Consider the following 72,089-nt stretch of genomic DNA (forward strand, 5'->3'; position numbering starts at 1 on the left):
CTGGCACTCTATAGAAAAGATACTGAAACATACCAGGCATGTCAAGCTGTCATTGAGAGTAGTGTGCTGCTGTGACACAAAGCTGATACAGCTGGCTAAATGCACTGCATTGATACAGTGAGCACTTCCCCACTGGTATACCAGGGTACCAGGAAACAAACACAAATAGTGATGGGCTTTCCTACAGCAGAGTACTTCTGCTTCAGAGTTAACGAAAGCATGCTGCAAGGAAGTTTTCCAACTAACAAAGCAAGGGTGGGATTATTTATTAGAACCAGGACTTTAGTTCCAGTTTTAAGTTTTTCAACAGTATTGACGGATTGCAGATTACTTGCATTCTCCTGGTCTGCTTTCATGCTGCATGTCTGAGTGTGTTATTGAGAATGTAACAGTAGAGTTCACCTGGGGATACTGGGGAAAAATGGGAATTGACCTCACAGAGCAGAGTCCTAAAAGCCTTACTGGGAATGTGATCCTGCTGCTGTTTTACTAGCCTTTGATCTTGACTTTGAACTTCAGCAAAATCGGATGACAAATTGAGATGCATGCAATCTTCATCAATTTGCTTAATGTTTTGCCATGCTGTTACAAAATTTCATGTGTCGATTGATTTTATTTAACAATGATTGCATGCATTTTTAGAAAACCTTGAAATATACTAGTCAACAATGCAAAAACACACACACAAAAAAAAACATTTCCTTAAGCAATATTTTGTCTTGTTTTCCAATAAGAAAATGGCCTTAATCAAGACAAATTTACTTAAGAAGCAAAATTGCTAAAGACTTATTTTTGGAGAATATACGGTATCTCAAATTAAGTTTACTTCTGCCAAAAAGTTTTTCTTGTTTTAAGCATTGTAACAGTATAAGGGCGGGAACCGGCTGAACAGTCAACATAAAGTTTAATGGTATAAATGAACTTAAAACAACATAGAACATAAAACATAAGATGAACATACATGCAGCGCAGCCGCATTTGTCTCTCTCTCTCTACTCTCTCTCTGTGTGTCTCCGCTCGCCCTTTCCCTCTCCCCACGCCGCCCCTCGTCTCTCCCCCAGGTTCACAGGAGGCGGGGTGGACCACCGGTGGTGCCCCAGCCTGAATCGGGCGGGGGAGGAGTGTGACGAGGAGGAGGGCATGGCCAGTGCTGAATCAGCTGATCAGCGGGAGATCGAGATAAAGGAGAGCCGGAGGCACCAGTTAGAGAGAGAGAGAGAGACTCACATGGCTGGGCTGCATGTGTGTCTGTGTATGTCTTATGTTGTTTTAAGTTCATTTATATCATTAAACCTTTATGTTGACTGTTCAGCCAGTTCCTGCCTCCTCCTTGCCCATCCTTGAACTTTTACAAGCATAAATCTAACTAAATTTAGTAAAGTTTAAGTTTAAAAAAGACGACAACAAAAAAATTAAATGGGCTAAGAACATAATATTTTTCTAGCGAAACTCTCAAACTACACTAATGTCCTTTTAAAAAGGCCATTTGGAAGTTTACAAAATAGTTCAGCAGCATTATGAGAGCAAGAGAGATGAGGGGCAGAAATCCATCCCCCACACTCTCTCCTCCATTCCTCTGTTCTTTGTTTCTGAAAAAAACCCTGTTGCAAATATCAGATGGGGGGAGCGGAGGAGGAGAGCAAGCAGATGTATCCAGCTGTTGGTAGGCTGGGGTCAGCGTTTAACTTTCCTAGTCCAGGGATGCCACTCTGGTGACTTACTCAAACACACACTCTGTTTTTCACACACACACACACACACACACATTCCAACACATTTGAGCTGAATCTTAGCATGCCCATATAAAGTAAAAGACATGTTAATCCGCCATCTGAACAAATCACTCAAGGACTAATGGTTTACATCATGAAATCATTGAGAAACTTGAATACAAAGAACACGTTTTTCAAAGATTTTATGAAATACTTTGAGTGCATTCTGTTTGCTCATGTTCAATACTTGATTTTGCCATTGTGTTTACAAATGTTGTGTGATTTCAAAAGTTTACTTCATTAACAAATAACAATCTATTATCTAGACAACCTGGATTGGCTCGATTAAAACATTGACTTACATTTAACTAAAATTGTGTGGTTTCATATTGACAATTATTAATAATAAAATATGCCGTAAATTGTACTGTATATAATATATAAAGTTTATTGTATCCCACAATGATAAACAATCCCTCATTAGCTGTGTATTACTACAACATTTCCTTTGTTTGTGTATGCATTCACCTAATTGTTGCCAGAGCTCCAAAAAGCCCTGTAAATCTCAGCCTTGTACTGCAATCTATCATTATACTGTAGGTCTTATGCTGGATAGATGAACACGTGTGTGTTGATGGACAGATGGACAGATTAGATAGAGGGTTGGAGGGGTTGAGCTGGAGACAGTGAGGGAGGGAAAGGAAGTGCATTATTTATTTTCAGTCAAAAGTTAAAAGTCTGGCAGCCATCAGAGCAGAGTGCTTTCACATGACCCTTTGGTGACCTTGGTGCTTTGGCCTGCCCCCGCATCACTTGCTCCCCTACCCGAGCCCCAGGGGACCCCAGTTCCCAGGGTCACTTGACATGAACACTGGGAAGGGAAAGTAGGGGTTAGATCCCACCAGGGACTACCCATAAGCCTATGTCCAACAACTCATAATGGTCCAAACAGCATTAGGACCCCTAAAAACATACATATGCACTGCCTTTTAGGGAGTGGAGGTGCTGACAGAGAGCTGAGTGCTGACTGTCTAGGCATATTTTTTCACTCTATGCCCATACACAACACTCCACATTCCAATTACTTGCATTTAAGGAGTGCTTTGGGGGTTCGTTTTTTGGGTTTTTAAGTGTTCCTGCTGCGCCTTTGCCTTGTAAATGTTGGATGTTTGCTTTTATGATGTTTAGATACACCTGGGAAATGTTAATGATCTCATGCTTTATAAAATACAAATGTTTTGGAATCTTGAAGTTTAATGCAACAGACACAACACTGAACAAAAAAGCAACATGCATGTTTGGGCAGTTAATATTTATGCATTTGGCAGACACTTTTATCAAAAGCGACTTATAGTGCATTCAAACTATACGTGCATTCCCTGGGAATCAAACCCATGACTTTGCTCTTGCTAGAGCCATGATGTAGTTGAGCTACCACAAATTTTGACATGTTTTTCACAAACACGAAAGAATATCCAGCATAAATTAGCCCCTTTGGATTCTTTCACTTTAACCGGACTAAATACTATCACATAGCTAACATGCTTTCGCTGAACATCTTCCCTGGTTCTGAGAAATCTGGCTCTGATATCCCCAGTGCTGAGAAGCCTATGTTTACTGAAGTCATCTCTAAGCATTCAAACAGCAGCCACGGGGTGCCGAAGAGGGGTTGCAGGGATTGTCTGGACTTCTAGTGTCTGCTAAATGCCAAACAACTAACCCTGAAGATCACAGGCAAACAAGCACTGTAGAATTGCCCTAATGCCATCAAACAAACTCAAAGTAGCTCGCTAAAATGCTACAAGGTGTGCGCTAACAATGCGTCCTTACGTATTATGTGATTTCCCAAAAGAATCTAAAAGTAGACAGCTGCTATTAAGTAGTGAAATCTCTGTTTAAGCATAGGGATAGATGAATGCTTGCATTTGTAGCTTGTACATAAGCCTGAGCTTCAAAAGGGAGATTAGCTTCAAGAGCTAGACAGCAGAGAGAGGTAACAGGCGGGGGTGCCCTCCCCCTCCTTCACGTTTCCTGTCGTGATGATTTAAGGAGATGGGGAGAAATGAGAGGGAACCTTAAAAGGCAATGTTTAGGCGTGCTCGCACTCTCCATTATCAAGCCAGTGTCTGTCTGTGTAAACACAGCATCTGCCTCTGTGGAGGTGAGTGCTTTGGCATTAGCTTGGGCTGTCACTGTAATAACTCTCTCTTTCTCTCGCTCTTTCACTTTATTCCTACTCTTTCTTCTGATGAAACATCTATACAGTAACATACACACATTTACCCTGATCAGAAGTCTTTTCCACTATCATTAATGGTTTCATTGTATTTCTGAAGTAGTAGCCCTCACATACAGTAAGAAGGAATCACTTACAAAAAATGTAGATTTCTGGCGAACTAGCTGCAAACTTGCCACAAAATTGCTGCAAATATGGCACTTATTATTTTCTCATTCAAATGAGCTTGTAATTTGCCACAAATGTCTGCCAGAAGTTTACAATTCTTAACCGATAGATGTGAACATTCAGCAAACCTTTGGCAACAATGAGCAATTTGCCGCAAGTTTGCTGCAAAGCTCATTTGCATGTGAAAATGACCAGTGACAAATTTGCGGCAAGTTTGCTGCAAATTTGCCATGAACTCATGAAGGCTTTGTAAGGGCTTTGAACTTCCAATTCACTGTCATATCATGCAGAGAGTGAGTAACCTAACAACTTTAAACTGGGTTTAAATTGATATTTATTAATTCTGTAATAATTTACTCATCCTCATGTTGTTTCAAATCTGTATGACTTACTTTCTTCCATAGAACACCAAATGGGATGTTATGCAAAAGAATGACAGATTCAGTCACCGTTAATTTCTATTGCATTTTTTCCATACAATGAAAGTGAATGGTGACTGAGGCTGTAATTCTGCCTAACATCTCTTTTTGTTTTCATGAGGGTGAAAAATGATGACAGAATTTATTTGGGGGAGAAAAACTTATATTCTGAGTCTGAGGTAATGTCCACACTGATCTATTTTCATTTGAAAACTCTGTTTCAGTTCCCTGAAGTCATTGTTTTTTAAAGTCCATTGTAATGGAGAGCATTTTCGAAATGTTATATTTTTGGTGGAAAAAAAAGCCATTCCAGTCTGGATGGGAGGCGTAAACGTAGTGAAAATAATGCGTTTTCAAACGAAAATGTATTAGTGTGACTGTGGCCTAGGCTACGTCCACACTAATCCGTTTCCCTTTGAAAACTCTGTTTTCAGTTTCCTGACGTCATCTTTTTCCGAAGTATGCAGTAATTGGAGAACGTTTTTGGTTGAGAAAATCACTGGTTCCAGTGTGGATGTGAGGCGTAAACATAGCAAAATAAAAGCGTTTTAAATGAAAATTTAGGCTATTAGTATGTGAACATAACCTGAACAACATAAAATCCAATTGCCTATTTGTTTTCAGTTTTGTCTCTGGAATGGTTGTGTTTTTGAACCATCACAAAAAAACAGCTAGCATGCTGTGAAGTATGTAAAGCTGGGAACACTTAGGCAATCTTCAGATCAGGACTGTAGACTTCCTCAATGGCTAGACTGTGCGTGTGTGTGCACGTGTTTGTGTGTGTTTCACTCTGTTCATAGAAACTGAGAGCCATCTGGTGTAAGTAGAGGTGTGTGGGGTTCACCTCAGCATACTGCTGAACCACTAGAACTGCCTCAGCTAACACTAATCAACACACACAACATGCCAAGTAATAGGAGACTTTAATTGTATGCCATGCTCGAAATAACCATTAACATACTTTTGCATGCATATTTGATTTTGAGAAATTATTTCTCTAGAAAATAATAGGCCATGCAGAACATTCATATTATAATCACAGGACATAGTTATTGATTTTGCATATGTAGTTTTCCTCTGCAGTGTATTCCCAATGTGTCGTTATGAGACAAATTTAGCTCATGCATCCCAAGTAGGACAGAGCCTGGGAACTAGGATTTAATGTTTATTATTGGGGCTCACTTATTAAGCAGTAGTTCAGTATCAGTATCTTGACAAGCACTGAGTCTGGGAGCAGGAAGTGTTTGTTGAGCTTTGCTCACATGGATTAATAATTGAGACATCAGGGGGCTCCATATCTCACAGTTCTGCGGAGCAGAAAGAAAATTCACAACTATGTCAATCAGTATGTGAGATTAAAAGTCCCCATGATTACTGTCATGTTAAATATGAAACCCAATGCCTCAGCTACAAAACTTTAGGCAGATGAGGTGAACATTCCTTTATTTCGTCAACGTTGCGCTCTCCATGATGCTTTGCCATGGTTGAGTTTTTCTGGCTTCTCCTACACCTTTAACTCCCTTTTGCCTTTTATGTCAGGCTACCACAGACTGTGACTAGAAAAGGGAATGTATGCAGGCAGTGCGGCGGGAAAGAGAAATCGGGGGAGGGGAGGGCACACAGAGCAGTGACAAATTATCTGCTTCCCCAATCACTGGCCGTACGTTGCTGAAAGAGTGAATGTTTATCAAAAGCTCAGCTACATTTTCCATTATCCCAAAATAAAATCCCTTCAGGATTCCTTATATGGACTGAGGGAGATTCCAGAAGGGGATATGAGACAACCTAAAGCTCTCACTTGCTGGAAAAGGCTCAAAAAAGTCTCTGGAATTTTCATGTTGTTTTTTCTTTCTTTCTTTTTCCTTAGTCATTTTTTCCCACTTTTTTAGAGGGGCTTTCTTTCTTTGCAGTAAATGTAATACTCTGCAAATTCAACTGAAAGCAATTTGTTTGATTATAACTCATCAAAATAGCTTAGGGCATTCTGAAACCCTATGAGGATACATTTTGACAACATCTTTTCACATATAGTCAACTGAGAAATGTGTGGAAAATCACTGATATTCATACCCCATGGTCAATTTATTCTGCAGCATAACTGAATGAGTGTGTTTACATGCAAACCAACATGCTGATAATTACCAAAAAAAAAAAACAAACAAAAAAACGTGTTTACATGAGACTGGAAATCATCATGTTATTCTCTACTTTTGATGTCAATATGTAGACACTTGCGCATATTGGATAAGCCGCTAAGAACGCCGGTAAATGTGTTTACATGTAACACAAAATTGGTGTAATGTGCAAAAATCATGCGGATCAGTTTGTGCAGAACCGTCAGTGTTGTTAATGTAAAATAATGTTGATTGCCACAAACAAAATTAAACTTATAAATAAAATGTAAAAAAAAAGCAAAAATGCCAGTTACAGTAAACTGTTGTTTCAAATGTATAGCCACAATAGGCAAACATTACACGTGTTAACGTGATTTACTATAATAAAATGGCTTACTAACCTTATCAGTGTAAAGTTAAACAATATTACAACTTTGTGCCATGTCGACACAATGCCGGTAAACCCTGGAAGCGATTTTATCACACTAAAATCATGTTAACATGTATAATGTTCAAGTCTTGTGGGTATACTTTTGAAATAGTGTGTATTTTAATGTTTATGTACTGGCCCCCCATTTTATTCCATTGTAAGTTCCTTACAGTTAGCATGATTTTGTTGTTGTTGTTGTTTTTGTGGTAGTCAACATTATGCTACAAATGCTGTCAACTGAGCTTAACTTGTATTTAACCCGGAATATTACTTTAAGGCAATTACATGTTTACATATTGTCGGCTTATTAATCATAATTGGTGTAAGGTTGTGCATGTAAACGAGCTCAATGACACTAGAATGATAAAATTAGCAGTCTGACATTTTCTGAAATTGCCATTTATGATGTTCCACCCTTTTCTTTTCTTACAGAGTGGAGTGTCTCAAGTCTGCACGGAGAAAAAAAAATGCTGTGGACTAAACATCTGAACAATTGGCACACACCGTCGAGGTGAGAACCATGTAGTTAGTAAAAACAAATACATCATCTCTCTTCCATTCTCTTTTTTTTAGAGATTTACTGAATTTACCTAAATGGAGGAACACAGGCTTTAGTGGAACTTCTTTCTTTGTTGTATTCAGATTTAGGTCACCATGCTTCATTTCCGTCTATAAACAGAAACAAAGTGGAGCCAGATGTGCTTGTCAACTAAGGCCTTCAGTCCTTCTCCAAATGATTGTACTGTAAACTATGAACAGTACCTTATGGATAGGCTGTATATCTGTGTTAATAATGCCTGCTGCCCCCCAACTCTCTCCATTAACCACACAGCACTGCTGGGAAAGCTATTAGAGGGTTGTGTTCGAGTGAGTGAATAATCCTGCATAATCTTACCCGCTTCCTAGACGGTGGAGTGAAAACGATCCAAGAAGTATAAAGACAGAGCTCACAGAGTTGCCAGTCTGTGAGAATGAGCTCAGCTCTTGGTGCTATCCAGTAGCATTTTGTGGTTCCCACACACCACAGAATCAGACAGCAGCACATTCAAGGGCACAGGAGAGCTGACTCCACTTGCAGCCCTGAGCGAGAATTTCTGGCTGTACAGATGCAAGCATAGTGTTATCATATCACTGGGAAGGGTTCAGGCTCTTTTAAACATATTCAAACCATGTCATCTGCTTCTTTGAGGAAATAAAACTCATGCTGAGCTGGACTCTGACAGGTTTATGAACCTTAGAGATTTTCTGCTGTTTTAACCAGAAAATAAGACAAACAATTTTTTTTGCAGTGTTCAACTAATCAAACAATGTTACTATTATCATTAACTCAAGATTCTCTTATGAACTCAAGATGTCAAGATTTGTATGTCATTTGGAATATTTTATGATCACTTTCATAATGTTTTTATTTCCTTTTTAAGCTTGAAAGCTCCAGTACCCATTATTCATAATTGCATGGACAATGCATGACCAGTGAATTCTTCAAAATTTCTCCTATCTTCTCCTTGTGTTCCAGGGAAGATAGAAAGTCAAATGAGTTTGGAACAACATGTTAATTTTGGATTAACTATTCCCTTAAAGTTTATGTCTACTCTGGTGGTAGGCCTATTTTATATGCTGAGAACAGAAGTCCCATTGAAACCAATTTCTCTGTGGACCAATCTGATTGGGACAAAGAGGAAGCGGTTGTGTATAAAGAGGCGTGGCCTTGTATTCTGCGGTACACTGAGCTGATTGACTCAGGGGCACTTCAGCAGACTGTTGCATTGATGTTCCCTTTGAACTTGAGTACAGATGTTCACTGCAGGAATAAACATCCTGTTCTAAAACCACTGATCAACCAGAGCCGGTCAGAATGAATCGTACTGCAGTAGTGCTGGAAGTCAATGCGGAGCAGGGCGAACGTGCAGTTGTTTATTCAGTGGATTGGAGTCCTGCAGCTCCAAGGTTTTTCTTGGGTGACAGCCACTTTCAGCTGCTTCCACTCTGGCTGGAGATTGAGAGAGGCAGGCTGGGGAGCCAGAGCTCATACTAAATATCCCACTTTCAGGCTGGTGAGCTTATTTGTGTCTGAATCACTGCATAGAGTCTTTCCACTATCCTGCATTCTGACACCTCATCAGTGACCCAGGATGGCATTCCAGAGTCATAGTGAGAGGGCTGATCAGGGCAATGGAGCCTGGACCTGAAGTGTAGATGAACTACTTTTACCAAAAAATTACTGTGGTGCTTCTATGATTCGCTGATGGTATCAAATGGTAATACCATGGTACTTTGATTTTGTAAAATGTATGTACCATAGTATTTTTATGGTACCCCAAGGTATCTGTTCAATAATGCCATGTTACTATGGTAAATGTCCAAAAAAAAACAAAAAAAAAACATGCTAGTACCATGGTTCTTTTAGGTGTAGTCAGACAGGGGTCAAAGCCATTTCCTGTACAGCTACATGATGTTCAACAGCCCTTCCCCCACACACAGTCATCCATCTATTTCCCTTCAAGTACTTAGAACTCTTTAACCGCAATAGGCCTAACAAATCCATCCATATTTTATTTTTTTTTAATAAAGGGGATAAAAGACTTAATAAATACAAGTCTATCTATCTGTAATTGGGCATTCATCTCTTGCTCCTGTTCCTTAGGCTTTATAGCGGCAGGCCAGACTGTCTGGCGAGGTGAGAGCCTGAGGAACTCATCCAAACCCAAGTCCTTTATATGAGATTGAGTCATCTCCCATGCAATCGACAGGATGTAGGAGGTTGCAGTCCAGGCTGATCAAAGAAATGAAAGTAAGTTGGCAACTGCAAAGGAATCTTAAATGATTCACTCCCCATCGGTCCTCATGCCCACGGTGCAGTGCTGCATCTCTGGTCAAATGGGAGTCTGAGATGAAGCACTGTAGCTCGGGAGGGAGGGCACTGCATCTAAAATCATCATGTAACCATAAGCTACTTTGGTTTTACATTTAAAACCAAAGTAGCAAACCCTAACCCCCTAATCCTAAATGTATGGAATATAATGCAAATGTATAATTAGCAGAAGCATTAGTGGTAGTCATACCTGTTGATTTATGTTTGCTTCAGCATACATAAGTCAGGTTTCATTTAGACAGAACTGAATGTGTTTTCCCATGGATCGTCCACAAGTGTCTTCCTCCACAATGCATTCCCTCATTTCCCCATCCCCGGGGTCCAGTTTTCCCAGGAATCCCTTGGGCAATCACAAGGGGGATTCCTGGAAATACTGTTCTTGGGGGTGGGGCTGGACAACTGAATATATCAAGTGATATAACTTATATTATCTCATTACCCAGTTGTGCTATACATGTTTAGTCATAAATACATATTTATATTTTATAATTATTTTTTTTATCCCCTTTTCTCCCCAATTTGGCATGCCCAATTCCCACTGCTTACTTGGTCCTCGTGGTGGCGCGGTTACTCACCTCAATCCGGGTGGGGGAGGACAAGTCTCAGTTGCCTCCGCTTCTCAGACAGTCAATCCGCGCATCTTATCATGTGGCTCGCTGTGCATGACACCGCGGAGACTCAAAGCATGTGGAGGCTCATGCTACTCTCCGCGATCCACACACAACTTCCACGCGCCCCATTGAGAGTGAGAACCACTAATCGCGACCACAAGGAGGTTACCCCATGTGACTACCCTCCCTAGCAACCAGGCCAATTTGGTTGCTTAGAAGACCTGGCTGAAGTCACTCAGCAACATATTTATAATTTCTTGAGTATAACTATGAAGTAAAATATCCTCCTTTTGTCATAAATAAACTTATTTTGATTTCCTTTACAACCTTCTTGTTTCAGAAATGTATTTTCAATAAAGTTATCATTGATTCATCCTCCAAAGGTGTCCTTATTTCTTATATATTATTTAAATAATTCAGTTTGGTAGTGCAACTTTCGCTTAACCCATTTCACCTGAAATTTTTAGTTTTAAATTTGAAGGGCCTAAAAAGAGTTGTTGATGCATTTTACATGGAATTCTCAACTATAAATGAAAGTGCAGACTGTCTTGATTTCATGTGAATATTTGGTGGTGCAAAATAGTCCCATGACTAGAGACATTTAATTCCACTGTGCTTATCTGAAGATTATGTCTGTGTCAAAGCTTCACAAAAGAAGCAAGTAAAACCTGTCATAATCCTCATACAACTCAACTTGTGGTACATATAATGTTTATTTTTGTTTTTAAGATTGCTATGGCTCATAAATCATGCTCACAAGTCAAGTAAGTGGTCACAATTATAAAATTGTATTGTAATGCACAAGTTTTGTTACAACAAATGAAACTGAAAAGTAAAATTAAAAAGAAATATGCCTGTATTGTTGGTTTATTATTTCCCTTCCTCCCACAATTTCCTGGTAGGAAAAAATATTAAATTATGTTACTTTATAGTAAGCAATTTCCTATTGGGTCTTATTAACAACTGAGTTTCCCATCGGTTACAATTGTGACCAAGAACACAGAACCCTTTATTTATACTAATAATAAAAAAATAAAAAAAAGGTTGTTTCGTTGGACTGTCCAAGGAGTAAAATAGGTACATGTGCGCATTTAGCTGGGAAAAAGGTGGGATTAAATGGTTAATATGAAATTATGAAACAGCGCCACTTATCAGTAGAAAGAAAATAGTTCAGAACATTGCAAGCAAGCCTAATATACACAAGGGGGCGCAGATGAGTTTACAGAGGTGGATCAAAAGAAAAAACGCAGCCCACACGTGGTGGCTCAGATTACATGGATTTCAAAAAAGTGTATTTACATATTTTTCTGTGGGATACAGTAATCATTGTCGTCCTACTCATAAGAAACTGTACATTATGCAAATGTGAATCATGTCCATATACATGAATTATCTATTTACAGGCTCATATGATCAAAGAGACCACTGAATAATCTAAATTAGTATTTGTACACTATTTTACAATCCAATTGATGATAGATTTAATCTGTCATTATTTTGCGAGCTCTACATAAGAATATCGGTGAGCACCAGTATACAGATGCATCCATATACTGTACCTATGTGCAATGTGAGTCATTCAGGATTAAGTGGGCAGCAGAAGCTCATATATGAATGTGAGTGTTCCTATACTGTTCTCTGTTCACCGATCCTGCCTCTAAGAGCGTGACACTGCGTGGGAGCTCTGGGCCTCTGCCAAAGATCAAAGGCAATTGTGGCAAGTCCTGGTGGAAAAATAATAGTGAACAAGAAACTAGTACAACATACAGAGTAGCAAAGTCATCTCACACACCTCTTATGGGTCCTCCCAAAGTAATTTATTGGTTCCTCTGAGACATCAGTTGTATAAATGATGACATCGCTTCAAGGAGTGGAGAGGGAAGGACAAGACACAAGGATCTGTACTAGGTTAAGTGGCATTCAACTGATCACAATGTATAGTCAGGACATTAATAACATGAAAAGTTCCACATCTCTTTCTGTCCTTGTTAGAGACAGTTGTCCTTTGTCTTTGAAGACTGTAGTGTACACCTTTGTATGAAATCTTCATTCCTCAAAACAATGATTGACTGATGAGTTTCTGGAGAAAGCTGTTTCTTTTTTTTTTTGCCATTTTTGACAATATTGACCTTAAGACATGCCAGTCTATTGCATACTGTGGCAACTCAAAAACAAACACAAAGACAATGTTAAGCTTCATTTAACAAACCAAATAGCTTTCAGCTGTGTTTGATATAATGGCAAGTGATTTTCTCATACCAAATTAGCAATTTAGCATGATTACTCAAGGATAAGGTGTTGGAGTGATGGCTGCTGGAAATGGGGCCTGTCTAGATTTGATCAAAAATGACTTTTTTCAAATACTGATGGTGCTGTTTTTTACATCAGTAATGTCCTGACTATACTTAGTGATCAGTTGAATGCCACTTTGGTGAATTAAAGTATCAATTTACTTCTGAAACAGAAAATCTGTACATTATTCCAAACTTTTGGCTACTGGTGTGTGTCTGTGTGTGTGTGTATATATATATATATACACTACCGGTCAAAAGTTTTGAAACACTTGACTGAAATGTTTCTCATGATCTTAAAAATCTTTGATCTGAAGGCGTATGCTTAAATGTTTGAAATTAGTTTTGTAGACAAAAATATAATTGTGCCACCATATTATTTTATTTCATTATAAAACTAAAATTTAATAAAAAAAAAAAATAAAAAAAAATGTTTTTGAAATTGATGACTTGGACCAAATAATAAAGAAAAGCAGCCACTAAGTGCCCAACATAGATGGGAACTTCTTCAATACTGTTTAAAAAGCATCCCAGGGTGATACTTCAAGAAGTTGGTTGAGAAAATGTCAAGAGTACATGTCTGCAAATTCTAGGCAAAGGGTGACTACTTTGAAGATGCTAAAATATAACACAGTTTTGATTTATTTTGGATTTTGTTTAGTCACAACATAATTCCCATAGTTCCATTTATGTTATTCGATTGTTTTAATGACTTTACTATTATTTTAAAATGTGAAAAAAAAATTGTAATAAAGAATGAGTAAGTGTTTCAAAACTTTTGACCGGTAGTGTACACATGCAGTATATATTCATAGGTCCATCAAACTTATCTTTGCTTAAAGGCATATTCTGGGTTCAATATAAATTAAGCTCAGTCGACAGAATTTGTGGGATACTGTTGATTACCAAAAAAAAGAGGTAAAAAATATAATAAGAATTCAACTCATCCCTCCCTCAAAAATCGAGGTTACAGTGAGGCACTTAAAATGAAAGTGAATGGGGCCAATTTTTTGAGGGTTTAAAGGCAGAAATGTAAAGCTTATAATTTTACAAAGTTAAACTCATGTATTATTTGAGCTGTAAAATTGTTTAAATTGTCATTTTTATGGTTGTTTTAGGGTTTTGGGGTTTATGTCATTGCATCGTCATAGTAACAAAGTCGTAAAATTTGATATAACTTTACACAGAAAAGGTTAATAAGTGACTTTATCACACTACAATCATGTTAACACATATTGTTTGTCTTGTGGCTGTACTTTTGAAACAGTGAGTATTTTAATGTTTACAGATTGGCTCCATTCACTTCCATTGTAAGTGCCTCACTGGAACCCAGATTTTTGTTTTTTTAAAGAAAATGTGGGACGAGTCGAAATAATTTTTTGGTAATCAACATTGTCACAAATGCTGTCGATTGAGCCTAACTTGTATTGAACCGTAAAGAAACAATAGATAGGCCAGGGGTCAAAAAACTTTGTCACAGTAAAAATGACCTTTAAACACACAACTCAAAAGTCTTATACCCAACTATAATCAGATACGAGTGTGAAAAATTAATCCTGTGTTTTTCTACAGACTAGTCATTGCATGTTTGTGTTGTGAATGAAGTTGAAGACTAACAGCAATTCCAAAGATTTTCCATGTCTGTGTTTTTTGGTTGCAGTTTAGCAATAAAAGGTCTGAGTCATGATTATCTTCTCAAACAACATGAAGAAAATCAAAGCTCAAAGCTCGTACACGTCTAAAGTGTATTAGAGGTGGAGTTTGGTTACAGTTTAAAATCATTGTTGTGATCAGCAAATATGGATCAGTAAATCTGAATTTAATCTATGTTTAGGACAGGATTTAGATGGGATGCCCTACTTTGATCAAACAAAGTTTAATCAGGTTAATGGGTAGATTTTGAAAGTGTAGCACTACCTGGGTTCATGATCACCTTTAATGTAGCCTGTTGAGCAAAATATACATGTGATTAAATAAAGTTTAGCTAAAGTTGGCTGTTAATGGTAGTGCAAGATCTAACCTACATCCTACACAAATCTCTCCGATCTGGCTCAGACATGCCCGTATGACACAGAGGAAGAGAACTACAGGGTGGAGTGACTTGTATGGTTGGTAATTGTGTGCAAAGCAAAATTACACACACAACACACACACGCACACACACACACTTTGTAACCAATTTATTAATATGATCATGGCAAGCCCAGGTTTGTTCTTGATTTCTCAGTTTTCTTTGTTTTTCTCAGCCAAATTCCAAAGTCCCCAAGGCCAAACTTCTAGTTAGCCATCTGTTTAACCAAGACCACACACTGCCACTCCATTTGGAGTGAGAATTCCCGTGATCTGCCACACTGTCCACAGTGTGTTGGGCAGATAAGCTGTACTGAATGTTGCATGAACGTATCTTGTGACACATTATGGAATAATCGCAGTTAGGTAAAGTAGCAGGCAATTAATCACCAGCCAATGGGATACTTCCATAAGAGCTGAAGGTGAGAAACTGAACCCATGTCTACTATGTGAACCTCACGCTACCACTATTTTCTTACATATCACGTTTACATCTATCCCACTCAAAGCTGATTTTCACGTTTACAGATCACGCATGCACTTATTTTAAACATAAAACATAACATAAATCCTTGTTGAGAGGAAAATGTAAAGACGTTTGATAATCAATAGCTCTGCTCAACAAGTATGCTTTGTATATGGTTTAACTGGTTACACTATTTAAACAATATCACTTATTTTCTGACTACCTCTCAACAGTGAGACTTATGCTATTCCGTAACCACTGATTTACAGTAAAATCGTGAAAACTAACTATCATATGAACTGATCTACACACTAAATAGTGTGCCTTGTCTATAGGCATGACAATACACCAGCCTGACCTTTTTTATTCTATGTTGAGGAGTGGCTAATCCCTCAGAATGAATAATTCACACTCACTCTATCAGCACTGACCTCTGATGGCTTCAGTGATTGGATTAATGCAACTGAAAGCCAGTGTCTAAGTCTGCATTGCGAAATGTAAAAGCAAATGCCAGTTTAAGATAGGGTGTGTCAGAAATGCCTGAGACAGTGAATGACACCACATGCTGGGGGCATTTCCAGAGCTCTGCTGGGTGTGCTAAACATGAGTTTCATGAGGGCTCTGTAATTAAGTATTTAGACACTGTATTCCTTAATTCTTTATGAGTCTTCTTTGACCTCTCTTTCTATGCGTACTATGATTAAATGAAATGAAGACCATTAATTATCATATGAGCACAATTATTTCTTTCCCACATAATGTGCCTCTTTAGTAGTTACACAGAGTGAAAGTGCAACACAATCCTCTTTCAGTGGGTTAGCTCTTTGTTACAAGACATTGATATTATTTCCAATGGATTACCTTTCATGCTAGTATTTGCTCGTAGTAAGCATACAATTACTGAATGCAGCCCACCAGCTGACGCTCAAACAACATAATGAAATCTGATCGTTTCCTGAAGCAGCCTGCTGCTGTGTCACAAGACTAAGTAAAAAGCAATGCAGTGTCTCAAAGATGCCACAAGGGGGCGCATGTGTTTGAATAGGCTTCATCTCGTTGCGTGTTTTAAAACGGAATACTTTAATATTCTGAATAGTTGTAGTTTGGGTGTACGAGCACAATAATCAATCTATATGGTGTATAATAGGGAGACTTTTATCACAATGGTGTTTGATACGTCATTATTACAGTGGACGAGATCAGGGTATATTTTTAGTAAATATTATTAAAAGCATGTTTATTATTAGGGTGCGTACTCGTTGATAAATAGGCCTAGTGTCTAGATCCGCTACAAGAGGCGTGTTATCTTTATATGGATTGAGCCCTCCAAGTACATCCAATAGTTGTCAGAGAGATCAATCTGCTGCTTGGATGCGATTATATGTGTGATGTAAACTCGCCTCGTGACATATGGACATCCAATCCTTATTTGATTCAATCTACATTCGTGCGTAATATTTATTTATTTTTACATATTTTGTTCTTGCCAATCGGACTTGTGAACAGGCGTGGTTATCGCCGATATATGGCCGAGGTTTGTTTTTTTTCCTTCTTCTTTTTTTTTTTAAGGTTTACACATTTCAGTTTCTTAGAGTAGACGAATAACCTTTCACAAAATAATAATAATTAAAAATAAATAAATAAATAAAAATCTTATTAATTTGATGGAAATGTATGATGAAATGCTCATACAAAATTGGCTAATATATATATTTATAATTATTATTATTTTGAGTGTATAGACGAATTGAGGGAGATGTTCCAGGTTCAATACAAGTTAAGATAAATTAACAATGTTGATTGTTGATGTGGCATAATGTTGATTACCATAAATAAAAAAATAAAAAAAAAATTGTTTACAGTAAGACACAACGGAAGTGAATAGGGCTAGTCTTTACACGCCAAAATACACAAAAGATAAACCTTATAGGCTACATGAATGTTATCATAATTTAGTGTGATAAAATCGCTTATACTAACCTTATCTGTGTAAAGTCGTAATATTGGAGAACTTTAAACAGATAGGGTCAGTAAAAAATGTGACCACACTAATGTTCAGGCTACATCCTGTTTTTATACTTTTGAAACATGGACTTGCCCTATTCACTCCCACTGTAAATCCCTTACTGTAACCGCTACTTTTAGTGACGATTTAGAGTGAGGAGTCAAAATTATTTTTGTATTTTCGTTTCTCTTTTTCTTTAAAAAAAAAAAGGAAAAAAAAAATTGAAGTTACAGTGAGAGACAATTGAAGTTAACGGGCCTGTTTTTGGATAGTTTAAAGAAATGTGAAGTTTATAATTTATCGAAACACTTTCATTCTGTTAAAACATATTAAGGTGTAAAGTTGTTTAAATCGCTGTTTTTATGGTCATTTAAGGGGTTTCGTGTTTACGCCGTTACAGCAACAAAGTTGTAAAATGAGATATAACTTTACTCCGAAAAGATTAGCAAGCAATTTTATCTCATTAAAATCATGTTTGCATGCATATTGTTTACATTTTGAGACTACTTTTGAAACTGTATTTTAATGTTTACGGATTGGCTCCATTCACTTCCATTGTGCCTTACTGGAACCCAGCTTTTTGCTTTTTTTTTTTTTTTTAAAAAGAGAAACTAGTGGAAATAAATTTTTGTGGTAATCAATATTATGCCACAAATTATGTTTATGGACCTTAACTTGTATTGAAACTGGAATATTCCTTTAAGTGGGAGAATTTTGCATGGCTTACATTAGCCAGCTACAGCAGTATGGCGTGAGATCACGTGACATCTGACTAATGTAGTCTGTCAGGACTCCATGTCTATAAAGACAAGAGAGGCCCTGGCAGTGGGCAGAGCCTTTAGTGGACAAGTCATTCATACTTTGTGTACTTCTGATACACAACACACAATAACGCAACCCAGCAGGACTTGAAATACATATAGGTTTTTGTGTAATGTATATACCACACATATATGTCCTTTTTGTTGATCAGGTGTTGTCTGGGCCTTTCCCACTCCCTCCCCCCTGCAAGACAGCAGCTGCTTCGTGCATGTGTTGATCTGACAACAGTTGGAATTCCTCTCCCACCCGCACTGTTCTGTACATTGGTTTTGTCAGGATATCCCATCCTCCCTCCATACGCTTGTTCATTCCTCTACAGTCCCCTAAAGTGTCTCAAACTCAGGTATCCCTGTCAAATCAGTAGAAAAAGGTTTCCCAATCTTTCTACAGACTCACAGCCAACCCAGGGATAGAAGCAGCTATATTTTCTTAGCAACACTTTTGTGATACCTTTCATTAAAACATTGGTGTAATTATGTCATTGCTTTATTAAAAATGCTTTTTTCTTCTTCTTCTTTTGTTACTAAATTGTTTAAAATCCTGTCTCGACATATTCTCGGCAGGTTTGAAACCACTTAATCATTCCCGGAATTTCATATGAAAAGACAAGCTATGACTTTACCCTATAATTTCAAACACTTACAGATGACTCATTAAGAAACTGCAAGAGTCAGAAAAAGCTGCCCTATTGTCAAGCAGCAGCGCTCTATATTCTCAAGTATTAGCAACCCACAAAAGCATTAATTATCCAGTGCAGAATATTTTTTTAATTTTGCTGCAGTGTGAATCAGGAAAAATATGAAAATGAAACTGTTTTGATGCTCCCTACCTCCTACATGTTTATGGTTTGTCAATGATTAACCAATTTCCACACCTGCCATTTGAAGCCATTTTAATATTTACAGATATAAATCCTGGAAATTGAAAACACCACAAGCACCTAGAACTACCCACCACCCCCACAAGAATTGCACAGGACCTGCTGTCCTGGAAATACAGCAATACCAGATCTTTTCCAGGTGTCCCATTCAACACTTGAAACAAAATCTTTCAAAGCTTACTATTTTAGAGAACAAAGCATTTTGCCTTATCAATCTTTAAAGCATTTCATTTTCAGTGTCAAAAATAAAAAAAGGTTGATGCCTGGTTGTGGTTGTTAACAAATGTGCAGACTAGAGAATGATACCTGAACAAATGGGAGGGGACTACTTCTCGTAAAATTACTGAGACTGGGACAGCAGTTCTGAGAAGTCATTTTAATTTATTCTGACATGCTAAAAGGGAATAAATTACACTTTTATAGAATGTTCAGCTGTAAAATGCTTTAAGCTGGTTCTGAGGGACAGTTTGGAGGTAAAGGGGGGAAAAAGCCAGGTTACTGGAGTGCATTTGTTGTTGCTAAAGACTGAGGAAATAAAATAAAAATGAATCAAACTGCTCTTGCCTCAAAAGAACCAAAACATATAGAAAAGAAACCCTCCAACACTTTTTGCAATAAAAAAAAGAAACAATGAGCAAGAGGCCGCTACTGAACAGCAGCGAAAAAATGTTGCAGAGAGTAAGTCCCAGAGATATTTTACATGAGGATCTGCTTCACCACAGGAAGAAGCAACAAAAATCCTTTCCCCCCGATTATCGATTCTATACAGGGAAAGACAACTCTATAAAACTGAAAAAGTACAACTTTTTCTGATTAAAAAAAAGAAAAAAAAAAAAGATATATGCATATAAATATGGTAATGGAAAGGGTGGAGTGAGCACATTTTTCTCTCAAAACAGAACATGGAGGCTATCATAGCGATTAATCTTACAAACGGTTACTTTCTCAATCAACATGAACATTTTTCAAAAGAGAAAAATAAAAACCAGATCATTGATGCATACAATTTCCATCTAAGCAATTAACATACAGGTTTAGTTGAGTGATGCCTAATTTGTAATGAATATTCTTTTGTGAAGTTTATCTTTTATTTTTTTAGACTTCAGAATACCAAGTACAATATAGTTAATGCAATGTTCTAAAGAGAAACCTAGTAGTCACTAGAATGTTTTTTTTTTTAATCTTCACATTAGAAGCTCTCTAGCACATATCAGCAGGCAGAACCATAATTACCTTTTTTAGAAAAGAAAAATAAATCCAATGTTCGCCTTTTAATTATTTGGATACATTTAAAACATTAACAGATTTAATCTTAGATGTCTCACTTTGTTTGGGTGGGGGTGGGGGGGGGGGGGGGGGGGGTGGTCTCAGATGCCTCCATTCTGACAGAAGAGTGTCTGGGTTTATGCCACGGTCTGTGACGAAAGGAGGATGAAAAGGGAAAAGGGGCCAAAACTGGTTTGATGGGCAACCAAGATCTGGGGAAGGACCCCAAACAGCTATCCTGAAGGAGAAAACTCTGGAAAGTATTGGCATGTGCACAATTACATCCCCAGCGCGTCAACGATTTTCTACAGTTTTCAGTTTCAAAGAAAGATGGGCAAAAAGTCTTAAGGGACAGGACTATAGAAAAGGCTACAGCTTCCAACTCCAAACCAAGCCTGCTCTCTGTGAGGATATAGTATATACATACCAATATATAGATATATGCAGAGCATATTTTCTATATATATCGATTACATATATAGTATATGGAACAAAAGTTTTTTTTTAACAGGAAAAGGGTTGCCCACAGTGCCTGGCAGGTTCTGGTGAATTTGATCCTAGATGCCGGGGTGTGATTGGAAGGCAAATCCTGCTACGACCTCTGCTCTGCTTCATTACATTGTCTTAATGCTTAGAAACCTGCAAGAGAGAGAAACACATGGAGAGATAGAGAGCAGAGGGTTAACAGTTAGTGATACAGAGCTGAATGGGGTTGAGCTACTGTAATCAATGTAGCCAAACAAGTCAGAGCATTATTCAGTCCTGGAAGAGAGAAAGTGCAAAGTCATCAGTCCTTCTCTGCAGTAAAGTAGAGACTTGCTGCAGAGAATCTGAGAAAACATTTGTCATCAAACACACAGGGACTCATGGGGACAAACTCTTTCATTACTATCTCTACACATCGAGTGCGAGCCACAGAAGCAGCAGTGCAGAACATGCTGAATGGATTTTCAGGGCAGCTAAGACCATTAATTACTAATGATGACATGGCTAAGATGTTATCCATTCATGTGCTACTACAGCAGGCTGACACATTAATCAATTCAGCTGTTGCACGATCAGTATGTCTCAATGAGCAAACTTGGGTTGGGCGATAGGATGATGTAATTGGATATTTGACAAATATTCCGATGCTTATTGTGACAGTCACTGGCAGACAATAATCGACAATTTCAGGAAATGACAAAACCATGGATCTGGGAAGTCATCAAATCTATGAAATAGTAGCCCAATAGTTATCATGCACATACGCTTTTTAAAAACAGCACATATACATATATATATATATATATATATATACACATATAGAGAGAGAGAGAGAGAGAGAGAGAGAGAGAGAGAGAGAGAGAGAGAGAGAGAGAGAGAGTATATTGTGTATTCTATATATACTTTTTTTATTTTCAATATTTATCTATTTTTTATTCAATTTAATTAATTTTTTAAAAGTCTTGTTGCTGTTTTTGTATTGTTGTGTACTGGAAGCTCCTGTCACCAAGACAAATTCCGTGGATGTGTAAGCATACTTGGCAATAAGCTCATTCTATATTAGAAATTTCATTAATGAAAAATAGCCTGTCGGTTAAAGACATTATGAAATATATCATTAAAGTGAAAATGAGTGTGACGAAACGGCTGTTTTTATGAAAATTATTTATTCAACTTACTCAAAACACATTGCTTTGTGACATCAAATTGTATTTATCCACTCCATAAAAAAAGTTTTACATTTGCAGGCCATGGAATTAAATTGGTTTACTTTTTAAATAAAATCACGATGTGTGCAGAACCCAATAACAACCTTACCATTTGCTTAAGGAAATCACAGTTTAAGAAACAAAGATTAAAGTGATTAAATCTTTTATAAAAAAAAAAAATTTTTTTTTTAAAAAATTAAAAATAAAAACTTGAACCTAAAATTTACTTCGATTTTATTTTCTTTATACTGCATTAACAAAAAAGCAATACAAACACAAATTCGATGAGAACAGGAAATTATTAGGCAGCATTAATTGGGGAAACAAGATAATTTATTAGGCTTTCACCTAATGTGAAAAATTGTTTTCTTTAATCACACACTTCGTTAAGTAAACAAACTATTGTAGTAGTTTTATGAAAGTATAACTTACGTGGATCGTGTTGAACTTCGAGGTAATAATTTATTTACATTTCAATAATAATAATCATCATTAGGTTTACATTCATATTTGTCTTCAGATCATCATTTGTATTGGTAATTTTCCACCTGTTGTTTTAGACAGATACTTTGGGCTTATGGAGAAAATTAAAGAAGGTAAATGTTTGGGTTTGGGGAGGTGGTTACATCCGATTTTTTGAGCACGTAAGTTTAATAACTTTTCGTTAAGTTTGAAATGCTATTTGAACTTAGAAATATCTTTGGTTTAAGTTTTTCATGTTTCAATAAATGTTAAAATTTTAAAGCAAAATCAACTGGTGGAAGAGTGTGCAAAAATATTCACAATCACTTGACAGCGGGGGTTAACGATGTAATCGGATATTGAATGAAAAAAAAAAATAACATGTTAATATTTCTTGAATTTCACCCAGCCCTAGACCATACCAGCCTTCCCACGGTTATATAAAACCAGCTAAAAAGAGCATAGCAGCTGCCCTTTCAAGAATCCTTTAACCAAAAGGAAGGAGCAAGATATGTCCCAAAACAAATAATTGGGAGTATCCTTAAGGATAAGCCTTAAAAGCTGTATCATTACCTAATATGAAGTAAGAGTATAGTTTAAATTGATATGAATTAACACAGTTGAGAAAATGCTGAGGCAGGTATATCATCATAATTGGCATAGCGTCACAAGAGGTTTCAAGTCATGTACAGTGCATCCGGAGAGTATTCACAGCGCTTCACTTTTTCCACATTTTGTTATGTTACAGCCTTATTCCTAAATGGATTAAATTCATTATTTTCCTCAAAATTCTACAAACAATACCCCATAATGACAACGTGAAAGAAGTTTGTTTGAAATCTTTGCAAATGTATTAAAAAGAAAAAGTAAAAAAAAAATAAATAAATAATAAAAAACAAAAAACAATTAACATGTACATAAGTATTCACAGCCTTTGCTCAATACTTTGTTGAAGCACCTTTGGCACCAATTACAGCCTCAAGTCTTTTTGAGTATGATGCTACAAGCTTGGCACACCTATTTTTGGGCAGTTTCTCCCATTCTTCTTTGCAGGACCTCTTAAGCTCCATCAGGTTGGATGGGGTGCGTTTTCAGATCTCTCAAGAGATGTTCAATCGGGTTCAAGTCTGGGCTCTGGCTGGGCCACTCAAGGACATTCACAGAGTTGTCCCGTAGCCACTCCTTTGTTATCTTGGCTGTGTGCTTAGGGTTGCTGTCCTGTTGGAAGATGAACCTTCACCCCAGTCTGAGGTCCAGAGCGCTCTGGAGCAGGTGTTCATCAAGGATGTCTCTGTACATTGCTGCATTCATCTTTCCCTCGATCCTGACTAGTCTCCCAGTTCCTGCCGCTGAAAAACATCCCCACAGCATGATGCTGCCACCACCATGCTTCACTGTAGGGATGGTATTGGCCAGGTGATGAGCGGTGCCTGGTTTCCTCCAGACATGATGCTTGCCATTCAGGCCAAAGAGTTCAATCTTTGTTTCTCATGGTCTGAGAGTCTTTCAGGTGCCTTTTGGCAAACTCCAGGTGGGCTGTTATGTGCCTTTTACTAAGGAGTGGCTTCCGTCTGGCCACTCTACCATACAGGCCTGATTGGTGGAGTGCTGCAGAGATGGTTGTTCTTCTGGAAGGTTCTCCTCTCTCCACAGAGAAATGCTGGAGCTCTGTCAGAGTGACCATCGGGTTCTTGGTCACCTCCCTGACTAAGGCCCTTCTCCCCCGATCGCTCAGTTTGGCTGGGCGGCCAGCTCTAGGAAGAGTCCTGGTGGTTCCAAACTTCTTCCATTTATGGATGATGGAGGCCACTGTGCTCATTGGGACCTTCAATGCTGCAGAAATTTTTCTGTACCCTTCCCCAGATCTGTGCCTCGATACAATCCTGTCTCGGAGGTCTACAGACAATTCCTTGGACTTCATGGCTTGGTTTGTGCTCTGACATGCACTGTTAACTGTGGGACCTTATATAGACAGGTGTGTGCCTTTCCAATCAACTGAATTTACCACAGGTGGACTCCAATCAAGTTGTAGAAACATCTCAAGGATGATCAGTGGAAACAGGATGCACCTGAGCTCAATTTTGAGTGTCATGGCAATGGCTGTGAATACTTATGTACATGTGATTTTTTTCGTTTTTTATTTTTAATAAATTTGCAAAGATTTCAAACAAACTTCTTTCACGTTGTCATTATGGGGTATTGTTTGTAGAATTTTGAGGAAAATAATGAATTTAATCCATTTTGGAATAAGGCTGTAACATAACAAAATGTGGAAAAAGTGAAGCGCTGTGAATACTTTCCGGATGCACTGTACATAGTACAAAATCAAAGACCTGAAGAACGTGACATGTTGAAATATTTCCAACACAGCACTCTCAACTACGGTCCGTTTCTAAAATCGATGTGCTTTTGTCTACGGCAAACAGCGCACAAAATTAAACAGGATAATATAGATGGAATAAAATCTAATCCTAGCAACATTACTGAAAAAATTAACTGATCATTCTTGGTAGGAACACACATACATATACATATATATATATATATATATATATATATATATATGTGTGTGTTGCCTCTAATCAAAATAGTTTTTTTAGGCACGTAAAAGGAGGAAAACTAATAAAGTATAGTACTTTTAAAAGTGAACCTTAAATGGTTTGAGTCAGCCTCTAACAACAAAGGGCTGTCTTTCAGGTTTAGCTTATTTGTGTCACTGCTTGTGACATTTATAGCTAATCCACAATGGAAAGTTGATTCAAATTGGCTGCCAAGTAACCCGATTGTTAGGTTCGAGCTGCTACTACTTGCAGAGTAGTTACATTTAGCTACTGCAGCCTTGACATTTCTGCGGACACAAATGGAACATCTGAGGAGCAAAGAGAAAGACAGGGCTTGGTAGAGAATATTAAATGATTAAAACAAGACTGCATTCATTGAGATTGAGGATATGCTAATATATTATTCTCTGAACAAATATCAAAATAATACAAGACTGTGCAACAACCGCAACCATGCAAGCTCACATTTGTAATGTCTCCACTGTTACAGGATCAACAACACTGGTAACCAAGAAACCAAAAATCCTCTGCAAATAAGGTTCTTTCAAGCTCAAACACTCCTGAGCTTTGGTACTTAAATTCTTGGCTGTGGCTTTTCAAAAGTTAAAAAAAAAAAAAAAATCTTAAAAGGGACAATGCACTATTACTGAGTCTCCCAGATGTTGAAATACCATGGGTAAATCCTTAAAAACATGACTGTTACCTCGATCCAATGTAAGAATCAATAATTTTTCAGTCTAAGTAGGGCACATTGCATCGCCCGCATTTCAAAAGGGGAGGGGGTGCAATCAAACTAAAACAGTGTGCACAAAGGATTAGGCCAATACCACCTCATCAGCGAATGCTATTCTTAGTTCAGCCACTTTTAACAGCAGTTGTTCTCTGCCTTAATTCAGGATGAACCTTGTGTGTAAAAAGGTCTTCCTGCTTTTCTTTCTGTATTTATGCACAAGGGATTCAAAGATGACGTGCTGAACCATAGGAGTGAAAAGGCTCTAAAAGCGATATACAATGCCACAGAGAAAACGCAGTACACTAAGCTCTGTAGGGAGTAAAAAAGCTGCCTGTGTGGGCACCTGGTCGTTATATTAAACATCCCTGGTCCAAGGCCATCTTGGCTTTTAAAAAAAGTTATTTGAACATCTAAGCTTTTTCCCATAATACATCTGACTGCAATATATATTTAATTATTTGATCATTACACAACATTAAAAGCAGAAGGACATCAATATTGCAACTGCCAGATTGAAAAAGCCCACTGACATCTAATCTGAAACGCTGATATAATATATTTTACTACATTCCCACACCCTACAAATATATTTGCAAGGTTGCAATCTAAAACTAGCAGACCACAATCCAAGTTTTGCAGTCATCTCTCTTACAAAAAACTACTTTGATAAGGTCTGCCGATGTAAAATTTAGGACTATATGCTATTTTTAGTGCCAAGGCCAACTCCCGGGTGGAATACTGTAAAGATGTTAAAAACCACAGCTGAATTCGATACTGACTGCATACCATTAACAGCATTTAACCCCAAGCTAAATGCATTTAGTACGCAGACCAGACTGGATGCAGCTGACTTGAGAAGGCTTTTCCACTTAACTGTGTCCTTCTAGGTGTCAAGTCTACTTTGCAAGAAGCCAAGCGTACACTACACGACTTGCGATCGGCGCCCTGCGACTCAGACTTGTTTTTCGTCGTGCTGGTGTGCACAATACACGACTGTACTGTATCAACTACATGACTATTCATCCCTGACTGAGACCATGTGTACACTGGTATTAAGATGCGTTTTGGGTGATCCGATCACAAAAGTACAAGCGAGACATCACCGTTACACCTGGTCGTCTCTTTTGCCCACTTGTTCGGATTTCGAGGAGAGTCTCTGATTTCATTACATCAATCATTAACGTCTGTTTTATTAAATGATAATAAAGTGCAAATGTAAAAGATGAGAAAGAAATCACTAAAATCCGGTGCACAGTTTCTCTGAATTATTCGCAAACATGACATTTAGAGCAGAATTCAGAGTTCTTTTAGTGCAGTACCTGTAACTGAGCTTCTAATGTGTCATACCTGTATCTGAGCTTCTAATGTGCCTGCTGCACGTGACCCTATTGTACATGTTCATGCATTAGCTTTTTTGGATTTTCCGATCGTATGCCTTCCGATTTCCCTTTAAATCTGCGCATAACCAGCAGCAAAAAAAAAAAAAAAAAAAACCTGCTGTTATGGCTGCCTTTAGCGTCGCCCCAACAAACTCGTACAGTTTAGTCTTGATAACGTCACCAAACATGACAGAACAGCTCTCGCCCGTTTTTGCACTTATTGGTGCCATTTGCAAAGTACAAAAAATATAAAAACAGCAAGTAGGGAGATGTGGGTGAAGCTTTATTTTATTTTCTATTTATTTTTGGTTTTCGGTTTCCTAATAACTTGCCCTCCTCTAGCACTCTCTCATTATTTCATTGGCTGTGGCTCATTGTTGGTCTCTCACTCGTCAGGACGGTGCGCACACCTGACGACAAGATGTCTAGATGTCAAGCGCTTTTAAAAACAGTCTAGATATCAAGCGCTTTTAAAAACGGTCGTAGTGCCTGGGACTAGTCTCGGCATGTTGCAGGAGTGCGCACACAACAAGACTGTTCGTCATGAGATCTGATACTTCTCGTCTCAGACCTGTCGCTGACACAAAACATCAAAGATGAGCTTGTGTCATGTAGTGTACACTAGGCTTTAGGTGTGTAACAGATCTACAGTCTACATTAAAGCCTATATCATCTGACCAGGACTACTTTTCACTAACAGTAATGCGAAACAGACTTCATTTACTCACCAACATCATTTTTAATCGTCAACAGTAACTGAAAAGCTCTGGCTTAAGAAAAATCATGTCAAAGTTTATAACTGATGGAAAATGGAAATCCTGGAGTTTAAACACTTCAGCTTTTAACTGAAAAAAAAAAAAAAAAAAAAAATCCTGACTCCAAGTTCATATAGTTAAGAGGGACTATCCCTTTCGCTGGGAAAAGCTCCATGACTAGAATCACAAAAACATCACAGTTGAGTCATCACATCATATATTTAACAACAACCTTTAGACTTCGCCCAACACCAAACATATAGAACAGTACAGTAAGAGTCAATGTAGAGGTGTGGAAATGACATGGTCTTGGGTTAGTCTGTGGTTAGAAATCACTCCCATATATCCATGTTTGTACTTAAGAGTTTGAGATTATTATAATAAAGACTAACAAGTGTTAGATCCAGGAACAATGATTGGGAGAAATCTGTCAAATAGAGCAAGCATCCCATTTGGAAAGGAGTTAATTCAAGGGATGGTTATCTGACAAATCACAGAAAGATTTAGACGCCAGCCCTTCCTCCCAGAGAAGAATAGACATTTTGGTACAAAGTTAGTAGTCAAATTTCCCAAGGACGTCTTTTGCAAGACATACCAATTGAATTTTTATTTCCTTTTTTTTTTTTTAGGGGTGTCATCCTTGAACTAACACTTTTTGCATTTCATGAATCTTTGGGGAGCAAATGTTCCAAATCCACTGTTTTTTTTTTTTTTCACTTAATATGCAAGCAATTGGTGTCTCTGTTTTTGTGCTGAAACGTCGCTTGGCTGTTTGCTACTAACCTTTCATGTTACTCTTGGGTTTGTCAGTTTGCTTGCCTGTGGGGGTTTGTACTGGTTGCCCCTGTCCCCCTGAGGTGGCTGCTTGCTGTGCTGCTTTCTGCTTCAGCATGGTCCAGTCAAATGTGTAGTCATACTGGTGGTTGAGAGTTCTAGAAGAGATCGAGTGGCAGTGAGTATATCCATACAAAGCACATCATTACTGCAAACTGCATAATTCAAGCAACAGACATTACGACAACAAAAACAAACACGAGAAATTCATAAAACATGTCAAAGTCTGTGACCTCAGACTCTTCTAGTGACAGATTTGGCAAAATCGTAGCAAAGATGTGGTAAACAAGTTGTAACTAGGGAGTGGACTTGGTGTTGGGAGTGCTGAAATAATGAAGAATTTTGCTAAGCACCTGAAGAGAATGCGGAAAAGCTGACGCAGGTACATGTAGTCAGGTGCCTCTTCAAACCGCAAACCACGACAGTAGTTCAGGTACATGGCAAACTCTGCAGGGAACCCCTGGAGAAAGAGCCAAACTCATGTTATGAAAGAAGAAATTTAGAGATCTAGAAAGCTCCAGAGATGTCATGTCAACTTGACCTGCTTCATTTTTAGGATGGGTGAAATGAACAAAAAATATTTTTTATTTTCTGGTATTACAAAAGATTAGTAAATAGTCAGCACTGTTAACAGGAAGCAGCCTGAGATTACAGTCATGCAGGCCAGAACAGAAAGGCCCAAGGAGAAATGCACATAGAATCAGAGTCTTTATGAGCATCTTAATGTTTGCTTTTAGGAATGAAATGTTAATACACATAGCTTGTAGTTCTTTTGAGGGCTTCCTGATAGAGCTTTACCAATCCTGACATAAAAGCAATACATTTAAATATGGTGCATGTAATGTGTGTGCTGCATTGAAAAGTTTAAATACATATGGACTTCTGTAGAACCTTTATGCATCCCCACACAATTTTACATACCTTACACAACACCTCGACTGGGGTCGACATTTTTTTCTCACTAATCTTCTCATACTTCTGTTTCTTTGTGGCAGCCTGTGGGCAGTAAAACAAAAACACTGCACACTACATTCTGGTACTGATACAGCAGTTCAACAGTATGCAATCCCACAGTGCTGAGGGCCATAAATAAACCAGCTGAAAGAAGATTTATGGCACCTTTTTAGGCCCCACCTGTTGGCCTGTTTCACCCTGCCTAATGATCTTTAGTTTTTTTTCTCACTACAGAAAAATCATATGTTGCTCATTTAAATGCTAACATTGTCAACTAACAGTAAGGAGTATTCCCCCACTCAAACTAATTACATTAGGACACTATCTGCTGTCCATACTTGTTCTAAAATCAAACTATTAAGGCTGATTTGACAATAGCATGCTTTTCAAAGAGTCAATCAATACTTTATCACATGAAAAGACATCTATATCCCAGCTTCTTGTCAAATATAACAGAATTCCCCTTAATTTTGAGACTTAAGATTTGAGTACAGAACACAACTAAATTTATGAGATCTTGCATTATCTGCCCTGCTTACCTTCAGTCCCTGCCACGGCAGGCTGGTTCTGTTGAAGTACATCAGCACGTATCCTAGCGACTCCATGTCATCTCGACGACTGCAAGATAAAACAGAACATTAAAGCCAAACTTCAAGCCAGATGGCCTTTTAAGCAAGTATGAGGGAAGATCATTTAAAAACCTTGTCTAAAATAGCAGTAGTGTGCAGGAATACACACAAGGGGTAACGATTGAGTGAACCATCCCTAGTAAAGTGCAGGCAAGTAGTATTGGCTATAGGTCACTTAAAAGATCTTAAGATGTCATGATCATGAATTTATTGTGCTCCACGTATTCTGTTATTGCAAACGACTTCAGAGAGCTTGCTTATCCCAACTGGTTAGTTAAACATCGGATTCTAGGTCAACGGTATCTGCTGCCTAGTAAACATAAGTAATTGCTGTTGGCAAGAACAGAGCTATACAATGAGCTAAATTATTTGACATACAGGTGTTCTCACCTCTGCTCGATGCCCAGATGTGCATTGATGCTGGCATATCGAGCTGTGCCTGTGAGATTTTTGTCTTCTCTATAGGGTATGTGCTGTCGTGTCCTGTTGTCTCGGTATTTCTTGGCCAGACCAAAATCAATTAGGAACAACTATAGAAATAAAGTAAAAAAAAAAAAAGGAAAAAAGAAGCACAAATACAGACATTTTATTTTAAGAACCTACTTGAAACAAGAAAAAGATCCTGCAAATTAATTTTCTTCCAACTTCCCTATGTGTGCATAATCTGACCTATTATATAAACCTCAGCAAGAAAGAAAACAAACATCAAGTCACTAATGAAGTGATCAATCCACTATGCCAATGAAGCTTACTGGGAAAAGTGAACACCTTTATTCCACCAGCGATGTAAGAATCAGCTCTTAGAGAATTTACAGCCTGTCACTGACTGCAATCTTTCTTAATTGTGAAAAGCCATTCAGATCCAGTGTCCCATACACACCAACAGGCTACAGTCCAAAAGAGAGGATCTTTCCCAAACAGTTTTTCACTGAGGCAGCAGTCACACTGTAATGCATCCACTCAGCCGTGTCACTGTTTGCTTGGCTCAACCAGGGATCTGAAACTTATTTCCTGTCAAGAATATTAGTTATGCCAACTTCTTTCTCTTTGTAAAGACCCTTAACTTGTATTTTTGGCTGCGCAATATGGCTACAAAAATTATACCTTGATACTTTTCAGCTTATTGCGTATTTTCAGTATATACCTTGATGATTAAGTATTTGTTCTGAAATAGAATAGTTTTTTTAACCATTATTTCAACCAAACGCCATTGTAGCCAATTAGAGAGAAAATGTTTAATGCATGAAATAAGTAGGGGTGGGTAAAGATATAGATTTTCCGATGCATCGCGATATTTTGAACGATCTCGATATCGATTCTTAAATCCCAAGATCGATCTTTCACTCTATGCGCAGCCCTCCAATACAATGAGAGGAAATCACTCGCATTTGCGAACAAATTTCTAAAATGTATATATTTGGCAACTGGCTGGTAAATGTTTAGATTTCACTTACAAGCGAATGTATTGTGTAGCATAGTGGTGGAGTATTCAGCATGCAACCCATTTGTCACTGAATAATATCTCTTAATACTCTTTGTTCTTTACAGTCAGTTGTTGATCATTAAAAAAATAAATAAAAAAATAAAAATTATTCTAATCAGGCATAGCACAGATGAGTTAAAACCCATTCGAGCCTCTCTCGTTAACATGCGCTTATTTAAAACCGCTGTTTACAGAAATGCAGGATTCCCTTAAAGATACCGTACCGGTTTTTAGCACGTGTTCAACAAATCAATGTAAATACCTGTAAATTGTACAAATTATGCAATTAAACAGTACAAATTTAACAAATATATGCAATATATTCTATTTATTGATTAAATACCGTGATTTGTTCATTTTTAAAGCGCTAAAATTTGACCAAAATGATGAAAAAGTAATAAAATATAATTAGTACAATTAATATTTTCATATTGTACCTAGTTAGAATTAGCTGGGAGAGAATTTATTTCATATGTAAGCAGAAGGGACATTATAACTAAAAGCACTGAACTGATAAGCGGAAGGTTGTTGGTTCAATCCCCACAGCCACCACCACTGTGTGCTTGAGCAAGGCACTTAACTCCAGGTTGCTCCAAGGGGGTTGTCCCTGTAATCAGGGCACTGTAAGTCGCTTTGGATAAAAGCGTCTGCCAAATGCATAAATGTAAATGTAAATAACTGAAATATACCCATATGAATCGATATCAGAATCGAAAGCTTGTGAATCAGAATCGAATCGGGAAATCTGTATCAATACCCAGCCCTAGTAATAAGTAAAAAAATAAATAACAAATCATGGCACGTTTCCACAGTTTCTCCTTTACCACAAGAATGATATTCAATAATTTTAATTTAGATACAACAATACAGTAATAAAAAGCAATATTTACCAACATATATTTTATCTAAAAAAAAAAACTACAAGTTCAATCAATAATACAATAATATATTCTATTATTATGAAGACTACATTTGTTTTTTTAAAACAGTAATAACTTACATATTTACTACAGCTGGAGCTTTTATTTTGGCAGAAAGCTGAAAGGGCTGTTGTATTTACTTCATGTTCACCTGGAGCTTTTGGTGGAACACTGAAAGTGCACTGCAGTGTCAGTGTATTTAACAGTTTGCCATGTTACTCATTACAAATCTGGTGAAATGCTGTCACCTTTTCAGATTTCGATAATAACTTGTAGCGGTTACAAATGTTTAGAATTGTGTGAATCTGCAGTGCTTTCCCAATGCACGCAGACTGTTCAGACCGCTGAAGAGAGGGCATCACACTAGCTCCTTGGTATCATAAGCCCTGCACGTACAGACAGAACAGCGCGTCTCCCGTTCACTGTTAAGTGCACACAGACCGTGTATTAATTCAATAAAAATAAATAATAAAAATAAACTGCCTTTTGCGGTTTAATAAATCACATGACAATACTGAGATTTGGTATTTTGATGAATTGTGTAACCCTGAAGGATCATGAAATTAGTCAAATAACATGCTCCTTAGGAAATGTGGCCAAATAAAAAGCACACTACAATTATTGCGATACTGCTTTTATATTGCCAGCAAAATCACTGCAATAACACTGTGAATATTCTATTATCGCCCAGCCCTACTTGTACTCTGTAAAAAGTACCCTTAAAACACATACCATTGCAAAAACACCTGAGAGAGAACATCCCAGCAAAGGAAAATAATTGTTACTTAAAAAGGTATCATGAACGCATGCAAAATATAAAGGAGGAAGTATTAAATAAGTGTTTTTTGGCCAAAGCGCATTAATCAGATTTTCAAATTATGTAGGAGACCTTCCCATCTCAAAAAGCACAAGTACTTCGCCATCATTACTATCAAAACACAAGCAAACATTATTCTAGACAGTTTGCCATTTTAACGGCATGTCAGGGGTCTAAAGATTATAGAAAACCAGCAAAGCAACTGATAAAAAAACAAACAAAAAAAATATTTGCACTGTACATAACAGATTTGTAATTGCACTGTACATAACAGATAACAGATTTGTATTAGATTGCACTACGTATGTGTATGTATGTGTGTGTCTGTGTGTGTATGTACGTATGTGTTTAACTGTTTTATTTTTTATTATTATCTATGTCTTGTTGCTGTTTTTGTATTGTTGTGTACTGGAAGCTCCTGTCACAAAAGACAAATTCCTTGTATGTGTAAGCATACTTGGCAATAAAGCTGATTCTGATAAAACCTGATTTTAAGGGCTGTGTACATCTTCAGGTGAAATGGGTTTCTTTCTAAAACCAGCATTATCCAACTGAGCTGACTGAAAAATTACAGGTCACTAATGATCAAAATGGACGAGCACATTTCTCAACACAAGCAACAATTTCAGTTACACTGTAAACACCAAGTGTTTAAAATATCAACCCAGTCAAAACCAGGCAACAGCTTTTGTGTGGCTTCTTGTGCAACTGCCTGGCAGCATGTTCCAATGTTTCAATGGCTTGTTCAGGCTAACACAATCCCTTACTGGTATGGGGAAAAGCCTCTGTCCCACTTTCAAGGTCCTGCTGACAAACTGAATCATTGCCTATGTAACAAGACTTCATGTTCCAACCCTTTTGCATGTATGATCAAACCGGCGTGATTACACTTGACTGGGATCAGAGGCGTACGTTCAAACTGGTGCGCATTTCCATTCGTGCTGCTGTTTCTTTGTAACAAACATTCAAGTAATCACAAAATAAAAATGTAAAGCCTTTAACAACGGAGCTGTCAGTTTCGTGCAGCGATGCGGCATGGTTTTCTGACATGAAATTAAAGAATGTATAAACTAGTTTGTCCACTTGAGCCTTCTCCCATTCCATCCGTCACTCATTCTAACCACTTCCGGTGCAACAGTGGAAGGACTAGGTTTTTAAAACCGTCTATGCTTGACAGACTCGGAATCCCATGCTACACTGCAATGTAAACAATATGGTGGCACAGGCAAGCATATTAGCAATCTTATCTTTCAATCTCTCTTTCATTAAAGAACTCGCGTTGGGGGATCCGCCAGTACAGGAAAAACTTGCGTGCGAAAGGGTTGACGGGCACCAATACAGTGAATAGGCCATTCAAATTATTATGCGTCCAAGTCCTTGATTGCAAAAATTACAATAAGAGCACTTGGAATTCTCAAGCTGCAGCTATTTTTACAAATTGAGAAGTTAATTCCCCTAAACAATGTCATCAAGTTAATCACTTAGAATCTAGGTTTTAAAAAAAAAATAGAGTAAAACAACTATTTAAAATGTCCCCAGGACTGTGAATACTAGTTTAGAACTTAGACCAAGAACAACCTCATTCTACCCCGACATAACTATACGCGTTTTCTCCCGAAGTGCCAAATTGCAGAGATCACTGCAATCTGGATTAAGAGTTAATATCTAGTTCTGTTTAGCATGTGTGTCTGATTTAATGCCAACAAATGTTAATAATTATTGTTTAAAATCAAAGTAAAACTAGAATGGGAAAAGAAGTCCGAAAGCAAAAGTAAATCAAAAGAATTTTGGGGGATTATCAGGAGGGTTCAGACCTGGTTTAATCCTGAGAAAGATGGGTCCTGAGAAGAACTAACAGCCAAGCTTCTTTTCCTCTTCCCCACTGGAGATTCTAAACACTGAACAGACAATAGAGGGTGCAGTGCATCAAACAGTATTGCTGATAACCGCACACGGCCAGCGCAGACAGGCAACACCAAGGCTCAGAAAATGAACGCGAGGAGCAGCAGAGGGAGGGGAAGAGAAAGCCTAAGGCAATCCTTCATCCACCAGCAAGCATCCTAGCTAAAACTCAGGAGGCTCTGCTAATGGCAGACGTCTTCCCATTAGCCCAGGCTCAGATACTAGCCAACAGTTATTTCAGACCATAAACAGGGTCCACTTGCCTCATTGGTTCTTGAACCACAGAGGCAAACTGTACATGGCACCTCTGGCCACCCAACCCAATGTTCTTCATCTCATCAATACCAATTGTTCCCAAGCCTGATTCTCTTTTTTGACTTTGCCAAGGCTTTTTCCATGAACATTCTGCAGCATTTAACACTAGCTGTGCCATACAGTAATTAACAGTTAGCCCAAGGCGGTTGGGTGCAGCCAAATCTACCTTAGTGCGAGGCAAACGAGACAATGGCACAACTAGGGTTAAGGAGGGCAAACTAAGGCCATTCACTACAACGGGCACTTGTTTTAAAATTAAGCATGAGAAGCTTTGAGAACAAATGCAACCCACCAAAACTCTGCCCCACCCCTTTAAACTCCCTTGTGAATCTGCCAAGAAAGGATCAAAATTGCGTTTTTACATTTAAACTATATTGATAGATCATTTGACCACCTACAGTAAGGAAGAGGCTAGAATACTTTGGCATGTGGGGAGGCCAAATCAGGTAGGGATGAAGCTCTGAAGAACAGAACAAAAAAGCATGCAGTTTAAGAGGTGCATGACCTATATTTTATTGCAAAAACAGTTTTAGTTTTGTTACAAAAGACAGGATGGGACAGCTTCGGTGGAAGTGACTTTCGGTGGAGATTTCAATAGAGCAGCCCAGGATAAAGCAACAAAACAAGCCATTAGTTTACAATGGTGCCGAGCTGTGTACAGTTATCCACAATGTGACGTAACGATTGTTTGGAGAGTGGGGGGGGACTAAGCACAGTATGCGTGTTGGAAAGGGACTATTTCATAAATAAAATATACTGCAAAACATCTAACTCTTAGTTCTTTTATCCACCTTTTTCACAGACAGCGAAATTACCCATTATGCTTAATGCGTTCTTCCAACGCGGATGCTACAGACTTCCGCTTCGTAGCTTTATTCCCATTACCAAGCACTGATATTTCACTAACAACAGTCAAAAATGAGTGCACAGTATATTCAATCATGCACCTTTAACTTTAAAACCCTCTGGCTTTTATTTTGACATTCTGAACTCTCCAGGAAGTCCTGTATGTGTCTGTTTGTTAGCAAGTTCACAGTAGTTTAATTCACTTATTCAAATTCTGGTAAAATGCACATCTGGCGCCGTTCTAAATGCATATTATAAGTGAACCGAACTATTGAGCATCTACATCTGAGATGTTGTTCGTGAGTAGTGCTCAAATGTTGCGCAATGCTTGAAGGCTAAAAATAGCCACGAGTGTGTGTGTAAACATAGCAGCGGCATTCAATAACACGCTGGCGCTGCACGTGCATATTATATATTTACTTATTAAGCCTTTTGTGATTCACAGAGCTATCGCACGTCTTCAAGTGGCTTAAAATAAATGTACGAGTCATATGAACTACTTCAATGGTGTTTTTATGGTTCTTTTATGTCATTGTTGGAGCTTGACAGGAACGAACATGACTAACACAGTATCGGATTTGGATTGGGCTCGTCAGACCGGTATACCCGATCCATCTAAAAACATCAGTATCGGAGCCGATACCGATCCAGTTATCGGATCGGTGCATCCCTAGTTAAGTTATTGGGCTCTATCTAGCACTCTCTGCATGCTGTATGTTTGTGTGTGTGTGTGTGTGTGTGAGTGAGTGTGTGAGAGAGAGAGACAGACATACAGCATGCAGAGAGAGAGAGAATTCACGTATATGATGCACTAGATTTAATTTTTTTAATTAAATCGTTTTTTTGTTGAGCAGTTCAATATGAAAACAGCCAAATCGTGGACATTTAGGGAATCTAGAAATCCTGACTGGTTGCTTAAGGTTCGGAAAAAAAAAAAAAAAAGAAAAAAAGAGGAAACATCCATGAAAAGAGGATGTATGGTCATAATAGGTTCCATTTAAAAATCTTCAGATTTGAGGCACGTACCTTTGCATTATTTCTGCATTAACAAGTGCCGCCTTCTCACGCACTCTGCCGAGAACAACTTGGTCTCTCCCTCATTCACACTCACAGCGCGACATGAGATATGAACCTTGTAAAGATGATTAATAAAACAAAGGCTTGGTTTAAATGTTTTTCATCTTTGTTCTCTTCCAAAATGACAGACAGTATTTGGAATTATCTGTCAATGTAAAAAAAAAGGCAAGTGACAGAGATTTAGTTTAATGCAGCCTCTGATTATTACATCTGGTTCGACTCAGAATGTTTCAGCATTGGCAGCTTTTGAGGGACTTATTGTTGTCACATTTATTTTCCAGTAGATTTTAAGCCACCTGTAGTTGTTATAACACCCTATATCAGCGCATAATTATCCAGACCCTTAGCTGCTCGCCATCACTAGAAACGTTAGTCTTGCTGATAACAACAACTAAGCGGAAGTGTGGAGCATCCGAGAGGAAGTCTCTTGCCACAATGGCGCCGCCCATGGAGAAGTCAGGAAAAAGGTGGATATGCAAGAAAATTGAGAAGTTAAAAAGCTATTTTTTTGATTATTTGTATCTAAACTGTGTTTGCTTGCCTCCCAATAGAGAACAAAGAAAATATCACTGCATTACATAAATATCACAATTTACTCTCAAACACTTCCATTTTTAGACTTGCTTTCTCGTGGAACTGATGTCACCTGTTGGTCTGCACCATTGTTGGTCAAGAAATGTCAACATGCTCTACTCTTACCTCAAGTTAAGCATGTGTTATTCCTGTAAATACGTTTACTGGGGAGTCGATCAAGAGTGGTAATGATTGTATAAGAGATGTCAGGATGTAAGCAGTGGATAATGTGAGTGGATAGGGCTTTTGATTCCAAACCAAAGGAGAGTGGGCTTTGCAATGCAAGAGCTAAATCAGATCTTTCCCATTGGCTCACTGCACTTCTCGACTAAGATTTTTCCAGGGTGAATGTCAACAGCTTAACATCCAAAAGCAGATTGTGTGCATCTGGAGTTTTAGTAAAAAAAGGTGACAATTATATGTGTATGTATAAAAATAAAAGCTTGAGGCTGGCATTCACACAGACACACAATGGTAAACATTTACTCCAGACAGCACTGCCAAAAATGGTAATACAGGCTTTACTGAGTTTTCAAAGTACCAGAATTTTAGACTGTATCTGAACTGTTAGACGACCATCCGAGCTTGTACTGGTAGGTCATTCAGTTATTTTGCACATCATGCTTTAACTTTGTCAAATGTTGCCTGTCTGCAAGGGCTCAAAATTACGAATTATCTGAAACAAAATAAAAATCAGGCAACTTCTGTACAATTGTATAGAGAAAAATAAAACTGTGCAAAGCACTTCGAAGGCTTCTCAATCTGAGAGAGAAACAAATAAAAACCAACCACAAGTCAAATCATGCATAAGATCCATTTTTAAGGAGTGAAAGACATACAATCCATGTCCACACATGTCCACAGCCCAACCATGAGGCCATTTCCAAGCTACCAGTGTGTTAAGCTGTAAACAATGTGTCTAAGGAATGCAAGTTGTTTTAATTACCTGGTCATAGGCTTTCCCACAAAATGTTCTTTTCTTTTTATTTTTTTTTTTACAACCCAGCCATCCCAAACCAGCAGAGTAACATCAAACAAATAACACAGGCTCTGAAGCCAGTGTTCATCAACAAGAACATACTGAATGGAAGAGGACTTTAGCAATCAGCCATGACTCGACAGAATAGGAAAGATTTAAAACTAATTGCATTTCATCTAATCTTTTTTTTTTTTTATAAATCTACCCTCCCAGACAACATTTAAAGCATAAATCTGTCTGTCTTAGACATAGAAATGGTGAAAGTTTACCTTATTACAGTGACGGCCAATACCCATTAAAAAGTTGTCTGGCTTGATATCTCTGTGGATGAAGTTTTTTGTGTGCACATACTCAATTCTGCTAATCATCTGTGAAAGAAAAACGATCAGGTTAAAATCATGCCACGGCACACTTTAATATTTTTATTATCGTTATAAGTCTAAGCTATCCCTTCCTTTTCTGAAACAATCCTTGTATCAACAACCTAAAGGCTCAATCTAACCTGATCTGCGAGCATAAGGACAGTTTTCATTGTGAATCTGCGGGAACAGAAGTTAAAGAGATCTTCCAGACTTGGCCCCAGCAGGTCCATCACTAGGACATTATAGTCCTTTTCTTGGCCATACCACCTGAAAAAAAAAAAAAGTGATTACATATCACCACCAACAGATGACCCTTAGACTGCATGCCATTTTTAAAGCAATTTAGTGGATACTGAGAATTGTGAAAAGCTGTGCTGAGAATGAGCTGAAAATCTGAATCTACGTCAAATAAATTCAGTGATGCAGGACACTTCGCTCATGTATACATAATGAGATTTTAGTACAAAAGAACTGAGCTAAGTTATACTGAGACAATATAAAAGCATACATTTCATCTGTTAAGGAAGTGCTAGAGATGTGTGTCACACCCTGAAGACAATGGCATCCAACATATCCAGCTTGGTGACATGACTATGTAGAGTCCTAATAGGGCTGGGCAGTTTCCTGATTTTTCTTTTTAAATCGAGATTTTGCTAAAATACTGCAAAGGCTATAGTTAGATACGCAGTAAATCCACCAAAGGCTGAAAAAGAGAAAAAGAATTCACAGCGCTTGTCTTAATTACGCTCTTGATCTGATCAGTAGTGTACTGCATCTATAGCTAACATTTGGCAAGCGATCATTCTGACAAACTTTGCTAGTTGAATTGTAATGATAAATTATTTCATATTGCTGCGCTGCTCAGCATGAACCACTAGAAGGCGTGTCTCTATGTGCAGGGGTTTATGAAAATAGACAAATTGTTTGATATACAATGAGTACTTTCTAGATAAACTTGATAATTTATAGATATTGATTCCTAGACAACTTTCTAGATGGACCTAGTTTAGATAAAATATATACCTACACTGGCTAAGAATTATTTTGCAGTTTTCTTATTCTATTATTTCTGAACATCTGGGTTTTAGATTTTAATTTATTTTACATTTACACTGTTGACAACTTGTCCCTGTGGTGCGTTCTTAAATTTTTCTTGCACACCTTTGTTTCCTATAATGAAAAGAACTGGATTAATCTAACAAGGTTGCCTTGCGTTCTAATAAAGAACATACAATTTTAATCATGTTGGAATACATTTAAAAGTTAAAAAAATAAAAAATAGAATTGTGAAACATCCATAAGTTTGATAAAAATCTAGATACATTTTTTTTGCCATATCGCCCAGCCATACCTCCTAATCCTCCATTTTATTCATGAATAAAAGTTGGTATTTTCACATTGCCATATTTTTGCACTCTAATTTTTCTGATATTGGAACAGTAACTAAATGTTCTTCAAGAATAATGCAACAGCAATAAACACCACAGAAATTCCATAGTGATAACCACATGAAATGAATTAGACCAGGGGTCGGCAACCTTTTTGACAGTGCTATTTTAAAAATGTTGCTTGTTAATGGCTGTGCCGACAAATCCTTAATCTTTAATGCCAGGTTTAATTTATATGTTGAATCAGACCCACGATTAGTTTGTTTACTCTTTTAATCAGTTCATGTAGTTTTGAGAGTCGCCATCATTGTGGCTTATGTAGCGTGTATTCTGGGTTGAAAATCTCAAGGATTGACAGCGGTGTCTTCTATTTACAGCATGTGTAGTTCTGAAAGCAAAAAGCAACAAATATAAAACTAATATGTAGGCTGTCATCCGCTCAACGAGACTGAATGCGTGATCACGAGGAAGGACTACATCAAAAGGTAGATTGGCACGCAGGTGCGTAGGCCTTCATATAAATAAAATAGCCTACTCCTCTCTCGCTGCTGCTCGTGTGTCAGTGATTACCCCTCTGAGTGCCACAGGTTGCCGACCCCTGATTTATACTATACAAACTTCTTCAAACACATTCTTCTTACATTGATGGTCAGACAGAGAAACTTAATTATTCTTCAGATTCCCTCAGGATGAAATAGAGTTAGAATTAAACAAGACAGTATAAGGCACTGCTTGAATCGTTTATAGCGAACTCCTGCATCGAAATAACTAGATGCCTTTTAAATTTTAGAGTAGCTTGCACTACCAGGCCCCTGGACTCAAATAAAAACAGTTCAGCAGGTGGAGGTTAAAAAGAGTCCCACATTTAGCTAACCCATTGCAAAAGCAGTCGCCAAGCAACCATCATGCAAGAGAGTCTCCCAAACAAAGAGGTATTATGGAGACACAAGGTGCAGCAGTAGACTAGTGTCTGTCCAGCTGTCTGTGCCAGCCAACCAGCACTTACCGTTTCACAATGACTATAAGAAATGTACTTTGAACTGCAAACAAACTCCTAAGAGCCTTGCAATGTTCATATCTTGGCGGTAATTGAATCCATGCCAAATGATAAAACAGCTGACACCATTTAACAGCAATCCATGGTTTTAAGATGATACAAGGCATTTCACTTATAACATTGGAAATCTTTAAAGATTATACTGGCTACACATTTTTACAGTCGACTGAAATGTGTCTGATCAATTTCTCATTTTTTAAACCAACCAACAGCTAAACTAGGGCTGGGCGATATGGCTAAAAATATTAGCACAATATTCTTTTTCATATTGTTCGATATAGATATTTATCCCGATATACATTCACATTTGCAATTTCTTTTGAATTTCCAAGTTGGCAGAAGAAAAAAAAAAATCCTAAACAGTCAAAATAGTCTACACAAAACTGCATTGGGGGCCCAGAGACAGCCAAAGCATTGGGATCTGAGGGAACTTTGATATATATATATATATATATATACACACACACAGGTGCATCTCAAATTAGAATGTCGTGGAAAAGTTCATTTCAGTAATTCAACTCAAATTGTGAAACACGTGTATTAAATAAATTCAATGCACACAGACTGAAGTAGTTTAAGTCTTTGGTTCTTTTAATTGTGATGATTTTGGCTCACATTTAACAAAAACCCACCAATTCACTATCTCAAAAAATTAGAATACATCATAAGACCAATAAAAAAAATATTTTTAGTGAATTGTTGGCCTTCTGGAAAGTATGTTCATTTACTGTATATGTACTCAATACTTGGTAGGGGCTCCTTTTGCTTTAATTACTGCCTCAATTCGGCGTGGCGTGGAGGTGATCAGTTTGTGGCACTGCTGAGGTGGTATGGAAGCCCAGGTTTCTTTGACAGTGGCCTTCAGCTCATCTGCATTTTTTGGTCTCTTGTTTCTCATTTTCCTCTTGACAATACCCCATAGATTCTCTATGGGGTTCAGGTCTGGTGAGTTTGCTGGCCAGTCAAGCACACCAACACCATGGTCATTTAACCAACTTTTGGTGCTTTTGGCAGTGTGGGCAGGTGCCAAATCCTGCTGGAAAATGAAATCAGCATCTTTAAAAAGCTGGTCAGCAGAAGGAAGCATGAAGTGCTCCAAAATGTCTTGGTAAACGGGTGCAGTGACTTTGGTTTTCAAAAAACAAAATGGACCAACACCAGCAGATGACATTGCAACCCAAATCATCACAGACTGTGGAAACTTAACACTGGACTTCAAGCAACTTGGGCCATGAGCTTCTCCACCCTTCCTCCAGACTCTAGGACCTTGGTTTCCAAATGAAATACAAAACTTGCTCTCATCTGAAAAGAGGACTTTGGACCACTGGGCAACAGTCCAGTTCTTCTTCTCCTTAGCCCAAAGACGCCTCTGACATTGTCTGTGGTTCAGGAGTGGCTTAACAAGAGGAATACGACAAATGTAGCCAAATTCCTTGACACGTCTGTGTGTGGTGGCTCTTGATGCCTTGACCCCAGCCTCAGTCCATTCCTTGTGACGTTCACCCAAATTCTTGAATCGATTTTGCTTGACAATCATAAGGCTGCGGTTCTCTCGGTTGGTTGTGCATCTTTTTCTTCCACACTTTTTCCTTCCATTCAACTTTCTGTTAACATGCTTGGATACAGCACTCTGCGAACAGCCAGCTTCTTTGGCAATTAATGTTTGTGGCTTAGCCTCCTTGTGAAGGGTGTCAATGATTGTCTTCTGGACAACTGTCAGATCAGCAGTCTTCCCCATGATTGTGTAGCCTAGTGAACCAAACTGAGAGACCATTTTGAAGGCTCAGGAAACCTTTGCAGGTGTTTTGAGTTGATTAGCTGATTGGCATGTCACCATATTCTAATTTTTTGAGATAGTGAATTGGTGGGTTTTTGTTAAATGTGAGCCAAAATCATCACAGTTAAAAGAACCAAAGACTTAAACTAGTTCAGTCTGTGTGCATTGAATTTATTTAATACACAAGTTTCACAATTTGAGTTGAATTACTGAAATAAATTAACTTTTCCACGACATTCTAATTTATTGAGATGCACCTGTATGTATATATATATATATATAATCAAGTGCAGTTGGATATGAATGTTAAAAGATCATCTGTTCGTTTTGAAGCATAATGACAGCATATCATTTTTACATTCAAATAATTTTTACTTTTCGTTACATTCAGATAGCATGTATGGGGGCATAGAAGCCCTTGTTACCGAGTAGGACTGTCATGATTACGAAATTTGGCTGACGATTATTTGTCAAACAAATTACTGCGATTATGAAGATTAATTGTCTGTTTTTGGGCTGTGATGATTAATTCTCACTAAGATTAATTGCAATATAAATTGTAATATTTTAGGTGTGCTCTTCATACACCTTAAGTCATTTTTACATATTTCACTTGAAATATATAAATAAAACAAATAAAATAGGGATAAACTATGATTTCCTTTTAAGGCTTTAAAAACGTATGAATGACATGAAGAAAAAATTTAAATATCAATATATTTCTAAATACTTAAAATAGGTCTCTCTTTTTGGTCAATTTTACATTTACACTTGTTTTTTTGAACTCGTACATTTTATCAATTTTAAATAAAAAATAATTTTTATATGTTTTATTATATTTTTAATATTATGCAATAGTAAAATATATATTTTCTTAATTTCTTCACTTTCACACATTATTTTACTGCTCTGATTATTAAACCCACAAGCCCTTATTTGTCATGAAGCAAAACCTTTGAGGTTTCGTTTCATCATTTTATTCCTCCACAGATATTGGGTAAGTGTGTGTCTCCTCTTTGTCACTGTGTGTCAACGGCTTATCTGAACCAGGAACATTTGCCATTACATGATCGTTTGAAGTGAAACCGGAGCACTTTGCGTTGACAAAAGTTTATACTTGTTCATTTATATTTTCACGTGAGTTTGGCGCGAGACTCTGCTGACAGCGCGCGCATCAAAGCGCTTCACGCGCTCTTCCGGACAGGATCTGGTTGATGACTGTGGCTCAGTGACGCTCGGACTCTGAGGTCAACTGAACAACACACAAACGTGCCATTCTTTGCATTTAACCAGTATATTCGCTTAAAATTCCCTTATTTGGGCATTAAAATGTGGTTGGAATTTGAATGCCCAATAATCGCGGTTGTCTCAGATAACTGCGGTTAAATCAAATAACCGCGATCAGATGGTTATTTTATAATCTCGACAGGCCTATTACTGAGAAAAGATACTGTATGGGGGTTCAGGGGTATCCCCTGAGAGAAAGTGTAAATGTCTGAATGGACCATTTATATATTTTCATTAAATTGAGAAAGATTAGGCTACAAACTAGTAATTTTATTCTCTTTCCTCTACATGCCAGAGATGATGACATCTGATTACTTTCACAAAATTAGAAAAGAAATCTATTTGTTTATTATTAAAGGCTCGTAACATGCTGATTAATAAAGTTACATTTAGAAGGAAAAAATGTTTTGGTCTAAAGGCGCTCTGGAACCACTCTAACATGTGCGGCACCTCATGTCTACTCACATGCAGGGAAAAGAGGCAATGCGTGCAGAGCGGGACAGGGCATAAATGAAATGTGTTCGGTGCTAGAGAAAAATATTCAAGAATCCAGTGCAGAAAGATTTGATCTGGTGTACACAGCACTGTTGTTTTGTAGCGCTGCTCACTAAAGACGATGAGAGGGTGCAACCGTCGTCATTATATCTTGCGCCAGTCTTCGCGGTCTGGGTCAGGACCCTGGATTGATTCCATTCAGACCATGGTGACTGGCGTAGCCGAATTGTTAGCAAGGCAGCTAAAGTTAGCAACTTCATACAGTCTGAGAGAGCCGAACTGCTTGAGTTTTTAGCGACACGCACCTGATCGTTTAGATTAGCGGTTCTCAACCTTTTTTGATGAGCACCCCTCCTACTTTATTCCCTTATCCCCCCCAAATATGAACCAAGTCCTGTCTTTCACTGGACCATGTCGACGTGTTAATTTTGCTAATCAAATAATTTATGCTTTTGAGTAAGAAGCATAGAAAATGACCGTTTATTTTCAACAAGGTGCCGACTGCTTAATGGGTTAAACTCTCTTTTATTCTGTGAGCACTTCATGTTTAGAATACAGTAGGTTTATTGAAGGCTACATCACAGGCCTATTTTTCCAATCCTATGGCTACTTTTTAACAACGTAACTGTTATTGGTTGACGTTCTTTACCGAACAGCTGTCACATTAGATCAATGGCTAATGCACGACTGCACGTCATGAAATATGCGCAACTTTTCAGCAAATTTTTTCTCTATCGTAGATTTGGCTTAGTCTACCTGTTAATTATTTTCAACAATGTCCTGACTGTTTTACTATGTTAAGTAAATTTTACATTGTGAATTCCGTTTTAGCGCAGGCTGGGTTAATCTATTGGTCCTGCACTGCTCATTCAATTGTTTTCAATAAATATGCCTGTTAAATATTCGCTAACGTTGATTCAGTGAATGCGTGTTATGTTTTAGATTTAATGTAAAATGATCATAATGCAAGGCAAGCACGTGCCCCTTTTCAGTGGGATTTAGCTTCGGATTTGGAATAGATTAAGTATTTTAAATGGGATGCATAAACAAAATTTTTTGACCGTTTCTGAAGGTTGGTTTCTTTTTAGACTAGTCGACTTCAAAATTTCCATTTAAACATCAGTGAAATTAATCGTTCAGCACATCCCTAATATGCGGACCATTTAAATGAGACTGTGTTGCACATCTGTCTATTATTGTAGTAACACGATGGCATGTAACAACAAAACGAACCGTGTCTGGTCGCTCACATTTCTCAGTCGCTTCACATGCAAGCAGGCGATTCTCAGCGCCCTCAAGAAACAAATTGACCAATGCCGATAATTTAAAAATACGGTAAAAATATTGGTCTACCACTAATTTTGAGTTGGATGTAGAAGTAAATTAGTGTATTTTGCATTTGCCCTTATGAAAATTTACATTTATTTTTATAATTTTAACAGTGGTACTTGTAACAAGACCATAGTAAGCACATGGAACCATAGATCTTCTCCACTACCATGGTTACATGTAACATGATTTCTATAAAATAAATTATGGCATTTTTGTAATTACAAAAAGTAGGCCTACTCTAAACATGTAAAAAACAAAAACAACAACAAAAAAAAATAAACATTTAAAAGTTGTAACAAATGAATTATATTCCCTCACTCCCCTAATGTAGCCTATGACAAATTTAATAGAGCTGAAGTAGTGATATGATAATATGTATTATGAATCTATTTCTGCCTAAAGTAGTTAGTGTTATTATAGTAAATTCATGGGTGGTCATGTAGAATGCTGTGCCGAATTCAAATGGTTTCCGTGCCTCGCGCCGTGCTTCTCACTGGTTCTCGCACCTGCTTTGCACTCGCGCTGCTCTGTCCATTCAGCCGTATCCACCTACAGAGCCATACAGGTGCATTAGCGGTCTATAGAGGTCTGTTTGACGCTGCTAAACCAGATACGTCGCTAGACTTCAGAATCAGATCAACTGTGGTACAAATGCATACCAAACCGTTTCATGGATTACATATAAACATTTTAATGCAAACAGGAACTTGACGATAAATTTGATTAACCTGACTGATAAACACCCCCATTTGTAACCTAATGCCCCCCTCTCTACTAATTTGTTCTCAGCAGCCCCTAGCATCCTTTGAAAGCCCACTGGGGGGCGGTACCGCCCCTGTTGAGAACCCCTGGTTTAGATGCAGAACACAGGCTAAATATTGAAAATTACTCAAAAGCTTATCATCAATATCATGGATTTTTTTTTTTTGTGCGATAAATATCAAGATTGTTTTATCGCCTAGCCCTAAGCAAAACACAAGAAGTCTACTTTTAACTTCCTTGAATACAGAGCAACAATTAAAATACTAAAGAATAAGTAACAACTGCAAAAAGATCTTGTTTTTTTGCACAGTGGTTACAGAACTTTGTGGCAAAAGTACGGTAAAGTTTTTCTTACGGAAACTACAGGCCTCTCTGTGGGATGTTAATTTCCTCTTATCAAAGCAAAACTAAAGGGAAGAATAAACAAAACAAGAGTGTAGCCATAACTTGAACATTTTACCCTAAAATGCCATTCAAAACAAGCCAGTTTATTAATCATGCAGAGGTGTCGGTATAGCTATATATTCAATAAACTGGGGAGAAACTTTCCTGTGATTGAGCTTACATAAAAGACTTTGAAGAACACACAAAGCTCTTCTCTCATTAGCAAAGGCATTGAGTGGTTTTACGGAGTGTGGGGGAGGGAGATCTTGTACAGCAAGTTTTCCAAGCTCTGGTATCTAGTGTCTGAACCCACTCTTTTTAACACATATTTGCTGCTGAAAATTGTAATTCATTCACTAAAAACAAACTTTGGTCAAAGTGGCAAAAAATAGAAGGTTGAGAACAACCAATTTCCTCAAGAGAACGCTCAACTCTCTCATCCTACATATTTATTACTTTTTAGGGTAGTTCATAATACTGCCGCTTTTTTAGTTCAAAGTTTAAGTCACTTGTTATCAATAACCTCAGATACACAAAATAAAAAAAAGTCACAAAATTACTAGTGTTAAAGGGATAGGCCAAGTTCATCCAAAAATTAAATTTCTATCATCATTCACTCACGCTCATGCCATCCCAGATGTGTATGACTTTGTCTTCTGCTGAACACAAACAAAGACTTTTAGAAACTTATTTCAGCTAGGTCCTTTCAATGCAAGTGAATGGTGGCCAGAACTTTAAAGGCCCAAAAAGCACATAAAGGCAGCATAAAAGTAATCAATAAGACTCCTGTGGTTAAATCTACATCTTCAGAAGTGATATGATAGGTGTTGGTGAGAAACAGATCAATATTTAAGTCATTTTTTACAATCAATCTCCACTTTCACATTCTTTTATTGTTTTGGCAATTTGCATTCTTCGTGCATATCGCCACCTACTGAGCAGGGAGGAAAATGTATTGTAAGAAAGGATTTAAATACTGATCTGTTTCTCATCCACACCTACCATATCGCTTCTGAAGATATAGTTTTAACCACAGGAGTTGGATTACTTTTATGTGGTCTTTGTGCATTTTGGAGCTTCAACATTTTAGTACCCATTCACTTGCATTGCAAGGACGTATGGAGCTGAGATATTCTTCATTTCTGGGATGGCATGAGTGTGAGTAAATGATGAGAGAACTTTCATTTTTGGGAGAACTATCCCTTTAATACAAAGAATAGTTTAATACTGTGTGCTTTTCAGCTAATGCATCTATGGAACTGTTCTTAAAAATCTTGGTAAATCAACACATCCCTAATTAATTGAACATTAATAACAGGAGTTATCTACCTCTTAACTGCAGAGGGTTAAATAACTAGCTAAGATCTAATCAGATTTCCAATCAGCCAAGCTCTTGTCAGCATGAAATGCCATAGAAATAGACACCCAAAAGCAATCTGTAATGGCAGCTCATTGCTGGCAAGGGCTGGACATTCATATTTACACTAATATTAATCTTCCAAGAGAATGCTTTTGTCAACTGGACTAGTTTACAAATTAGTGCAATAAAATGACAGAATACGGTCTACAATGAAATTATGAGAAACTTATAACGAATGGTACAAAGTAGAGAACCAACGGCTGACTGGGCATTTTGATGACTTGATGAGAAAACCCATTTGAAGATACTAACAAACCTTAGAGAAAACCGATATAATAGAATTAGACTTGCCATGATATCATAATTTTCACACCGATGCGGTGTTCACGTTCAAACTGACTAACACCGGTATTACCGCTGGTTGGACGCTAAGTGGTACTATGGGGTAATTTTCGTTAAGCAATAGCCTACATAATAACACAAGTCAGCTTGATTTCAAACTTTGAACTTTATTTATTTTAACTAAAATTTAAATGAAACTGAAAAAAATTAAGTGAAATTGAAATGTGTGTTGTTCAGCTTTTTAAAAGATGGCTTTACAACAGTTGTGAAGGGCAACATCTCTCTGGCAACGAACTTACTTCATCTGTGCATTCTCACCATCATGGGCTACCAGTCGGGTATTTTGATATCCAGGAAAATACATCATTTATTGTGGGTTGTTGTGGGTTTAATGTTGGTGTATTTATTACCTTTAGGGATGCAACTAATTATTATTTGGATAATCGATTAATCTAACAATTATTAGAACGACTATTCAACGATTAATCGTTAGCTCTTAACCGATTATTCAGCTTGTGCCCCGACTTAAAAGGTTGTATTAAATGTGCTTACTAACTATAAAGAGGACAAAATCAGCTTTTAAAAATACCTCTAAAAAAAACTTTCACTGAATTAAAGGGAGAAAATACTTTATTAACTTTAATTCAGGAAAGAAATTCACTGCAAAAAATCCTATTGTTATTAAGTGTTTGTCTTATATTGTCTATATATAAAGTGACCTTGCAGAGTTGCGCTCACAACGAACTGCTTTGTGGAAATAAAGAGAACTGAACTCAGAGCACCTCCTGAGTGGAGATTGTCCGAGGTAATTTACAGCATTCTTACAGACGATACTATTCTTGCATAAGTTTTTCTGAAGACTAAAACAAAGAGTGAGTACCCTTTACATACGCGTTCCACGAGACTGCATGCCTCCAAACAAACAGCCCATCAGATATGCGCATAGATGGCTTTTCTGTCATATGTTCTTAAAAATATAATAAAAACATGTTTCTTTAAGCATGTGTCTGTGTCTAACAGCATTTCTTGTGTCATTCTGAATCAGAGACGTCTTACAGTTACCCACCATGCACATTATATTCGCTACCTGCAATTAAACATCATGTCAATGCACGTACTTTGCTGCCTGTGTAATTTAAAACATTGGTAAAGAATATCTGGCTTTCAATGCATTATTTAGGTTAATTTATCATGGGTTGCAAACTCTTTATTAGGCAACTATTCTTTTTTTTAAGGCTATTCTAATCGTTAGGCTATTGTATTGATATTGGAAGTTCCACTCATAGTGTTTTCTCTGTTTACCTGGTATAAAATTACACACTGGTGTTGTCCCTTGTACAGAGTAAAACCGGTAACACCGTACACTGTGGCAACCCTAAACAGAAGTCTGGGAGTTAAGATACAAGTTGTTTTAAATACACCAATACCATCTTTTATCTTATCGATTTGACATCAGTACTAGTACCAATGTTAACTTATAATGTGTAATTACCAGAGAAATTATTTATGATAGAGCCAAGAGGGGAGGTTCATCAAAAAGATCTTGAAAGTGGTCTCAGTGCCAGTGTAATTACATGTTTACTCGGCATTGGTTAATATTAATAATAACGCAACAGAGAAATCAAATACTACCTTTTATATAACATTAGGCCTTTTGTTGGATTCAACTGCACAGGCGCCATGAGGAACCAGCTAAGAAAAATCTTTAAACTAGTTCAACTTTCAATAAACTTTAACCAGTGTTAGGCTAAAAGTTGTGATGACTATTGTGCATCATGTAGCCATAATGATGAAATCCCAACCTGAACAAATACAAGACAAACCTGGGTTTTTTTTTATGACTGGTTTCAAAACAGACTAGCCTATGTTTTATATACAAAACATGCATATAGGAATAGTTGCTGAAATCATCCGAGCACAGGAGGCCCTGACGATGCAAATATTAACGTGGCATAAGCAAACGACACTTTTATGAGTGTATATGGCTCGTATATGGCTCAGTCACCTTGAGAAAGGAGCAGCAGTCTCACTAGGCCCTGAAACTTGTTTTCCCTAATCCGCCATTTTCTGATCGAGAGGGAGGACATGTTGAACAAACACAACAAAAGAGCAGCGGCCATTTCCAAATCACTCCTTACTCTTTACTTACTAGCGCACAAACACACACACACTTAATGATCTAAACGTATTACATTCACCGAATTATACTGTATCTTAAAGGAACAGTTCATGGGTTTTAAAGGCAATGTTTAATTACTGTGGTTTCACGCGGTTCATAGAAACGTTAGTGCTAACTAAAGGACTAGTTAGCTTGCTAACCCTCCCGTGATTGTTTTGAAACTATCCAGTCACATTAGAACGATCCATTCGAATAATACGTCTACGTCATAATGAGTATTATCCGTTGATGGATGTGTACTTTGTACCCGTCGCTTTGAATGTTATGCTAGTCCTCCAATCCAACCAGATCGAAATAGTTCAGCTAACGCAAAAAACTACAGAAATAAAAAAAACCTGGTCTAATCAAAGCCACCTAATTATTCAGACTGATTTGAATCCTATGTACTAACCTGATGTGTGGGATCCCGACTCCTCCCTGCAGAATTTTGTACAATTTGCTTTCATACAGGAGTTGAGGGTGTCTGGCTTTCTGTGACTCCAATTTAACAGCTACCTCCTGAAAATATTAAAAACACCATTTCATTACTCATCTATGCCATATAAATTGGCTTAACGATTGTGGCAAATTGGTTCATTTTGATGCATTTAATGGTATGTAGACCTTCACTCGTTTAACGAGAAGAGCTAAGTCTATTAAGTCAGCAATAACACATCATTGAGTGCGAAAACTTTTGTACAGCACAAACTATTACAAAATTGTAAACTTTCAAGGTTATAGAAACGATACTTTCAGCGTCCATTTGAATGGTTCTGTCCAGGTCATCACATCTGACTACCAGAGGCAGCTAAAAAAGCCTCAATCTTCCCATCTCATCAGACAGCTTCATTTCATACCATTTAACAGAAGAATTACACAACCATTTCATTTTTACCTCTCCATTGGTGATGTTGATTGCCAAATAAATGTCCCCAAAGGACCCAGATCCGATTTTGCGAACAAGCTTGTATTTCCCACCGACTATAAATTCGGCTTTCGAGCCACTGCTGCTGGCCATGTCCTAAAAAAATCCGAGAAATACTCTGAAACGGTGTGAAGGGGTGAGGTTTTGGCGTTTTTCTCTCTTGAAGACTCAGTCCAGTCGAAACAATGCTAACTAGCTTAAAATGGTTCTTCGCTAGCCGTGTCCTTAACTAATCACAACGACGAAACGGAGATGATAACGAACATTGGTTTTAACAGATGTATTGCCTTTTCATGCAAGTAAAAAAACAAGGCTATTTCCCTGAGGATGCGGGGTTTTTTCGCTAGAGCATTTACCCGAATAGCTGACTAGCAGCTTAGCCAGAAAGGACACGGAGAAGTCGATGTCCTCGACGCTTTCTTCGAATCACCTCGCTTTGAGGGGCGACTTTTCTTCTTAGCGATGTCTCACCAGCTTATGAGAACGTACATCTAGTTAACTGACGTTTTAACGTTGAAGAAAAAGAGGTGAGCCGCTGCTTTCTTCTCGAAACGCAACCCACTCACTTCGCCATCTTGTCCGTCTCAGGATGAACAGATTCTGCTGAGCTGAAGAGATGAGCGAGATCGCGCCAAAGCGCGCAGCCGCGGGCAGGGGAGGTGTTCGCGCGTGATGTCAGCGGGAATGCGCGTCATGACATGCGAGAACTAGCAGGGGAATTTGGTGATGTGTTTTTATCGTAAAGCCACTTGCGCCCTTTTAATTGTATGGAGCTTCCTCGTATTTCTTTACCCCTGAATTAAGAGACAGACATGACTATTGTACACATTCCATGTCTATCAATGTACGTATCTTTATCTTTAATGGGCATTTTTTCTCTCCACAGAATTTCGCAGCAGATTCCTCTCACTTTTATATCGCTGGCACCATAAAAATAGTTAGTTGACATTTTTACAGACTCGCGATCACCGCGTACGTGCAGAAAACTGTTACGCGCGTTGATGACCTGTGGTCCATGATTCACTGATGCCACCTAGTGAGGTTTAATGAGATTGTGCCATCAAATGTTTGGGTGCAGTCCTTTTTTGTCTTTGCTAACTTGCATAAGTACTTATTTGCCTTGTCGTAACAATGCAAACTATTTACCTTTGATTTAATCTGCTAATGGAAAGTTGACTATTGGACAACATACGATTTAGCGTACAATGGGGATGAAGGCACACCTTAAGAAAAATTAGCTTATTTTTCTCTGGTTACGAAGTGCATCAAGATTGAAATATAAAAAACCCCACAAAATAATTAGTTTTAATTGAATATTGATGGAGCAACATACTTTTTGTGTGATATATATATATATACACACACACATACAGTTGTGCTCAAAAGTTTGCATACCCTGGCAGAAATTGTGAAATTTTGGCATTGATTTTGAAAATATGACTGATCATGCAAAAAAACTTTTATTTAAGGATAGTGATCATATGAAGCCATTTATTATCACATAGTTGTTTGGCTCCTTTTTAAATCATAATGATAACAGAAATCACCCAAATGAACCTGATCAAAAGTTTACATACCCTTGAATGTTTGGCCTTGTTACAGACACACAAGGTGACACACACAGGTTTAAATGACAATTAAAGGTTAATTTCCCACACCTGTGGCTTTTTAAGTTGCAATTAGTGTCTGTGTATAAATAGTCAATGAGTTTGTTAGCTCTCACGTGGATGCACTGAGCAGGCTAGATACTGAGCCTTGGGGAGCAGAAAAAGAACTGTCAAAAGACCTGCGTAACAAGGTAATGGAACTTTATAATGATGGAAAAGGATATAAAAAGATATCCAAAGCTTTGAAAATGCCAGTCAGTATTGTTCAATCACTTATTAAGAAGTGAAAAATTCGGGGATCTCTTGATACCAAGCCAAGGTCAGGTAGACCAAGAAAGATTTCAGCCACAACTGCCAGAAGAATTGTTCGGGATACAAAGAAAAACCCACAGGTAAACTCAGGAGAAATACAGGCTGCTCTGGAAAAAGATGGTGTGGTTGTTTCAAGGAGTACAGTACAAAGGTACTTGAACAAAAATGAGCTGCATGGTCGAGTTGCCAGAAAGAAGCCACAAAAAAGCCATTTACAATATGCCCGACAACACCTTGACACACCTCACAGCTTCTGGCACACTGTAATTTGGAGTGACGAGACCAAAATAGAGCTTTATGGTCACAACCATAAGCGCTATGTTTGGAGAGGGGTCAACAAGGCCTATAGTGAAAAGAATACCATCCCCACTGTGAAGCATGGTGGTGGCTCACTGATGTTTTGGGGGCGTGTGAGCTCTAAAGGCACGGGGAATCTTGTGAAAATTGATGGCAAGATGAATGCAGCATGTTATCAGAAAATACTGGCAGACAATTTGCATTCTTCTGCACGAAAGCTGCGCATGGGATGCTCTTGGACTTTCCAGCAGGACAATGACCCTAAGCATAAGGCCAAGTTGCCCCTCCAGTGGTTACAGCAGAAAAAGGTGATGGTTCTGGAGTGGCCACAGTCTCCTGACCTTAATATCATCAAGCCACTCTGGGGAGATCTCAAACTTGCGGTTCATGCAAGACGACCAAAGACTTTGCATGACCTGGAGGCATTTTGCCAAGACGAATGGGCAGCTATACCACCTGCAAGAATTTGGGGTCTCATAGACAACTATTACAAAAGACTGCACGCTGTCATTGATGCAAAAGGGGGCAATAAACAGTATTAAGAACTAAGGGTATGCAGACTTTTGAACAGGGGTCATTTCATTTTTTTCATTGTTGCCATGTTTTGATTTATGATCGTGCCATTCTGTTATAACCTACAGTTGAATATGAATCCCATAAGAAATAAAAGAAATGTGTTTTGCCTGCTCACTCATGTTTTCTTTAAAAATGGTTCATATATTACCAATTCTCCAAGGGTATGCAAACTTTTGAGCACAACTGTATATATATATATAAATGTGTGTGTGTGTTTATAGTGATATTGTGTAGATATAGGGGCAATAGTCAAAGGGCAAAATTTGTCAAATTAGGCAAATACTTTTGAGACAGCAATGCTTTTCTGAGTAACAAATTAAGATAATGCTTACTCAGAATAACCACTTCAGAAAAGAGTGCACAATTTCCTGTTAATTTCAATCTCATTTAGCATTTCATAACATCTCAAGTATTCTATAAACAAATTAATCTCCATTGTGATTGGATCAGTCAATGTGAGCCCACTATGAACATTTGTAAAAAAAAAAAAAAAAAAAAAAACATTTTTAAACACAACTATTTGCCCCACTTAAGAAAAGCAATGTGTTTTATGGGGGACTTTAGCCCCTGCAACAGGGGGGATTTTTATCCCAAATACAATCCTTTCACTTATTGGACATTTATTTAAAAATATATATATATATATATATATATATATGATTTAATCACCTTGAACAAAACTAAAAATGACAAAAAAGTATTTTGGCTCAAAATAAATGTGATAATTTCAGGGATTCTCATTAGCTACACTCATTTGCAACATTTAAAAAATGGTTAAATATTTAATCAAATGACCTCAAAATCAATCTTTAGACATTGCATGCAATGATCTCATGGATCAGGAATATTTTGCAGTGTATAGTGACAAACTGGTTTGTTTTTTTCCTTCCGATTAACACTTTTTATTGATTCTAACAACTGAACCAAAAAAGCAAAAAATATATGCAGACAAACAGGTTAAGGAAAGTACTGTGTTAGTTTTTGTTGCTGTTTAGTGTTTTGGGAGAAAATAAAATCAAAAGTGCCTTTTACCCCAGGGGCCTTTAGCCCCATTGTACCCTGTAACTCATCATAAAAACCACACTCAGAGAACAGAAACATCCCAAATTGATATGATGCTATCAATAAAATAAGGCAAAAGTTGGAGAGTTATGACTGCGTATGTAGAGGCCATGCAGCTTTTGAAAACAAGAATATTTACTGAACAGGAAAACAACTGTAGATAATGATGCATCAATGTCTGCAACAATCATGTATAGGGACTTTTACATCGTGTTTGTAAAATGAGACCATTAAAAAAAAAAAAAAAATATATATATATATATATATATATATATATATATATATATATATATATATATATACTTTTATTATCCAGTCTTGTTCCTCTCCTAGAAAAGTGGGTTTCCTATGTTTAAGAACAGCTCTCTGATGCTCTTTTTTAAAATATAATTCATCTTTAACTGTTTCGTTTTGAACATATTTTAACAAAGGCCTCCATAATAACATTGCAAAACCACAAACAAATGTCCTTAGCCTCAGATGTCCTTAGTCATTAAGTAGTAGACCAGGACACTTAAAGAAGGGTTTACACTTAAAATGCAATTCAGTTTACAATTACATTTTATTTAATCTACCGGTTGGTTAAAAAATATTTCACAAACCGACACGCAGACAAACAGAAACTTAGAAAGCCTTTATCAGGGTATTTGACTGTCCTTAGTCATTGTTTGTGGGATCACTACATGAATGTCACCAGTCAGGTTCTTACAAGGTAGGCAGAAAAGATAAAAGGGAGGGAGGAGTGTTTGTTGATTACAAAAGCTTTATGATTACAGAACTCTGGCTAGAGAACAACACCTGTGGAGTTTCACACACAAACACGCATACCCAAGTGACTATGAAGTTGACTATCCTGATCTGTGTATCTGTTGTCATTTGCCTCTCTGGTAAGTATCAGATTTGTCATGATTTAAGGTACATAGACTGAACAGAGGTTTATTTTGTATTAAACCAATTATTAAATCAAATCCAGATTGCTTCTTAGCCAGGATACTGTTGTCTTTAATATACATCTTTGGGCACTGAAATCTCATAATAAGCATAACAGAGTGACCCACAATGCGTTGTTTCATTTATGGATGTTGAATTTTAAGTGTTATTTGCACTTCTGAAACCCGGGACATGAGAAGGTAACAGCTTACTAAATTATACCTTTGTTCTCAAAAGGCATTTGTCTTTTTGCTGTTTAAGCCTAAATAACAATATATATTTGAGAAAGGGGAAAACAAATATAGGACGGCAACATTTTAGATGGTATAAAAAAAATAAAATAAAAAAAAGTCCAATTGTTGACATAAGATAAGATCCCTAAATTTGATCAAACTTGATGCCAAAACATTTTCTATTTCCATTAAACAAAAATACACCCAGGAATATTTAAGGATGTTTCTTGAAATGTTAATTTCTGTTTCTTGAAATAAGAAAGATCATAACAAAAATAAAGACATTGTTGAAACATTTTTAACAAACTTCATGTTTATAAAACACATCATTTTGAGTCTGTGGCTTCAGTCTAAAGAGATGACGTCATACATCAAGTACCTAAAATAAGAATTTGGCATCTATTCAAGCTAAACACACAGTAAGTTCAAAAGAAAACAAAACTTATTTAGCACCATTTTTTGTCAAGCCCTTGTCTGTGAAATGTATGTGCCTTTCATGGTTCATTTCCCATCATCATGCTTTTCAAAATTCTTTTCACAGTGGCAGAGCCACAGCCCCGAGAGGTAAGCTCACTTGTAAAACCTCATCATTTTGAAGTAAATATTTGCTTATAATAAAGAACAATGGAGTTAAAGTGTTAAGATATGTGGATTTAATCTGGAAATTGCTCTAATATCTCTTTAACAGGCCATATGTTCTGAGTCCGATAATAATGGCCTGTGTTCCCGCGAATACAATCCAGTGTGTGGAGATGACGGCATAACATACTCAAATGAGTGCATGCTTTGCTGGGACAACAGGTAGGTCCACTGAACGCAGCGGTTATGTAAATGATGAATAAAATAAATATTGATACCATGTCAATTCAACTATTTGAGAAGGCTGATGCAGGAGATGTGAGAAAACTCAGGATATGCCCAGATGTCCGTGTTGAATCAATTACTTATTAACCTACCAAGCTTTGATAAACAGACATGTGACAGTTTTCATTTTGAAGAGGGCAAACTAGTAGCAATCCTAATAGCAATGCAGAGCATTTGTGGAACTTCTAAACAATGCATCTTCTTCTCTTTTTAGTGTCCGTAACCAGAAAGTCAAAGTAATGTTCGAAGGAAAATGTGAGATCCCCTGAACTCACTGCTGTTACAGCTATAGCATCCAGAATGGCTTTCCAGTTGGAATACATTAAAAACCAGCTGAGCATGATGCTCCATCATAGATTAGCCTGTAAACCTCTTTAAGGTTATACACTATTGGAACTTTATGAAACAATGCCTTATCATGTAATGTAAAGCAATAAAAAAAATCAAGCATTTAAGATCTCTCATTTATTACTGAAGTACTGAATAAAACTATACTTTCAAATGTACCCACTTTCATTCTTTGAATGTCTTTCTTCCTTTGCCTATTTTGACTCATTTGACCACTAAGCTAAAAAAATAAAATAAAAATAAAAACACTAACTAATGCATGTCTTTTAAAACAAAATTCTGATTGATTTCCTTTGAGCATTTTAAAGTTCTAGACACCTATGCAACATCTATGTATACAGTACATAACTTTAGGCTTCTTTAAAGTGTTCACAGCATGGTTGCAATGCACATTCCTAAATGGAATAACTAGACAAATGCATCATTCACAATTTTTAAATCCTTTTATTTTATCTTGATATTCCGAGAATGCAGCTGTACCATTCTACACATGTTGCATTTTAACCACCATAGAGTCCACAAGGGCCAGGATCTCCCCAAAGTAACCATCCTGCTCCCCTATGTCCTGCTCTGTGAGGGCCAGTTCTTTATACTGTTTGTGCAGTTCATTAAGAGAAGCCATCAGGGTGGGGTTCTGTTTATACTGAGTCTGACACTGAGCCATCATGGCAAGCAGAGTGCGCAGAGCCTTCTCTACCCAATCATGCTCGGAAGAAGCTAAAAGCTCAGGCACAAGGCTGCACCACCCCTGCTCTACCAGCACGGGCAGAAGGGACACTTCAGCATATTGTCGCAAACGTTCCTGGTGAGTGGAATCTGGTATAAGGTCCAGACCTGCCTGTGATATCAGCTCCTACAACGCAAAGCACAAGAATGGTTTGATTCAGACGTCTGATTCAGGTGCTGAATACATACAGTTTACATTGAAAATGTGTCATTTAACTTAAAAATAAAGCAAACTACACAAACTAATTTTCTGGTTGATTTTGACATTTTTTTCATAATTTGCGGTTATGATACGTTGCAGCAAAGCAGTGGTTCTCAATGAAGACTGCCTCGTTCTTTCAAATCTCTTTCACTTTAACACTTTAAAAATAGTTATGACAATACATGCGCAATAAACCAATGTGCGCAATAAACCAATGCGCGCAATTTCTTGTCCTCCACCTTTTTTTTTTCTTAAGCCTGGTTTACAATTTCACCTGGCACTGCAGCGCATCCTGTGTTGCACTTATTTTAACAAATACGTTTTTGTGCGTGCAGGGCTTTAGCAAGGAACTGACCCTTCATTAAGCTCCACTCCTTGGTTACCATTGCTTGCTCTGACAAGCTTTGCCGAACTACCCATAGGTATGAATGGTAGATTGCAGTGAACTGTCGGATTTTGGCAAAACTGTATTGTTAATATTCTTACGTGGGCTGGAATAAAGTGCATATTTATCTGATGTTTTTGTAAAAGAAATTGTTAAACTACACAGTAATTTGATTGCAAACTGCAGAGCCTGTGAATCAGAATTGAGGCCAACGATTATCACAGTCACTTGAAAAGAGAAAAGCGTCGGGTGATACACACCTGATAACATCATTGTATATGAACAGAACTGCACATAACGTCCCATAACACTCGCTATGATGCTGTTAACTTTTTATTGACGATCGCCTTTATTAAGACCGGAATCAATACGTAAATGAATTAATGTTAAGTTATTAGCTTTAATTTACCTTGGACCAAATGTAGGTGTTCTAGCTGATGATATAATTGTTCATTTGGGAATGAGGACTGACACAGTTTAATCCAAAGCATGCTCTTCTCAAGTTTAATTTAAAGATTTATTTAAAAGAAAGAAAAAAACAGTGTGAATCCTCTCTAAGTAACTCGTGTCACTATTACAAGTGACCCAGCAACAATGTTTTAAAAACAACAATTGGATAATTTCTATAAAATTCCAATGAAAACTACTCAAACACACAATACTCTAGTAGACTTTCGTTGGAAAAAAGCAAGCACTTGTCAGAGAAATGGTGCATGGCAACAGTTGCTAAAATAGAATTGGTCAGAAATGCTTTTAGGGTGGGGCTTAGTGAAGGGTCAATTCTGGGCCCCTGACTGTATATCGCTTGGGGCCCCTTTTATATAAAAAGCCTGTGGGCCCCTAGAATCATTACCTACTTTCACCCCATTAGCTACGGCACTGCATGCACCAGATCTGAATGGGTGAAGAGGTAAACAAACACTTAAATTTTAGTCTGTTCCTCACACAACACCATAGCATGGCTACAGAATAATTGAAATATAGAGCACGAGTGATATGGATGACTTTTATGGTGCTTTTATGTGCTTTTGGAGCTTGACAGTCACAATCACGAACTCTCTCTTTTTTGTCTCACAGATGAAAGAAGTCATACTCGTTTTGAACGAAGGGGGTTAAAAAAATCATGGCTTTATGTATTTATGTAACAGAAAGTATACGAACAATGTAGTCCTAGTGACAAAAAGTGAATTCAGATTATTTTTCTTTCATTGAAGAATGTAACTTTTCATTACTCAGCAAAACATTGAAAACTGAAAGTTGTTCTTATGAGAATCACTGGCTTAAAGGAATAAAAGATCTAAGCATTAGAATGTGCTGTGGAAAAACATGGAAATATACCAACCTTCTCAACAATCATATCATAGAGGACTGTAATGATTCTCACACGCAGGGCCTCTGCGCCTGGTGTTTGAAACAGTTCGGCAAGCACCTGCCCACCACCAAGCTTCAAAAAGTGACTTTGAGCAAACGGGAAGTGACGCAGTAGTGAGGCCACAGCAAATAACACCTGCATTAAATCACATTTTCTGTAGTGAGGGAATATTCATATTAATTTAGCTATGACAATTACAATTTAATACTAGCCGTAAAAGAGTAAAATGTCCAGGGTTTTTTGACTGGTGCTTACCTTTTTCTTAACTGCCATTGGTCGTTGAGTGGCAAGTAATGTCAGCAGTTTTTGTAATCCACCGCCTTCTACCGCCTCAACTTGCACTGATGGGTTACTAGAAAAATTTAGGAAATTGTGACAAATCCTAAATGGACTGTGTTTAGATAGCGCTTTTTGATTGCAAGTATGGCACTCACCTTGAAACAGCCGATCCAAGCACAAAGGCAGCACTCTCCTGAAGACGAACATCTGTACTGTTTAAAGCATTTATAACCAGATGCATTCCTCCCATGGACACCATATTTTGGGCATTGTCCACCTGTTTGGAAAAAAAAAGACATTTAAAAAAATGTTCTCTTGCAATTTGCAAAGAGGACAGCGAGGGATACAGTGATTGTCAGAAACCGCTAACTAAATTTCAAGCAATTGTTCCACAGTTGTAATAGAGGCATCACCTGGTGCACAAGGTACTCCAGGTCAAGAAGAGCGGCGACTTTTTCTTCACTTGTGCTTTTAGAATCATTGAATTGGGTTAAAAGTCTCTTCATAACTTGAACATCTGTCTCTATCAGCATGTCAAGGGCTTTCATGTCTTTTTTCAGCTCTTCGATGGGGCGAAATTTGGCCCTCACCTCTTCTTCATCCTAAAACCAAACATCAGTAGTAAAGCACTCAATAAGCAACAAATCAAGGTGGGTAAAGAAATTAAATGATCCTACTTGTTTAGTGCCTGAAGAATCATCTGTTCCTTCTTTGAAATATTTCAGAGCCTCTTTCAACTCCTGAGCTGTGAATGAAGGGGCCTGCATGTTCATCATTCCTTGCCTAACCAGAAGACGACAAACATGGAATAATAATATCACACCTGTATTTATAACAATGTATCATCTCAATCCACCCATGCATTGGTTTTAGTATACCACATATCTCCTTCCACAGTACCTATTTCCATCTCTCCAATATTTGAGACCTTCCTCCTCTCCCAGCTTGACCTCTCTTTGCCCAGTCTGAAGATTCAGTCGGACATGAGAACCTGCTGGAACTGCTTGACCTAAAGAATGGAGTATAATTAGAGTTACACATTGAGTCAATTCAAACTTTGACAGCCACCCAATAATAATCACAAAAAGCAACATAAGTCCTTCATCTAGCTATTTAAAACTAAAGATAAACAGCCAGCTCTGTGGCTCATGGGAATATACACCTGGTCTGAGAGTTTGCCAATTGTTTGTGGGATGAAACACCTCCAGGTCCTCAGGATCCTCGTCCTCTAACTGTGTCTCTTCAACCTGGTTAAGATCACCAGAGTCCTCTTTAATAGTTAGGGCTGTTGGGGACTGCAAGGGCAACAATGCTACTATTAAGTTGATACAGAAAAATAAATACAAAGTTTTCCAACATCCCAATAGCAGATCTCACCTTCACATTGTGGGCACATATAAGATGAAGACCAAAAAGCCAGAGGGTGATTGTCACCCCAATACTGCTACTCCTCTTGCTTTGCATTATACGTCTGGTCATCATTATATTGGACAAAGAAAACGTCATACGCATGCAGGTAAAATAAATAATATTCTAATTCTAAAGACAGTGGGGTTTAATCATATGTCTAACATTTCCACGAGACCATCCGAAACTAAAATCCATCCCCAAAAACGGTTACTAATTTCTATAAGAGGTCATAAAGAACATGCTCAACTTCGAGTACAAACTACTAAATCTGTTTCGTTTATTTTGTTGACAATGTGCTAAGTTATGCCACAGAGCGCATGTGTACTTCCGCTGACCGTCTAAATGGAATACGTGAACCAATCAAACAAAGGGAGGTGTATGTTTTGATGAACGTCATTGTATTCGGACACTGCAATTGGCTAAAAGAAGAAACACGTTCTCATGACGCAAACAAAAGCTGTGTCTCGTTTGGAAGGCTGCATGCTAGGTAGCACTCGTCCTTAGAAGGCTGCGGTATACCGAGCGTCCTCCTTTAAACAAATCTAATTTAAACGAGACGGCGTTCGTAGGACAAACGGAAACGGAACGTAACATGGTTGCTATGACAGCACGCCACTCTTTAACAAGCGCGAGCGCTTTGAGTGTGAAGGGAACAAAGTCCCTCTCGAAGGGAATGTATGAGGTACATTTTAGGAGAGTTATAATGATGTAAAGAGAAAAGAAAATAGATTTTGCAGGTGTACTTTTAGTCTAATACTTTATTTTAATTATATATTAATATAATTATACATATTATATACTCCGCACCCATCTACTGAGGTACTTCAACTTGGGAATTAACATTACTTGTGTTTGAACATCATATTTACGGGCAAATTGGCGTCATTTTTTTTTAGACATTTCCGTTGAAGTAAAGAATTGTGGGTTGTGAGTTCCCACGAAGGATACACCTCATGCATCCTCCGAATTCCCGTGAAAGAAGGTCACATTCGAAGGCTGCATTCGAAGTGTCCTACTCGCTTTTCTGAAACGAGACAGCCTCAATGACGTATGCGGCTGACAAATGCGACCTCTGGAGGACGCATCCTTCCAAACGAGACACAGCCTTTTGAGCCTCTCTCCCCTTTTGTTGAAAGGCGTTTCTTTACGGAGTAAAACATGTAATAATACATTTATTCGTCAAGTATTACACTCTCGAGATTATATTTCCCCAAGAGGAAAATTCTACTGGAACTTTATGATCATCAACAACATGCATTGAACATGCATGGTTGTTACCTTATAAATATTGTATGACTTATAAGATCAAAGGAGTGATTTTAAAATCGTGCACAAGATTTACCCTTGTAACCAACTTTTATCTAAGTACTCTGATGTGAATAGCTCATGCATCTTTTGTGAGAACAAAAGTGAAAGTCTTGATCATATGTTTTTCTTATGTGATGTTATATCGGCTTTTTGGCATGATTTGAGGGGCCGTTTTACACGACAAAAACTCACACTATGCACTAAAAATGTATGAGGATAACCTATATCACTAACGGTTGATCTGCCGCTAATAGAAAAAGATGTTGAGTAGATTAATTCAAAATCACGCTAAAATATCACACTAGTACCATTTAAACCATCTGAGTTCTTGGAGCGATAGACCTGTCCCCACTGAATTACATGTGCATGAAATACCTGTCTGTTTTTATAGGAGTTTCGAGGGATATATACCTGTTCTAAGAGAATTTCAACTGAAATCTGCAGTTAAACATTCGTTCTTACTAACTTGTTTCCACTGCTATTCTAAGAAACAAACTGACAACTAGATGTTCATACTCAACTTTATTCCAAAAAAAAAAAAAAAAAAAGATCAAATGTTGACAGCAGGCAGAACAATTAGACTTCAGCTTTTGGATGTCTCAGGACATCATCTATACAGGATCTTCTGATGTACTATCTCCCACACCATCACCTTTCGTAGGACTGGAATGTCACACTACATAGAAAGAGAGAACAATCATACAGACAAACTTTGATGATGGCATTTTGACAAAAAAAAAAAAAAAAAGATACGTTTTTGACGGTTTAGCAGTGAGACATGGATACAGTTACCTAGGTTTTCCATCTTGTTACTATACTAAGTGTTAGTCTTAAGTTTAGAGTGAGTTAGATACCAGGATAGATATGGTTACTGATAAAGTGTGAAAAATAGACAGACAAACAGACCAACTGATAGACCAATGTAGACAAACAGACAGATAGATAGAACGACAGATAGATGGATGGATACTCTAATCTCAATCTCCATCTCAACAGCAAAAATAAGTATGTGTTAAAAATCAGGTTTGCGAGAAATAAAAATATTGTAGCTTGGTCTGAAAATAAGTGGCTTTCCTTGAGAAATGAAGTCTACGTATTTACAGGCAAAAACACCACAGTCAGAGGGGGCCTGGGTAGCTCAGTGGTAAAAGACGCTGGCTACCACTCCTGGAGTTCGCTAGTACGAATCCCAGGGCATGCTGAGTGACTCCAGCCAGGTCTCCTAAGCAACCAAATTGGCCTGGTTGCTAGGGAGGGTAGAGTCACATGGGGTAACCTCCTCGTGGTCACTATAATGTGGTTCGTTCTCGGTGGGGCGCGTGGCGAGTTGAGTGCGGATGCCGCGGTGGATGGCGTGAAGCCTCCACAGGCGCTGTCTCCGTGGCAATGCGCTCAACAAGCCACGTGATAAGATTCGCAGGTTGACGGTCTCAGACGCGGATGCAACTGGGATTCATCCTCCGCCACCCGGATTGAGGCGAATCACTATGTCACCATGAGGACTTAGAGCGCACTGGGAATTGGGCATTCCAAATTGGGTGAAAAAGAGGAAAAATAAAAAAAAACAAAAAAAAAACATTTTTTTTCAATTGTTTGGGAATTGCCTAGAGACACAATTACAACACTTAGCATAAAAGGACAGTTTGAAAAATATTTGTATAATTTATTACATGGTGGTATGCATACATTGGTTCTCATTTGGCCAGTGGTCCATCTGGAAGCCTCCATGATGCAGCTTTTTTTGATTTTGTACTCCTCCATGAGGTATTTCCTGTTAATTAATCACACATGAGACATGTATACATGCCTTCAAAAGCAATTTGATGATCAAACCAAACTTGCAGCAATCATCTGGACATAACTCACAACAATATGTGGCAGATATCACCATGTCTCTGACCCATGGAGGCATAGCACTGGATTGTCTGGTGATAAGAAATGGAGGTAAAAGGTTAAAGACATAAGCAAAAGAGTAAAAATAAAGTGTTTTACACTTTTAATCATACAGTACAGATATGGAAACAATGTGTTACAAAGCCATTGTTCTTCATAAATTACTTACAGCCAAAGCCCAGTGCAAGCCAAGGTGCAAAGGAACAAGAACCAGATCATAGAGGAAGAAATCCACTGTTTTTGTCCATTTCTTCACTGCTGCGTGGCCTGCAAAATGTCCGTCACCACTCTGAAGCTTTGGGAAGAAAAATGTGCTTAAACAGTAGACCTTAAGTCCTTCTTGCTGATCATTGCTCCTCTTCATCAGCAGGGACAAACAGAAGTTGAAAACCTTGAGAACATAAGAGTAAAAATATTAATGACTAGGGATACATAATAAACTCAGCAAAAAAAGAAAAGTTCCTTTTTCAGGACACTATTTTAAATATAATTTTGTAAAAATCCAAGTAACTTTACAGATCTTTTTTGTATAAGGGTTTAAACAATGTTTTCCATGCTTGTTCAATGAACCATAAACAATTAATGCACCTGTGGAACAGTCGTAAAGACACTAACAACTTTCAGATGGTAGACAATTAAGGTCACAGTTATAAAAACTTAGGACACTAAAGAGACCTTTCTACTGACTCTGAAAAACACCAAAAGAAAGATGCCCAGGGTCCCTGCTCATCTGCGTGAACATGCCTCAGGCATGCTGCATGGCGCATTGAGGACTGGAGATGTGGCCGGGGCAATAACTTGCAATGTCCATACTGTGAGACGCCTAAGACAGCACTACAGGGAGACAGGAAGGACAGCTGATCGTCCTCGCAGTGGCAGACCACGTGTAACACCTGCACAGGATCGGTACGTGTAACAACAGGATCGGTACATCCGAATATCACACCTGAGGGACAGGTACAGGATGGCAACAACAACTGCCCGAGTTACACCAGGAATGCACAATCCCTCCTTCAGTGCTCAGACTGTCCGCAATAGGCTGAGAGAGGCTGGACTGAGGGCTTGTTGGCCTGTTATAAGGCAGGTCCTTACCAGACATCACCGGCAACAATGTCGCCTATGGGCAAAAATCCACCTTTGCTGGACCAGACAGGACTGGCAAAAAGCGCTCTTCACTGACGAGTCCCGGTTTTGTCTCACCAGGGGTGACGGTTGGACTTGTGTTTATTGAAGGAATAAGCATTACACCAAGGCCTGTACTCTGTCTGGAGGGAGATCGATTTGGAGGTGGAGGGTCCTTCATGGTCTGGGGCGGTGTGACACTGCATCATCGGACTGAGCTTGTTGACATTGCAGGCAACCTCAACGCTGTGCATTACAGGGAGGACATTCTCCTCCCTCATGTGGTACCCTTCCTGCAGGCTCATCCTGACATGACCCTCCAGCATGACAATGCCACCAGCCATACTGCTCATTCTGTGCATGATTTCCTGCAAGACAGGAATGTCAGTGTTCTGCCATGGCCAGCGAAGAGCCCGGATCTCAATCCCATTGAGCACGTCTGGGATCTGTTGGATCAGAGGGTGAGAGCTAGGGGCATTCCCCCCAGAAATGTCTGGGAACTTGCCTTGATGGAAGAGTTGTGTAACATCCCACAGCAAGAACTGGCAAATCTGGTGCAGTCCATGAGGAGGAGATGCACTGCAGTACTTAATGCAGCTGGTGGCCACACCAGATACTGACTGTTACTTTTGATACAAAAGGTGGCTCGACCAAATATTAATGTGTGGGGTTGAATACTTATGCAAGCAAGATATTTCAGTTTTTTATTTTTCATAAAAATATTTCCCAACAAGAAAAACAATGTCACCTTACAATAACTGATTTTGAGTTTAAGTGTTTTAAAATAAAATATCAATCAGAATGAAATTTCAGTGTACCATTTGTAATTCGGTAATATGAGAGAATTGGTCAGGGGTCTGAATACTTTTGCAAGGCACTGTATACATTTTAGTCATGTTGCTCACCCCCACCATGATCCTACCCTTAAAATTAATTTGGTTGATATAACTTAATGTAGTCAGGATGATTCACCACCACTTTGTCAAATGCATATACTGGGTCCTTAAGCAAATCCATTTGAGAAGCATTGCACAAATTTGAGCAGATATTTGTATTCTAAATATGAAATTTATTATAATAGAAAATGTATTAGAAATAATTGTATTAAATAAAAATTACCTTAATGATGTGCATAAATTTGAATGAGAAATTACCTATGTTTGGCAGACCTGAATCTCTTATGAAATATGGGAAATTCCTGACCCTATGCAGAACATTACATATTGTGTGCATTTAAATGGGCCATGACAGTGTCAAATTTACCTTAATATATATGACATAGTTTTGCTAGGCAATCAACTTTCTTGCTGCTTTGAATGTGACGTCTTCTTCTGCTTATATATTCATGTTCAGTATGCTGCAGATTGAAAGACAAATCATTTATACATCACTACATTTCATTTCTAGGGCCAGGCACTAAATCAGACAATAAATATTAATCTGGGACTGAACAAACATTGTCATATAGCATAGTGGATGTACATCTAATTGTTTTACTTATTCTTCCAAGCACCAATTTACATTGGATCCAATCAATTCTGTAAGTATTTTTAGTACTAGACAACAGGCCGGTTGGTGAAACTGTCACTGTTGTGTCTTTGCTAAGTGTGGCATTCATTGATCTTGTAAATGTGTTTCTGTGCCTTCCAATGTAAACATATGAATTTCTATAAAAGAGTTTAACTTGTTGCAAAATCCGCTTAATTTTAAATTATCCACAAAGTAACATTATCTAGCTGAAAATGTATGTATTTTTCAAAATTGTGAGAATTATTTTTTATATTCTTGGAGTCATCAGTAGGAATGTGCTGAAGATTGAAAACTACTGATGCATGAAGTAATGACCTGCCTGGGACATCAATAATTAAAACTTAATGTTAAACCCTATCAGAGCACTGCATATCATGAAATATCATATTTGCTACAGGACATGGTTATTATTTAAAATCTGGAAATCACAATTTCAAATTTCCTTTATATTTCCAGGGTTTCCATGACCATGGGTACCCTGCTAACTGATTTTGTTGAACATGTTCTTAAAAACCTCCCAAACTAAAGGTTTATACATTAATGCTTGAAATTTGTTTTGCAGTGTTTTTTAACTGTATTCTTTACTAAACTTTTTATTTTTTTAAAGAAATTGAGGATTTGCACCAGATAGTTTAAGAAAAGCAGTCAACAAGGTTTAAAAAGCATATCGGTTTGAGCCTCATGACATTGCTTGTGAATGAACAGCGTGTGCTGAGCTGGAATCTAGACACAAGGTATAATGTTTTTATTTGTTTATAGATTTGTTGATTATTTTTGGTCACTAGTTCTGTACTCCCATTTTTTATTTTTCCATAGTTTTAATGACTTCAATATTAATGTAAAAAAAATAGTAATAAAAAAATAAAAATAGGTAAGCCTAAACTTTTGTCTACAAGTAAATGTATATTTTGCCACTCTCATACAACATACATTAAGCTCATGAAAATGTGTGCTTTAGGAACATACCAACTCATCTGTTTTTGGTGTCTTTTTGTAGTTTTTTCCCAAGCTGGCAAGCATACAGGTGCATCTCAATAAATTAGAATGTCATGGAAAAGTTCATTTATTTCAGTAATTCAACTCAAATTGCGGAACTCTTGTATTAAATAAATTCAATGCACACAGACTGAAGTAGTTTAAGTCTTTGGTTCTTTTAATTGTGATGATTTTGGCTCACATTTAACAAAAACCCACCAATTCACTCTCAACAAATTAGAATACATAAGACCAAAAAAAAATAAAAATTTTTAGTGAATTGTTGGCCTTCTGGAAAGTATGTTCATTTACTGTATATGTACTCAATACTTGGTAGGGGCTCCTTTTCCTTTAATTACTGCCTCAATTTGGCATGGCGGTGATCAGTTTGTGGCACTGCTGAGGCGGTATGGAAGCCCAGGTTTCTTTGACAGTGGCCTTCAGCTCATCTGCATTTTTTGGTCTCTTGTTTCTCATTTTCCTCTTGACAATACCCCATAAATTCTCTATGGGGTTCAGGTCTGGTGAGTTTGCTGGCCAGTCAAGCACACCAACACCATGGTCATTTAACCAACTTTTGGTGCTTTTGGCAGCGTGGACAGGTGCCAAATCCTGCTGGAAAATGAAATCAGCATCTTTAAAAAGCTAGTCAGCAGAAGGAAGCATGAAGTGCTCCAAAATGTCTTGGTAAACGGGTGCAGTGACTTTGGTTTTCAAAAAACACAATGGACCAACACCAGCAGATGACATTGCACCCCAAATCATCACAGACTGTGGAAACTTAACACTGGACTTCAAGCAACTTGGGCTATGAGCTTCTCCACCCTTCCTCCAGACTCTAGGACCTTGGTTTCCAAATGAAATACAAAACTTGCTCTCATCTGAAAAAGAGGACTTTGGACCACTGGGCAACAGTCCAGTTCTTCTCCTTAGCCCAGGTAAGACACCTCTGACATTGTCTGTGGTTCAGGAGTGGCTTAACAAGAGGAATACGACAACTGTAGCCAAATTCCTTGACACGTCTGTGTGTGGTGGCTCTTGATGCCTTGACCCCAGCCTCAGTCCATTCCTTGTGAAGTTCACCCAAATTCTTGAATCGATTTTGCTTGACAATCCTCATAAGGCTGTGGTTCTCTCGGTTGGTTGTGCATCTTTTTCTTCCACACTTTTTCCTTCCACTCAACTTTCTGTTAACATGCTTGGATACAGCACTCTGTGAACAGCCAGCTTCTTTGGCAATGAATGTTTGTGGCTTACCCTCCTTGTGAAGGGTGTCAGTGATTGCCATCTAGACAACTGTCAGATCAGCAGTCTTCCTCATGATTGTATAGCCTAATGAACCAAACTGAGAGACCATTTTGAAGGCTCAGGAAACCTTTGCAGGTGTTTTGAGTTGATTAGCTAATTGGCATGTCACCATATTCTAATTTGTTGAGATAGTGAATTGGTGGGTTTTTGTTAAATGTGAGCCAAAATCATCACAATTAAAGAACTAAAGACTTAAACTACTTCAGTCTGTGTGCATTGAATTTATTTAATACACGAGTTTCACAATTTGAGTTGAATTACTGAAATAAATGAACTTTTCCACAACATTCTAATTTATTGAGATGCACCTGTATATCACTCTTCTTTTAACAGAGAGAGGAATGTGTTCTGAATAGTCTTCCACTTTCCAGAGAAATCTGGGTGTCACTTTTTTTTTTTTTTTGACTATCATCCGACCTGTCACCAGGAAATAAATAAAAGATAAA

General features: G+C 37.8%; 4 protein-coding genes and 1 long non-coding RNA gene across 10 annotated transcripts in view; 2 read left to right on the plus strand and 3 right to left on the minus strand.

Moving 5' to 3' along the window:
• The window catches only part of LOC127412992 (uncharacterized), a 10,413-nt gene extending 543 nt beyond the window's left edge, over positions 1-9,870 (plus strand). The window contains exons 2-3 of the long non-coding RNA XR_007892513.1: positions 7,512-7,590; positions 9,724-9,870. This is a non-coding gene — a long non-coding RNA (uncharacterized LOC127412992). The remainder of the gene's footprint in view (positions 1-7,511; positions 7,591-9,723) is intronic.
• A 9,221-nt stretch (positions 9,871-19,091) lies between these two features.
• LOC127412980 (casein kinase I-like) lies at positions 19,092-53,532 on the minus strand. 5 transcript variants are annotated; one of them, XM_051649742.1, is made up of 12 exons: positions 53,261-53,532; positions 52,875-53,000; positions 52,392-52,498; positions 39,778-39,904; positions 39,545-39,643; positions 35,398-35,481; positions 30,754-30,893; positions 30,274-30,352; positions 29,702-29,776; positions 29,134-29,240; positions 28,730-28,878; positions 19,092-21,001 (listed from the first exon to the last, which is right to left on the minus strand). In XM_051649742.1, the coding sequence occupies exons 2-12, from the start codon at positions 52,995-52,997 to the stop codon at positions 20,994-20,996; spliced, it is 1,098 nt and encodes a 365-aa protein (XP_051505702.1). In that variant the 5' UTR covers positions 52,998-53,000; positions 53,261-53,532; the 3' UTR covers positions 19,092-20,993. The 5 variants fall into 5 exon arrangements, with proteins under 5 accessions (XP_051505702.1, XP_051505706.1, XP_051505704.1 ...); XM_051649746.1 differs by lacking the exon at positions 52,875-53,000; XM_051649744.1 differs by having other exon boundaries at positions 28,766-28,878; positions 52,875-53,531.
• Positions 53,533-57,534: 4,002 nt separating this feature from the next.
• On the plus strand, positions 57,535-59,240 carry LOC127412991 (serine protease inhibitor Kazal-type 1-like). Its single transcript, XM_051649760.1, has 4 exons — positions 57,535-57,645; positions 58,463-58,485; positions 58,610-58,722; positions 59,000-59,240. The coding sequence occupies exons 1-4, from the start codon at positions 57,597-57,599 to the stop codon at positions 59,052-59,054; spliced, it is 240 nt and encodes a 79-aa protein (XP_051505720.1). The 5' UTR covers positions 57,535-57,596; the 3' UTR covers positions 59,055-59,240.
• Positions 59,241-59,561: 321 nt separating this feature from the next.
• Positions 59,562-63,844, minus strand: sil1 (SIL1 nucleotide exchange factor). Its single transcript, XM_051649740.1, has 9 exons — positions 63,475-63,844; positions 63,260-63,392; positions 62,998-63,106; positions 62,775-62,880; positions 62,511-62,699; positions 62,253-62,374; positions 62,074-62,170; positions 61,789-61,953; positions 59,562-59,986 (listed from the first exon to the last, which is right to left on the minus strand). The coding sequence occupies exons 1-9, from the start codon at positions 63,607-63,609 to the stop codon at positions 59,618-59,620; spliced, it is 1,425 nt and encodes a 474-aa protein (XP_051505700.1). The 5' UTR covers positions 63,610-63,844; the 3' UTR covers positions 59,562-59,617.
• A 154-nt stretch (positions 63,845-63,998) lies between these two features.
• LOC127412987 (sentrin-specific protease 2-like) overlaps positions 63,999-72,089 on the minus strand; it is an 8,883-nt gene continuing 792 nt past the window's right edge. Inside the window, exons 3-6 of one of the 2 annotated variants that reach the window (XM_051649754.1) lie at positions 66,878-67,099; positions 66,682-66,740; positions 66,502-66,586; positions 63,999-65,491 (exon numbers count right to left, since the gene is read on the minus strand). In XM_051649754.1, coding sequence (XP_051505714.1) covers positions 65,423-65,491; positions 66,502-66,586; positions 66,682-66,740; positions 66,878-67,099 — 435 coding nt within the window. In that variant the 3' untranslated portion in view covers positions 63,999-65,422. Of the gene's footprint in view, positions 66,329-66,501; positions 66,587-66,681; positions 66,741-66,877; positions 67,100-72,089 lie in introns of both variants that reach the window. The other variant, XM_051649755.1, reaches the window with a different exon arrangement.

The sequence above is a fragment of the Myxocyprinus asiaticus genome, chromosome 22 (genome assembly GCF_019703515.2).
Source record: "Myxocyprinus asiaticus isolate MX2 ecotype Aquarium Trade chromosome 22, UBuf_Myxa_2, whole genome shotgun sequence".
Classification (NCBI taxonomy): domain Eukaryota; kingdom Metazoa; phylum Chordata; class Actinopteri; order Cypriniformes; family Catostomidae; genus Myxocyprinus; species Myxocyprinus asiaticus.

Excerpts from the sequence above, each read along its gene's own strand:
- LOC127412991 (XM_051649760.1), top strand. The coding sequence starts at position 57,597 with ATGAAGTTGACTATCCTGATCTGTGTATCTGTTGTCATTTGCCTCTCT. Across the intron at positions 57,646-58,462 it reads TGTTGTCATTTGCCTCTCTG|TGGCAGAGCCACAGCCCCGA; the intron begins GTAAGTATCAGA and ends TTCTTTTCACAG. Across the intron at positions 58,723-58,999 it reads ATGCTTTGCTGGGACAACAG|TGTCCGTAACCAGAAAGTCA; the intron begins GTAGGTCCACTG and ends TTCTCTTTTTAG.
- sil1 (XM_051649740.1), bottom strand. The coding sequence starts at position 63,609 with ATGCGTATGACGTTTTCTTTGTCCAATATAATGATGACCAGACGTATA. Across the intron at positions 62,375-62,510 it reads TGGAGTACCTTGTGCACCAG|GTGGACAATGCCCAAAATAT; the intron begins GTGATGCCTCTA and ends TTTTCCAAACAG. Across the intron at positions 59,987-61,788 it reads ATGATATGATTGTTGAGAAG|GAGCTGATATCACAGGCAGG; the intron begins GTTGGTATATTT and ends TTTGCGTTGTAG.
- LOC127412980 (XM_051649742.1), bottom strand. The coding sequence starts at position 52,997 with ATGGCCAGCAGCAGTGGCTCGAAAGCCGAATTTATAGTCGGTGGGAAA. Across the intron at positions 30,353-30,753 it reads CATCTGGGCATCGAGCAGAG|TCGTCGAGATGACATGGAGT; the intron begins GTGAGAACACCT and ends TTTATCTTGCAG. Across the intron at positions 28,879-29,133 it reads CTTTTCCGCATTCTCTTCAG|AACTCTCAACCACCAGTATG; the intron begins GTGCTTAGCAAA and ends GATCTCTTCTAG.